This window comes from Centroberyx affinis, unplaced genomic scaffold, assembly GCF_046629955.1.
Source record: "Centroberyx affinis isolate AG114_WGS23_722 - 3 ecotype Tasmania unplaced genomic scaffold, CSIRO-AGI_Caff_v1 ptg000146l_1, whole genome shotgun sequence".
In the NCBI taxonomy this organism is placed as follows: Eukaryota; Metazoa; Chordata; class Actinopteri; order Beryciformes; family Berycidae; genus Centroberyx; species Centroberyx affinis.
Window position 1 is genome coordinate 135,950 of NW_027278844.1, and position 69,637 is coordinate 205,586.

Below are 69,637 nucleotides of genomic sequence, written 5' to 3' on the forward strand. Positions count from 1 at the left end.
ATTCAAAAAAAACAAAACCATATAATGTGACATGTCCAGTGTTCGCAGCGCTGCCGCTCCAAATATGGCAATTTGTGGCATTTCTTTCTACACTACTTTTTTTTTTTTTGTTGTTTTACGCATGGGTGGCCTTTCCTTTCTTACCGTTCAGTCCTGCAGTCAGTGCACAACTGGTTTGTGTGAGCAGGTACTACACACAGATCGTTTGGACATCACACAGTTGTTCCAGGACTTATTCTGAGTACATCTGCCCACCCGACACTGTGTTTTCTTCCCAGGAGAGATGGATCTGTGCGCCTCGCCTCCTGTTCGTCATAGATCTCTGTGCGCCTCGGCAACTGTACAGTCCCTGACGTGCGTTAACATCTCCATGTCACATAAACAAAGAAAACTGTCCAGTTTACTGGCGATCTTGGTTTTGGCACTGTGAGTAAAGCCTGATGTCATCTGTGGGAACTTAGTTTGACTAGGTTTTCATTGCGCTCAATTAGTCAGACCTACTTTTTTTTTTTTTCATTCATTTAAAATGAAATATAATATTTAGGAAAAGTCATGGAGGGAGGAAAAAATACCATTTTCCTCCAGTGTTGGAGGAACTAAAAATTGAAAATAACAATGCCAGATGGATTTTGGCCTTTCTAATGTTAAACATTATCCACATAAATAACCAAACTATTATGGTGTATCAGTCTTACCCATCTTACTGTATATAATGTTTAATAATGTTTCAGATGTCTATTTTATTTTATTCTATTTTATTCTATTGTCAGTTATTTTGTTGTGTGGTTTGTGATGTGAGCTGCTGTAACGCCTTAATTTCCCCTCGGGGATCAATAAAGTAGCCTACCTACCTATTTGTTTGTTTATATAAAGATCATTATTATTATAATGCATAGTGGCAAACATATTTACTCAAGATACAATGAAATTAAGGCTTGTCGAAAAAAGGTTGTTACCCACTCACGCATCACTATGTAATCATAGTGAAGGTTTTTTTAAACTATAGATTACATCGTAACACAATGTAGTGAAAGAAAAAACTCTAAATAAAATGTCACCCAAATTCACACTTTTACATTATCCTTTTATGCCAACTCGCAACATCACACTAATTGGACTCAAAAGACTGCGTGCGGTACACATGGTGTGAAAGATGTGTACGCACAGTCTCACGGCCCGTGGATTTTTATACATTCGGAAACCTGCGTGGAAAGTGGCGCAGCACACTTTTCGTGTGTACGCAGGGTTTATACATTTGGCCCCTGGTCTTTTCAAGGATGTATAAAGACTCTCCTCCCCTTCCTAAAAGTGAAAATACCTTTTTTCCTACCCCTCTCCTCTCTACACAGACAGTGATTAGACACAGTGTAACCAGGAGGCAGCCCTAAGCTATGTTCCCAACGGCAAATTCCCATATACAGTGTCTTGAAAAAGTATTCACTCCCCTTGGCATTTTTCCTATTTTGTTGCCTTACAACCTGGAATTAAAATGGATTTTCTGGGGGTTTGTATCATTTGATTTACACAACATGCCTACAACTTTGAAGATGCAAAAATATTTTTTATTGTGAAACAAACAAGAAATAAGACAAAAAAAACAGAAAACTTGAGCGTGCATAACTATTCACCCCCCCAAAGTCAATACTTTGTAGAGCCACCTTTTGCAGCAATTACAGCTGCAAGTCTCTTGGGGTATGTCTCTATAAGCTTGGCACATCTAGCCACTGGGATTTTTGCCCATTCTTCAAGGCAAAACTGCTCCAGCTCCTTCAAGTTGGATGGGTTCCGCTGGTGTACAGCAATCTTTAAGTCATACCACAGATTCTCAATTGGATTGAGGTCTGGGCTTTGACTAGGCCATTCCAAGACATTTAAATGTTTCCCTTTAAACCACTCGAGTGTTGCTTTTGCAGTATGCTTAGGGTCGTTGTCCTGCTGGAAGGTGAACCTCCGTCCCAGTCTCAAATCTCTGGAAGACTGAAACAGATTTTCCTCAAGAATTTCCCTGTATTTAGCACCATCCATCGTTCCTTCAATTCTGACCAGTTTCCCAGTCCCTGCCGATGAAAAACATCCCCACAGCATGATGCTGCCACCACCATGCTTCACTGTGGGGATGGTGTTCTCGGGGTGATGAGAGGTGTTGGGTTTGCGCCAGACATAGCGTTTTCCTTGATGGCCAAAAAGTTAAATTTTAGTCTCATCTGACCAGAGTACCTTCTTCCATATGTTTGGGGAGTCTCCCACATGCCTTTTGGCGAACTCCAAACGTACTTTCTTATTTTTTTCTTTAAGCAATGGCTTTTTTCTGGCCACTCTTCCATAAAGCCCAGCTCTGTGGAGTGTACGGCTTAAAGTGGTCCTATGGACAGATACTCCAATCTCCACTGTGGAGCTTTCCAGCTCCTTCAGGGTTATCTTTGGTCTCTTTGTTGCCTCTGATCAATGCCCTCCTTGCCTGGTCCGTGAGTTTTGGTGGGCGGCCCTCTCTTGGCAGGTTTGTTGTGGTGCCATATTCTTTCCATTTTGTAATAATAGATTTAATGGTGCTCCGTGGGATGTTCAAAGTTTCGGATATTTTTTTATAACCCAACCCTGATCTGTACTTCTCCAGAACTTTGTCCCTGACCTGTTTGGAGAGCTCCTTGGTCTTCATGGTGCCGCTTGCTTGGTGGTGCCCCTTGCTTAGTGGTGTTGCAGACTCTGGGGCCTTTCAGAACAGGTGTATATATACTGAGATCATGTGACAGATCATGTGACACTTAGATTGCACACAGGTGGACTTTATTTAACTAATTCTGTGACTTCTGAAGGTAATTGGTAGCACCAGATCTTATTTAGGGGCTTCATAGCAAAGGGGGTGAATACATATGCACGCACCACTTTTCAGTTTTTTATTTTTTAGAATTTTTTTTTTTTCATTTCACTTCACCAATTTTGACTATTTTGTGTAGGTCCATTACATAAAATCCAAATAAAAATCCATTTAAATTACAGGTTGTAATGCAACAAAATAGGAAAAACACCAAGGGGGGTGAATACTTTTGCAAGGCACTGTAAATACTGCCCACGCTAAGGTAGAAGAATGGACTGTCGGAGAACGCTCTACTGTCACGGTTCTGCCATGGCCTGCCCTTGTGTTTGTATTTCCTTGTTTCTGTGTTTCCTGTCTGCCCTTGTGTCTCACCTCCTGACCTGCCTCTCTCCCTTCACTCTTCACTCCCCAGTCCTGCCGTTCTCCACCTGTCCACCAGATGTCCTCTGACTTCCCCTCTTCACCTGTTCTCCCCCTCCTGCTTCCACCACACCTGTCTTCCGTCAGGCCATTAGCCCGGTTACCTTGTTCCCCCTTCACCAGCCTGCTTTCCAACCAATCACCTTCCGGACTCTCCCCCTGCCAGCCAGCTGCCCCTCATGTAGTCTGTGCTAGTTCGTTGTGTCCTGTCATGTGTTCTGTTGTCTCGCCTGTTCCCCGCCTCATTCCTTGTTACCCTGTCTTCCTCCTTGTTGGTCACCACCCAGGTTTGGTTCTGTTTGCCTTTTGTTTTGCCAGCCTAGTGGTGGTTGTTTTTGGTTAGCCTTTTGTTAGCTTTTGCCTTTTGGATTGTCTACTTTGGTTTTTATGTTTGCCTTTTGTTTTGCCTAGTTTTTCATTAAAAACCTTTTCGTTACCCCTGTCCTGAGCCGGTCGTGCATTTGGGTCCAGCCCCCCTCCTCACTCGTGACAGTACGAACTAGCCAACATGGACCCAGCAGCCGGTAATTCTGGGGAGGCTCTTGAGGAGCTGTTCTTCTCTCTCCAGTGCCTTTATGGCATCTGGAGGAAGGCTACGGTTTTGGAGCACCAGCTGGCTGCCCAGAGCAGGGCATACAGGTTAGCGTTCTCCAGTCCCTGGCTGGGGAGCTCACTGCCTGGGTGGATGAGGAGTTTCCTTGACGCCCCTGCATCACCGCCTGCTTTCCGGCCAGCTAGCCTTCAGTCCACCTCCCAGTTTGCTAGCCTCCAGCCTGCTCTCCAGTCTGTTAGGCTCGGATTTGTGAGCCTACATCCTGCCTGTCCTGACCCAGCCTATCCTGGCCCGGCATTTCCGGAACCCCTGGTGTCTGCCACAGTGTCTCCGCTTCCCAGTGCCACAACTGAGGTCCAGTCAGTTCCTGTTCCCGAGCCGCGGCGGTTTCCGGTTCCTGCGCCGCAAAAGCTCCCTGTTCCCGAGCTGCAGCGGTTTCCAGTTCCTGCACCGCAAAAGCTCCCTGTTCCCGAGCTGCAGCGGTTTCCGGTTCCTGCGCCGCAAAAGCTCCCTGTTCCTGCCGGGCCGCGGCAATCTCCTGTTCGTGCTGGGTCGCAGCACTCTCAGCTTCCTGCGCCACGGAAGCTCCCTGTCGCCAAGCTGCGACAGTCACCCGTTCCTGCGCCGCGGCTGTCTCCTGTTCCTGAGCTGCAAAAGCCTTCTGTTCCTGAGTTGCAAACTTCAGTTCCTGGTCTGCTGCAGTTTCCTCTGGCTGTGTTTCAGCCACCCCCTGGTTTCCTGGCTTCACCGGCTCACCTGCAGGGCTCCCAGCTGACACAGTCTGCTCTGCAGCCAGATCCCCAGTTGTCGGCCACATCTGCCGACGCCCTGCCATTTCCCATCGGACGTCTCCGACAGCAGCTGCAGGACTCCGGTCCTGCACTCCAGTTTCTGGCCTCCAGTCCTGCATTCCTGTCTCCGGCCTCCGGTTCTGCATTCCTGTCTCCGGCCTCTGATCCGGTACTCCAGCCGCCGGGCTCCGGTCCTGTGCTCCAGCCGCCGGGCTCCTGTCCCGCGCTCCAGCCTCCAGTGTCCGGTCCCGCGCTCCAGCCTCCAGTGTCCGGTCCCGCGCTCCAGCCGCCGGGCTCCTGTCCCGCGCTCCAGCCTCCAGTGTCCGGTCCCGCGCTCCAGCCTCCGGGCTCCGGTCCCGCGCTCCAGCCTCCGGGCTCCGGTCCCGCGCTCCAGCCGCCGGGCTCCGGTCCTGTGCTCCAGCCACTGCGCTCCAGCCTCCAGTGTCCGGTCCCGCACTCCAGCCTCCGGCCTCCGGTCCTGCACTCCAGTCGCCGACCTCCTGAGCGGTCCCGCCTTCGTCGCCGACCTCCTGAGCGGTCCCGCCTTCGTCGCCGACCTCCTGAGTGGTCCCGCCTTCGTCGCCGACCTCCGGAGCGATTGGTTCCACATCGCCGGTCTCCTGCCCATCCTCCAGAGCTGTTCCGCCACTCTGGTCGTCCGCCTGCCCGTCCTCCAGAGCTGCTCCGCCACTCTGGTCGTCCGCCTGCCCGTCCTCCAGAGCTGCTCCGCCACTCTGGTCGTCCGCCTGCCCGTCCTCCAGAGCTGCTCCGCCACTCTGGTCGTCCTCCTGCCCGTCCTCCAGAGCTGCTGTGCCTACGTTGCCAGTATCCAGGCCGTCAGCCTGAGGTCTCCTGTTTGGCCTGTGTCCTGCCCCCGGGCCGTCCGCCCGAGGTCCCTGGCTCCATCCTTCTGTTCCCAGGCCACTTGTCCCTTGTTGGTCACCACCCAGGTTTGGTTCTGTTTGCCTTTTGTTTTGCCAGCCTAGTGGTGGTTGTTTTTGGTTAGCCTTTTGTTAGTTTTGCCTTTTGCCTTTTGGATTGTCTACTTTGGTTTTTATGTTTGCCTTTTGTTTTGCCTAGTTTTTCATTAAAAACCTTTTTGTTACCCCTGTCCTGAGCCGGTCGTGCATTTGGGTCCAGCCCCCCTCCTCACTCGTGACATCTACTGCCTGCTGATTTGTTTCTTGATTTACTGTAACATGCACACGTTTTAGTTCATTCGTGTGCACGAGATACAATTCGTTCCCTCGATTTCGTTAAACTGTGTATTGTGGATTTGGTATGATAATATTCAGTCTGTTTACACTGAATAGGCATATCCCCCAGATATTGCAACATATTTAGCGACTTAAACTTCAGGCCATGTAAACACAATCAGGTGGCTGCAACACACCCAGGCCAGCGCCACATAAAACATAATCACTATCAATATGTGCACTGACTCTATATAAGCTCATGAAGAGTGCATGTATTATATATCGAGAGCACGATATCACTATTTCGAGGGCACGCTTTGGCAATTCATGCGCACGTAAAGAGGAAATCGAGGGAACGAACTGTATCTCGTGCGCACGAATAAAGCAAAACGAGGGCTCATTTTAACCAGATCGAGGGAACTAATTGTATATCGTGCGCACGTTACAGTAAATCGTGGCCACGACAAATTATTTTTCTCCCGATGGCCACTCCTGGGCTCCGTAGATATCCGTTTTAAAAGTTACTAGAGATGAGTATTGCAGAGCTGTTTTTTGGGGAGAAAAAAAAAAAAAATCCTCCTAGGGGAGCATGGCCCCAAAAAACTCAAACAGTCTTTTTCACCAGGAAAAGAATTGAGGAAGGGATGAAGCTAAGGATGTATGGGAAAGAATTAGAAAGGGTTAGAACATTTACATTTTTGGAAGTTCTTTTTGATTCACGGTTAACATGGGCAGACCATATCAGGAGAATAGAAGAAAAATGCAAAAAAGTAATAGCTGTGATTAGATGTTTGACTGGTAGGGAATGGGGAGCAAGTTGCTCATCAATGAAAAGAATGTATGTGGCCTTGATAAGATCTGTGTTGGATTATGGCAGTGTAGCATATGGAGCAGCAGCCAGGTCTCTTATAAGGAAATTGGATGTGATTCAGGCACAGGCATTGAGAGTGTGCAGTGGGGCTTTTAAATCATCGCCAGTACCTGCCCTACAGGTAGAAATGGGAGAAATGCTGTTGGAATTAAGAAGGATGCAACTGATGGCAAATTACTGGGCTAATTTGCAGGGACACAATGATTCTCACCCCACAAAAGAAGTGTTGCAGGAGTGCTGGGAGAATGGGAAGTATCAGAGGGATAACTTTGGTCGGGTAGGGAATGACATTGCAAAAGAATTTGGAGTGTTTGATCTGAGGATAAGCCCTTCAGTAGTTTATCCAGTGGTGGCTCCATGGATGCTTGTGTGGCCTGATATAGACTGGTATTTCTTAGAGGTAAAAAGGAAAGAAAAAGATAAAATTGATTTGGTAAGTGTATTCAACTATCATGTAATGAAAGAGTATAGTGATTTTACACAGATTTATACAGATGGTGCTAAAAAACTTGAGACAGGAGTGACAGGATTTGGGGTGGCAATACCAGCAAAAGGAATTGGAATCAACAGAAGAACATCCAATAAGTTAGGGGTTTACACGTTAGAGTCGGCAGTGTTGGTTGCACTACGATGGGTGGAAAAAACTAGACTAGATAAGGTGTTGATATGCTCAGACTCATCCTCAGCCCTAGCAAGTTTAAGGTCTTTCCATTCAAACAGCCGTCAAGATGTGCTATATGAAGTCCTTCAGTCAGTCACAAGAATAGCAAATCAGGGAGGTCAGGTAAATTTCTGTGGCTTCCAGCGCATGTAGGGGTGAGGGGGAATGAGAGGGTGGATGAGTTAGCTAAGAGGGCTTTAAAGAAAGGAAAAATAGAAATGCAAATTAGTATCAGTAAAGCAGAGGTTAAATGTGTAATCTGGGAAAAAATCTGTACTGTTCTGTTCTTAAGGGATACAGGGGTTTTTGATAGGATATGATGGATAAGCAGGAATAGGATGCTAGGGTGGTTGACACGGATAGGGATTTTATAGTAGGACTAGGTTATAAAGAATGGAGGATAAAATGTAGTTTAGTGTGTGTGTGTGTGTGTTTTGAAGGGATTTAGATTGTAAGTCTATTGTCTGATCCACACTCCGGAGCAGAAGGTGGCGGTAATGCACCAATAAGCTGGATGCCAACCGCCGTAAAACTAGAAGAAGTCTGTCCCTCCCAATGGCTACCTGCTTCCTACGCCCATGACCAATAGAAACGCTCAGCAGCTGAGGTGCACTCCCATCGCAGCAACGACAGCAGCAGGTAGCCAACTTACTTCAGTTTTTCAGCAGCACGCTGTTTTCTTTCAAAGTGTGGTCGCAGATAAGCATCAGTAAGCAGAAATGGCAAGTACACTCAAGTTTGCGCTGTTATTCAGTTAGTGTAGATTCAACAGATTTGGTAAAAGGAGAATACAAACACGCAACTGTAAAACATGTCCAGATCTGGACAGCGAGGATGGATGGATCGAGCTGAAGCAGGAGAGCACCGCAAAATCATTGGCCAAGACTCTTTTCTGGGAACGATACAAAATACTTTATTAATCCCCCAGGGGGGGAACTGAGTGCCACCATACATATAGGACAGACAACAGGTAGGACAGTAGGAAAAGGCATGTATCTCAAGGCAGTACAAAATAAGGGGAGAGCACAACACCATAATACAATAATAATATGACTGTACTAGTATATGTTAGCGGTGATATAAGACATCAACATCAACATATTCATGGACTGTCAGGAGCAGAGACTAGGACCCAAATGCAGACAGTGACAGTTCAGTGATTTATTGCTGAAGTGACGGTTTATACTGAATATAGGCTTACAGGCAGGGACAGGTAGGCAGACAGACAGGCAGGTTCGGGTACAGATTCCAGATAGCAGGATACAGGGTAACAGGCTTGAAAGCAGGACATGAGCAACATAGCAACTTTGACGAACTGACAGAGGAACAAAAGAAGTGGATTGGTATATGTAGAGAGTGACTGATTAGGGAATGAGACGCAGGTGAGGAGGTGGGTGGGGAAGGCCAGGCAATTGCAGAGCAGATGAAGGAAGTGGGAACAAGTGTGAAGATGGGTGGGGCAGTCAGATGATGGGAAAAGGAGGGAAAATCAGTGGGCACCTGGTGGATGGCTAAAGGATGGCAGGACTGGGGAGTAGAAGGAGTGGTTGACCAGGAGACTGAGGAGCAGATTGTGACATGGACACCAATATTACCACACTCCTCAGTACAACCACCATCCTAGCCATCAACAACAACATCAGATCATCATCGTTAACAGTGACAGTCAGCGACAATGTTCATTAAAAAACTTCACCGCAGCAGGTACAAAGGACTTCCTGAATCTCTCTGAAGAGCACCTGGGCATAACAAACCTGTCGCTAAAAGAGCTCTTCAGTTCGCTAAAAACATTGTACGTTGGATGATCCTCATTTTGCATAACACTCTTGAGTTTCCTACCAATTCTTTGCTCCGTGACCACTTCTAGCGAGTCAGGGGTCAAGCCAATAATGGATCCTGCCTTCCTGATCAGTTTATTGATCTTGTTTCTGACCCCTGAGCTTAAGCCGCACCCCCAGCAAACAGCATAAAATAGAACACTTGCTAAAATGCTTTGATAAAACACGTGCAGGAGTGACCTGCTGACATCAAAAGGCCGGAGCTTCCTGAGGAAAAACAGCCTGGACTGGGCCCTTTTAAAGATGGCACTGGTATTCTCTTTCCAGTCCAGCCTATTATCCACAAGGACACCAAGGTACTTATGAGAGGAAACCACATAAATAGTAAGTAAGTAAGTGTTTTTTCTTCTTAAAATTAACACAATAACTAATCTGTTACATTCCACGCAATGCTTAGTAACTGTTCGATCAGAGTGTTATCAAAAGGCCAAAATATCTGCTAACTGTACGGTGTTACACAGGTTTTTGCAAAATAATTACAAAGGGATAACAGTGAGAGCACCTTGGATGCTTCTGTGTTTCTGTTTAAGAATGGTACAAAGTTAACTCACTTAAACCTAAACATAGAGCTGGGTAATAATTCAATATTATCCTCTGTCTTCTTTCAGTGGAGTCACTGTAGAGCAGCATTGTCATTGATTGTCAGGGACCAAAATTAAACCCAAGCTGATTTTGTGCTTAAACGCAGCCGGCAATTCCTGGTGCGTTCCTGTGCTGGTTTTGTCCTATTTGAGCGTCTTACTAATTCCTACTGCAGTAGGAGTGCACCGCCACCTGATACTTGCTCACTTTTTTTAGCTTGAACTGCGAACTTGCACTGTAAGTTAGAATGTAAAAATGTCTCTTCCTTTGCCCATTTGAAAGCGATGATACAATTCAAATTAACATGCCTATCTGTTGCACACTGTGTGTGTGTGCGTGCGTGAGTGAATGAGTGTGTGTAGCACAATCTTTTTAAAAAAAGTTCACCATCATTTAGAGGTGGTGGTGTGCCATGGTGCACATACTGGTGCACCATGGTGGTGTTATACTGTGGTAATCGGTTATGGTACTAGTGATTACTTTGGTATACTTTGATAATACTTTGATATACTTTGCTCATTTCCTACATTCCTTTTGTCTTTTGTGTTTTCACGTGAAACAAACTCTCCAAGTATTACAAGTTACTCCCAGCAATTTTAAGCTTTAATTGTGTAAAATCAAGCTTTCATTTCCATTTCATTTTATGGACTATAGCTGGATGGGTCTTGCTTTGTTTATCTCTTAAGGCCAGTTTAAACCAAAGATTTGCGACGAGACGAGTTGCGAGTTGCAGCCATAGAGATAAAACACATATATAACACATAAAACACGTTATATCTCTACCCAGCAAGCAATTTTGCGTTTAAAAGACGTCTAAAAGCCGTCTATACGTAGACCTGACGTCTAGGCTAAAACACGGCTACATTTGGGCTGTCAGTGAAAGTTTAGTAGACGTCTAACCATAGCCCAAGTATAGCCTAGCCATCAATTAGACAGCTATTGAACGACTATACGTCTGATAGACAAAATAGCAAGCCAATCTCGCGTTTAAAAGACGTCTAATGGGCGTCTAGACCTGACGTCTAGGCTAAAACACGGTTAAATATGGGCTGTCAGTGAAAGTTTAGTAGACGTCCAACCATAGCCCAAGTATATAGCCATCAATTAGACGGCTATTGAACAACTACATATGTCTAATAGACAATAAAATAATGGCTAAAGGATTAACATACAACATGTTCTGATAATAAATGTCAATCCATCCAACAAACAACAACAAACAAGATAAATATATAAGTAATTTATTACAAAAACTACAATCATGGAACATTTTAAACAACAACACAACTGCTAGGCGCGGCTAACCGCTAAGGCAAATGCTAACTTTGCGTTCACACCAAAAGCGTCATGAACGCTGCTGGGCGCTCTGGTCGCTGGCTGCTTGCTGCCAGCCCTTAGCAGTCGTCGCTAGGGGGCGGGGCATACAAGCAGCGCTGCAGACATCAAGTTCGGTTGTGGCCAATATATCAAGTTTGTAGTAGAGCTATTCGGCAGGCCTGCCGTGAACTGTGACAAGCATGATCAAATAAACAAACTTCTACGTTTTCCTGCAAAATGTACCTAGTCTGTATTTCCAAAAAACACTCATTAAAAAATGCTGTTTTACTTTAGCCTATTGTGTGCATGTGCACTGTGTACAGAAATAATATTAATAGATATCTATTGATGATATATTCATAGATGGCCTATCTATCAAACAAGGACGGGTCATACAGCTCTGGGAAACCGGAGACCGCAACAATAAGTTTCTCCTCCATTGTCAGTATGGAACAAATATTTGCTAGGAACTTCAGTACATAGGGAGACGTTTACAGCGGGAAGAAAATCAAATCCCGATCTGCAATTGGTTGCTGCTTCAGCGCGTCGCTGCTAATTTGCATAAAGCTCAGCTCAACTTCAACTCATCGCTCTGGTCGCTGGTATCGCGCCGCTCGCTGCTGCCACGGCGTGGGACGCCTCTCGCCGCCAGCTCCCATTGAGAATGAATGACTGCTGGCCGCTTTTGTGGCTCATGACGCTTTTGGTGTGAACGCACAGTAACGCTAACAGGCACGTTTTGAACGAGCACTGCACTAGTTTTAGGAAATACAGAAACAGATGCAACTTGAATACACATCATCTGCTGCTGTGAAATGTTCATGAATATTGTGCCAGCACATGTGCTTTCTAGGTAGTATGTTAAGCTAACCACACTATGGCTTACTCACTGCTAACTTTAGGTTAAGAAATTAACCCCGGTTCTCTGAAACATGAGTGAGGTATCTCACTATGGGACACGCCCCCCGCGCTGCCCCCCGCGCTGTCCCCCAGAAGCTATTTTACATTACGCCAGTCTTGACTGGCAGACAGACGTGACGTCTGCTTCCCAGAGGAGGGACTCCCTCCTGCTATAAAAGCCTGACGTCACGTACTCTCTTCAGTCTAAGCAAGCACACCTCTTCCTCGCTCCAGGCAAGGAGGGTGGTCTGGTGAGATACCTCACTCATGTTTCAGAGAACCGGGGTTAATTTCTTAACCTAAAGTTCTCTTTCAACATTCGTTTCGGTATCTCACTATGGGATATAGTGACTCCCGTATTGCCAGACAAGCTTACCTCGAAGACTGGTCATAAACACATAGCCAGTTAAACAGGCATATTTGACACTGAACCCACGCTCAAGACTGTATGAGACAGTGTAGGAGCAGTGACATCCAATCTGTAGAATCTGGTGAAAGTGTGAGGCGTTGCCCAGCTGGCAGCCGCACATATGTCTTCAACAGAAACACCCTGAAACAGTGCCCAGGATGCAGCCATACCGCGGGTGGAATGGGCACGTAGACCTACGGGGGATTGCAACCCCTTGCTATTATAGGCCATGGTAATAGCCCCCACGATCCAGTGTGACAAACGCTGCTTCGTAAGAGGCTTTCCCAAATGTGACGTAGCCCATGACACAAACAGCTGCTCTGATTTCCTGAATCCAGCTGTCCTATCCACATAGGTGCGCAATGCTCGCACCGTTCCTGCTCCTGCGTGGAGAAAGGAGGAGGATAGAAGGCCGACAGCTCAATAGGGCGGCATGATAACGCCGGGTTAAAGACCTTGGGCACAAACGCGGGGTTAGGTTTCAGTAAAACCTTAGAATCCCCCATTAAGAACTGCATACATGACGGGTTCACCGACAACGCATGGATGTCACTCACGCGTTTAGCCGAAGCCAACGCGAGTAATAAAGCCGTTTTAAAGGAGAGCGTCTTAAGCTCTACCTGTTGCAATGGCTCGAAAGGTGGGCGTGACAGCGCATCAAGCACCATTGACAAATCCCACGGGGCAGTTAAGTCCCTTGATACTGGCCGAAGGCGCCGCGCGCCCTTCATAAATTGGCAAACGAGAGGATGCTGGCCTGCCGTTTTGTCCCCAAAACCTATGTGACACGCCGATATAGCGGCTAAGTACACCTTGACAGTGGAGAATGCCAAGCCTTTGCCTCCAGCAACTCCTGTAGAAATGTCAGGATGACAGGTATAGGGCTCTGGAAAGCCACCGCCCCAGCTTTTACGCACCAATCCTCAAACGCACGCCATTTGCCATCATATGCACAACGTGTAGAGGAGGCCCTGGTGCTCTGAATAGTCGCAATGACACTTCGTGGAAGCCCGGCGGTAGTCAGGTTTAACCTTTCACGGGCCAGGCCCACAGAGCCATGCGCTCTGGATGAGGATGGAAGATCTCCCCGCGCGCCTGCGACAGGAGATCCCTGCGGAGGGGCAGAGGCCACAGCTGCCGTGCAGCAGCTGAAATATCTCCGCTAGCCAGTGTTTTCCCGGCCAGCGGGGAGCTATCAGAATCAGAGTAAGGCCCCTCTCCCGCACCCTGGCGAGAGTAGGGGTGATCAGCTCTAACGGGGGAAAAGCGTACAGGAGGACACGCAGCCACTCGTGCGCCAAGGCATCCAATCCCATCGGAGCGCTCTGACCGGTCAGGGAATAAAACAGAGGACACTGAGCGTCCTCCTCTGACGCAAAGAGGTCTATCTCCGCCCGACCGTACTCCTTCCATATTTGAGCCACCACCTCGCTGTGGAGTTTCCAATCCTTGTAGCGAGGGTTGCCTCTGGACAGCAAATCTGCTCCCCAGTTCAATATGCCCGGCACGTGCGTGGCTCTCAGCGATAATAGGTGAGAGCTGCTCCACAGAGTCAGTCTGTGTGCCAATTTGTGCAGATGACGTGAACGCAGCCCTCCCTGTCTGTTGATATATGCCACTGTGGTATTGTCCGTTCTGACCAGAACATGCTGCCCTCTCAGAAAGGGCAGAAAATGTTTCAGCGCCAGTAAGACAGCCTGGAGTTCTAAGCAGTTTATGTGAACTAACCGCATCTGCGAGCTCCATGTGCCATTTACCGTCCTGCCCTCGTGCGTGGCTCCCCAGCCCGCTAGAGAGGCATCCGTTGTAATAACTTTCCTTGCCAGGATCGTTCCCATGGCAACGCCTGTAGTCAGAAAAGCCGTGCGTCTCCAAGGGCGCAGCGCCAGGACGCACGCCATGGAAACCAAAACCTGGCGGTGGCCGTGGTGCGTCGGGTTCAGTTTGAGCGACGCAACCCACCGCTGAACCGGCCTCATGTATAGGCGACCGAGTGGAATGATTACCAGTGCCGAAGCCATCAGCCCCAGCAGCCTGAGACACATTCTGAACTTCAACATCGCCCCCCTGCGAAAAAGTGCCAGACAAGCCTGAAAGACTTTCACCCTTTCCGCTGACAGGCGCGCTTTGAACGCGACTGAATCTAGAGACAGGCCTATGAATGTGATGTTTTGAGTTGGGATCAAAACACTCTTTTCCCTGTTTATAGTGAAACCCAGGGCTGCCAGATGCAACGTGAGCAGTCTGGTGTGAGCCTGAATTTGCTGGGGCGACTGCGCCGCCAGAAGCCAGTCATCTATGTATGTTGCCAAGCGCATTCCCCCCTCCCTCAGAGGTGCAATGGCAGCCTCGGTGCATTTTACAAACACCCGTGGACTTAATGAAAGGCCGAACGGGAGCACCAGATACTCGTATGTTATGCCCTGGAAGGCAAACCTGAGATATTTTCTGTGGGGGGGATAAATAGGGATGTGAAAATAAGCGTCCCTTAGGTCTATGGATGTGAACCAGTCGCCTGGACGCACAAAGCGTATCAGAGTTGTGTGTGTCAACATTCTGAACTTGTACCGTCTCATGTATTTGTTCAGAACACGCAGATCTAATATCGGCCGCAGACCCCCGCCCTTCTTTGGGACTAGAAAATACTTCGAATAGAAACCGCACTGGCTCTGCTCTGGCGGTACCATCCGAATAGCTCCCTTGTTCCGCAGAGAGGTGATTTCCTCCTGCAAAATATGAGCCTTTTCTCCCTGAGTCCGTGATTGCAATATCCCGTTGAATCAGGGAGGAGTGGATGCAAATTGGAGCCTGTAACCCCTGGTTACAATCTTTATTACCCAATCTGATACCCCACATGCACGCCACTGTTGAGCTCGGTCCGCCAGCGGACCCAGAGGTGGTCTCGCTGCCGTACCGGGCTGAACGGGCAACGTGGGCTGCGCAGCGAGAGCGCTCATAATGCCTGCCACAGCATACTGGCTGGCCCGCTGCACCACGAGTGGGGGAATGGCGCCCTCTCGTGGCGCTATGTGAGGCTGCACAGCCATATTCTGTTCCCTTATTAATGTTGTTGTTTTCATTTTTTTCATTAACAAACGTGGCTGCGCCCTCGGCTCGGGGCCTGGATGCGCGCCAGAAAACATATTTATTAATGATTTTACTGGGGGGGAAGGACACTGGTGTGTGTTTGGGAACTGGTGTGTGCTTGTGCGACATCACCGAGGCTCCACAGAGCTCTCTGCATGTCCGACCTTCCTCCTTTTTGCGTGGCCGTGAACTGTGAGCGCCGACATGGCCTCCGCACGCCTCTTGCAGGGCTGGGAACAAGCCCTTTTTAACTTCAGGAACAGAACATCTCCGGGTGGGAACGAGGCAGGCGTCTGGCTGAGCCTGCCATCCCTCCCCGGCAAGAGCGCACTAGGTAGCGCGTCTCTTCTTCTTGGCACCCAGAGTGACCGGAGGGGCAGCTTGGCCTCCCGGCGTCACACTGGCAGCGAAAGGCTTCTTAGCCCACGCACCTCTGAGCTCCGGCGGCTTGCCCTGACCCCGGCCGCCCGCCTGGGGTTGGGGCTGACGTTTGGGGATGCGGTAAGCTGGTCGAGCCGCGGCCTGGGCAAACGTCTGCCTGGGTGCAGTGGGGGGAGGGGGTGGCACCTTCCTGGGAAGACACAGCTGAAGTGCTTCACCCTCTCTCTTCTTCTCCTCGCAGCGTTTTTGCATGGTGGCTACCGCTGGGCCAAATAAGCCCTTTGGGTCCACGGGAATGTCGAGGAGTTGAGTCTTCTCCTTCTGAGAAAGACTGGATAGGTTTAGCCATCTGGCTCTCTCTTGAGCGACCATCAGGGCCATGGCTCTTCCAGAGGCCTGGACAGCGCACCTGTGAAGACGCAGGCAGAGGTCCGTCACCACGCACAGTTCTTCCCACAGGGCTGGGGTGGGTGAGGTTGTCATGTCGTCCTCTAATTCAGCCTGGTAGGCTAGCAGCAGCGACGACGCGTTCAGTGCCTTCACCGACATAGCCACCGCCTTGTAGCCTTTCTCATTCAGTGATGACTGAAAACAGTCAGCTTTAGAAGGCAGGGTGGGGCCCGCCGAAGTCATGGCGGACTTCTGTGCAGGGTGGAGGTGAGATGCCAGCAGAGGTTCGACCGGAGGCAGGTGGGAGAAACCTTTTTCTTCCATGTCGACCCAGTCCAGTGCCGACCCTCCCTGGACGGGGTTCTTGGCTGAGAGGGGATTGCTCCATGACCGAGTCGCCTCCTCCAGGCACTCAAGAAAGACCGGCAGCAGCTGTCTGGCAGAGGATTTGGCTCTAGGTAGCCTCTTGCCCTCGTAACGAGACGTGGTGGTCTCGGTGAGGACTTCAGGCCACGCAATGCCCAGCTTCGCAGCCGCCCTCTTGCAGGCTTCGTGCAGGTCCATGTTGGCAGTTGGGTTTGGAGAGCCGCTGCCCATACCACCCACGGACACCGGTTTTGCAGCCAGTGGGATGGTAAAGGGTTCAATGCCATCCTCCTCGTCTTCGGAGCCGAGGCTAATGGATTCGTCCCCTGAGTCGGAGTCGTCACCCACGATGTCACCGTGCTCCGCCATCAGGCTGGCTTCGTGCACGTCGGGGTCGATCAGCGGGGAGACAGTGTCAAGCTGTTCACCCCAGCTGGCTCCCGTGGGGATGGTGTGTCCCTGGGGGCTCTCCGTTAACTCCTGTGGCGGGGGATTGGCTACCCCCATCATAGGATCCGCTGCCGACAAGCTAGCTTGGCGCGCTAGCCTGCGTCGACGAGTCTTGGATGAAAAACGTGCGCAGTGCTCACAAGTGGCCGGGGATGTTAGCGCGGTCTGGGCATGTTGCAGCCCTAGACACGTGGAACATACAGAATGGGTGTCTGCCCCAGCAATCTTGTTGCCGCACACGCACGCCCTGGCCGGTAGCTTGCCCTTGTCCATGGTGGGGAAAGGTTCAGGCTCCGACATGTTGGTTCCGTAGATATGAGAAGCGGTAAGCAGCTAGTATGGTGGCTAGCTGCAGCAGCTGCTGTTTGGCGACAGCCCAGCTACTAAGCTCCGAAAGCGGTAAGCAGCTAGTATGGTGACTAGCTGCAGCAGCCACTGTTTAGAGACAGTCCAGCTACTAGACCCAGAAGGCTAAGCAGCAGTAGGTAGCGTTCGGCGACCGAGTGGTTAGCTCGCCCTGTGAACTGTGTTGCTAGCCTAGCTACACCCGCCGTCTGAGAGGTTGCTTCTGAGAGCGAGAAGAGGTTTTAGACTGAAGAGAGTACGTGACGTCAGGCTTTTATAGCAGGAGGGAGTCCCTCCTCTGGGAAGCAGACGTCACGTCTGTCTGCCAGTCAAGACTGGCGTAATGTAAAATAGCTTCTGGGGGACAGCGCGGGGGGCGTGTCCCATAGTGAGATACCGAAACGAATGTTGAAAGAGAACCGCTAAAAATGGCACAGTTCCTGCACATGATAACAAATAATGTAGATACATCATGAACACATGACAAGACAAAAACACAGCGACTTACAAGATAAACCAAATAAGCCGTAAACGTGGCGTGAACTGCTCAGTTCTGCTCTGCCTCTGACTGCTCCTTCAACCGGGCGGAGCATTATACCTCCTAACTGTCGAGTCTCGCGTTGCCAGTCGTCATGTCTCTCAAGCAGTACATCTGCCCTCTAGCGGTTGAGAATCGTAATTGCATTTTGTATTTACTTGTAAAATGAAAGAAAGTCAAATACGGAGAATGGTGTATATGAATGTGTAAAGGTAATACTAACTTCGCCAGATGGGCTTAAGCAGGCTATACAGTAGCCAGTCCAATTCAGAGTTAAATCGTGGCTACACAGACCATTTCAATGAAATGATACTAATCTCAGTTTGTTTTCATAGGTGACTTGCTAACATGATCTGATGCCATGCACCTCACAAGTTGCGTGGGCGAAAACTACCAATTTTAACACTATTTTGGCTAGAAGTGGGATACACATAGCCGGTGATCAGGGCTATAGCCAAGCCGTTGAAATGACGGCAATTGATTGCCTCGATTTCGCCGGATGGGCTACAAGCAGACTACACGTTGCCGGTCCAATTCAGAGCTAAATCGTGGCTACACATAGACCATGTCAATGAAATGATACCTTGGATTTATTATTGACATTGCAAACATGATGGGATATTATCTATCTCACAAGCTGCGTAGGCAAAAACTACAATTAAACAGTTTTGGCTAGAAGTGGGCTACAAATGGGCTACAAATAGCCGGCCAATTGGGAGCTAAATCGTGGCTAGGCATAGACCATGTCAAAGAAATGAAACTAAACACCTTGTAATCACTGCTGACTTTGCTTACATGATGGAATATCATATATCTCGCAAGCTGCGTTGGCAAAAACTAAATCTAACCAGTTTCAACATCATTTTGGCTAGAAGTGGGTTACACATAGCCGGACTAAATCGGGGCTATATCTAGCCGAGACGTTGAAATTACGTCTATTGCTTGCTGGGTATGGTTGCAACTACTTGCAATGCGCCAGATCTGCAACGTTCTGAAACCTGCCAGTTTACACCAGTGCGACTAGACGAGACGGGGGGTTTATGCAAATTTATGCCGTGAACTTGAGACAGGAGATCTCCCCTCTTTTGTCAATTTCTCCCGTCTATACCCGGAGCAGTTCCGTCGTTTAGAGGAGTTGGTGTTACCTCTAATAAGCAGAGAAATCACCAACTATCGAGACAGCATTTCACCAGGGGAACGGCTGATGGTAATGCTGCGCTTCTTGGCGACAGGTGAGCTACAGCCCATAGATACAGAGAAAAACATATAACACTTTTCTGTATGATATATCCCATTACACAGGGGTGGGAAGATTAGGCCTAGTATTTTCCTACTCAAGTTACATGACTGACTGTTTTACAAGGGAAAAGAGGGCAGATTCAAAATAAAATTAAAAGTATTCTCCTGACTGTATAACAACATAACTGTAGGCTACTCTATCATTCTTGCTTTGCCATTAGTCATTTAGTACATTATTCCATTACTGGAATCAGTGTAATAAAGAAAGTAGGCTACATGAAAAAGCTACAATAACCTGAGTATTTGTAATTGGTTCAGTCAGGAACACTTAAGTCACAAGATAAAACCATTAATTGCAACTAAAGGTAATACAGTTATGATTGGCGGATATGGCCCTGCTGTAGCAGCTCCCTGCTTACCCAGCAAGCATGCTGAAGGTACAGCAGGGGCGCCATGCAAATCCCCCCATGGAAGAATACAGAGCAGAGCCGGAGCAGCAACACTCAGCAGTGTTGACACTTAAGAGCTACCGTGGGCTCGACTGCATAGACTATAACAGGTGGAGGCTGGGGAGGTGGAGGTAAAGCTTTACCAAGCAGCAGAGTGTGCAGCAGTTGTGAAGCAGGAATCAGTGTAGGAGGAGGCCATTTAAATAGACCGCTTTGTTATGAGAATGGATTATGATTGGTGTGCGTGGTGATCAGCTGGTAGATGACTAGCAACGCGTGACGTCCGTGTCCTGCATGAACTAACGCGATGCTTCATTTAATTCCACTTATTTCACCCCTGCCAGCAGAGGGCAATGTTATTCTTTACTCCCTCTCTCTGCCTCTCTCCAAATATCCAACATATCAGTTACTATCTTTAAATCCATCCTTCACACAGCATCGCAGGGGAAGAGTGCAAGGCCTTTATCCTTATCATATGAATACATACATTTACTCTATAAATGTAGTCCAATGTAGTGCTGAAATTTTGCATTATGGCATTGGTATTAGAGCTGAATTAATTTGGAATATGTCATATGGAAAATTTTGTTTATCTTAACACTAAATAAAATGATCTTCCACACGGTTAATCAGTGATGTCAGTTATACATTGCATTTTTTATAAGAAATGAATTACCAATAAACAAAATGTTTATCCTTCTTGAATCACAAGTAAACATTAACACATCACAACAATAAATTAATAAATAAATATGATTTTATGTATATTGCGTCGTTGACATGTTGAGTGAGAACAGTTTTCAATATGGAAAGTATTGATAGCTTGGAGGATGGAGTTGAGAGTAAGATGGGGTGGGGGGAGGAGGGGATGTAGAGTAAGAAGTGGTGGGGGGTGAGGGGTGCGAGTAGGTTTCTGGATGGCCTGGTCTTGCATGATTGCATGATAGCAAGCATCTTCCAATTGGTGCTCTAACTCTAATCCTACTTTTTCATTTTTAATTCTTCTCAACTTGTGCTCTAAATTTTTGCAGAACGCTGCTATGTCATCATTATTGTTTTGTTGAGACCGCTGTTTTAAGTAGCACCCAACAGCATTAAGGATGTCTGTCTTGTTTTTCAAAGTCACTCTTTCTTTTTTTCTGGCTGTCTGTTGAGCTTGAGCTGGTCTTCCTCCACGTCCTCCACTGATCTCACTGCTCTCCTCCTCTTCATCCTCGATTTCTTCTCGCTCATCTTCATTCGCTTTCTCTGCTGCAGCATCATCATCCTGTAAAAACAAAATTAACATTCGATTTCATTTTATTTTTAGTGTCCTACCACAGAAGAGGAATGGGAAGTGGTCGCAAAGTCTCTGGCCTCCGATCCAGCATTCCTGTCTCTGGCCTCCGGTCCCGCACTCCCACCGCCGGACCCCGGTCCTGAACTCCTGACGCCGGAAGCTGCTTCTGCCTCTGCCTCCAGGCCGTCCGCCTGAGGTTTCCTGCTCGGCCTCTGCTCTGTCTCCTGGTTGTCCGCCTGAAGCTTCCTGCTCGGCCTCTGTCCTGCCCCCAGTCTGTCCACCTGAGGTCCCTGGCTCCTTCTGCTCCCAGGCAACTTGTCCCTGGAGTTTACTGTGAACAGAAAGGAAATATAAAAAAGAAATGTCACACTAGTCACAACTCATATTACAAATACATTTGGCTAAGTAATTAAGGGAAACTTCACAGATTTTCAACCAGCATTGTATCATTACAATATGGTTAGTATATGCAAATGAACCATGTTTAACTTCCCTCCATGTTGCCTGCACCCAGAGCTCCCCGCTCATTTGCCGGCAAAAGTCGCTACGCTAGCGATAGGGAAAAGCAGACACTAAAATATCATACTACTAAATACTTTAAAATATCAGTGTATTTAGAAGAAAACTAGTTTCATGATACAAGGCTGAATATCGCGCTGTTGAATCAGACACAACAGAGTCTGGAAGAGGAAGCGTCCACTGGACCGGAGCGACGTTTCAGCCGCAGCTAAGCTAAGCTGCTAAATTTCTCCGTGATTCATCCAGAAGAGCTGAATCTAACACAAAAAAACAACTAGCTTTACAATATAATGTCGGAGCAGAGATGTGACGCCACTATTACAACTTATGAGGCAGAATATAGTGCTGTGGAATCAGACAAAACAGAGTGTGGAGAGAGGGAGCGACCACGGGAGCTGTAACAGCGTCAGCCGAGAGAGACGCGCCTGCAGCCAGGGTTCGAGTTATGTGGGAGCCAGTGGGAGCTGAGCTCCCATAAGGAGGGGTCTGAGCTCCCATAAAATCATACATCTGTGGGGGTCGCTAATACATTACCAACAACCATAATTTTAATCACAAATAATGCATTTTTCAATGTAATGAGTATTATTTACGTTAATGAGGTAATAGGCTAAAAGAAACTTGTTTTCCAAAAGAACTACGCACCATATTCTCTCGTGAATGACAGTATGGCTGCACTTATCCACCAAGCGTGTGCCACATGCGACATGATAAGAAAGTGGGCTGCTGTGTGTGTGTGTGAAAGTCTTGGACCATGTCATGAGCAGTGAAGTCTCTCTCTCTCTCTCTCTCTCTCTCTCTCTCTCTCTCTCTCTCTCTCTCTCTCTCTCTCTCTCTCTCTCTCTCTCTCTCTCTCTCCCTCCCTCTCCCCCCCTCTCTCCCTCCCTCACGGAAAGCACACCCGTTAGGCTATTATTACCTCCGCCAAGGAGGTTATGTTTTCGGTGCCGTTTGTCTGTCTGTCTGTTAGCAGGATTACGGAAAAACTATTGGCCCGATTTTAATGAAACTTTGTGGAAGGGTATAGCATGGGCCAAGGAAGAACCCATTACATTTTGGAGCGGATCCAGATCCGACTGACGAACAAGCAATAATAGCACGAACCTTGGCGGAGGTCTGCGCTCTCCGAGTGCCCTTCTAGTTTATTTATTTATTTATCTCCGCCCCTAACATTATTTATTTTAGAGACCACCACAAAGCTCAGATTATAACTCGAACCCTGCCTTACCACCTGTGAACGCCCGGTGATGATCGTCAGGGGGACAGACAGAAAACTCTGCGCTGCAACAAACTTCACGGTGCTTTGGTGAACCTGACTTTGTTTTCTGACAGAATATTATATCGGACTTTGCCAACTCTGAATACAGAACAACAGCGAACAGCGACTGTGTTAACTTTACCAGTAACTTGCGGCAACATCCAGCGGCACCGTTCAGCACTCGGTGAGTTGATCCACATAACGTAACTGACTCCAGCGCGCTGGTTTGTTTTATGACCCTTTGAAAACGGGTGGGATTTATTCAGACTCATATTCAATTACCGCAGCCCCGAAGAACATGACTTTATGAATAGAAAATCTTTTTACAGCCTCAATGTGTCAACAAACTATTTTATCAATGAAAAATATGCCCACTGTGTCCTAATGACAGACAGTTCCTCCAGTAATCCTCTCTAGCCTTGGAAGCAGAAAGAACTTTTACTTTTTGCGGTTATGTTTTGTAATGCTGACATTATATTGTACATTGTTATTCATTATAAGAATTTGTTCTTCTTGAGAGAAGAACCCAGTGTTAGTAGCTATCCATTTGATGGATTTCATGTGAACGCACTCATAGCTGATAGGTAAATCCCGGGTTGACAGAGCCAGTTGATAACCAGCTACGTGAGACCGGTTATCCGGATCAACAATGTTAGGTTTAGTGAAGCCGGCTAAGGCAAAGATAGCCTGACTTTGTTGAACTTGCTTTGTAGTATAGGCCCCTGGTGACTAAGCAGGAAACACGGGGAACACAACAAACGAACCGGCAAAGACAACAGAGAAACACAGCCCATATAAACACACTGAGGCAAATTACAAACAGGAAACAGCTGGCCGGATAGGGAAGAGTCCGGGAGCTGATTGGCAGATGACAGCCAGGAGAAGGCAGAACAAGGACACAAGGCTAACAGGCTGATGACAGACAGGTGCAGGTGCAGGAGGGGGGAAAGGTAATGAGGGGAAGTCCGAGGACATCAGGTGGCTGGACTGGGGAGTGAAAGGTGTGGTTGACCAGGAGACTGAGGAGCAGATTGTGACAGTAAACGATCTAATATGTGAGAGATAATCAGCTGAACTGTAGTAAATTAAGTTAAGATACGTTTTTATGCCAAAAATGATAAAGGCGCTTTTTAGCTACTCATATGTTGTCCACTAGGGGACAGTTTATTCTCACTTTGATGATATGAGAGCCAAGACTCCAAATTTAAATGCATCTAACTTTGGTGGATGGCCACAGATCTAGCTGGCAATGACTTGGTAATAATGCTTAGTATTTATATGTCCTAACTATACCCCTAACCAGTTCAGGTGACCTCTGGCTGCTAGCAGAAATCGCCTCGTCAACACCAGTAATTCCTGCTGGAATCTTCTTCGAGCATTTCTTTGTGTAATGATTTTATTTGACCTTTTTTATACACAAGGTGAGGTCCTTGGTAATTGAGGACAAGACAGCATTCCAGTTCCAAAGTAATGAGTATTTATTAAATAATGGCATATGAGCTGGGAAGAGAACACAGCAATAAAACCGTCATATTTCAAATTTATTACACCACAATTTAAAACATTACTAAAATAACTGGCAATCACCTATACATGACAAAGATGTAAAAGATTATGGCAGATGGAAGTGACAAGAGTCAGCTAAGAAATACAATGTTTTACCAAATTCAGTAACTATAATAAACAAAAGGAACCAAAAAGAACAGAAGTAAAACTATGTGACAAAACTAAAAGAGCAAAACAGCAGCTGAACACCCAGCTGGGGAAGGATCAACCCCACTCTGCTATGGTCAGTAGGCCTGTATTGGAGAACACAGTTAGCTCAGCAATACCAGCAAAATTGCAGCAGTAACTACTTATCTGGTTTCAGAATGCAAACATATCTCTCAAGACTGTTAGGAAACACACTTACTGAAGCCACCAACTCGATACTGCAGTTTTACAGGTCCGAGGGCCTCGGCATGGACCTGTTACTGAAGTCACAAGGGGAAACAGAACAGGTAGTGGGCAAATGCTATGGTCCTGCTATAAACCACCAGCAAGTGAATATCAATTTATTTTTGTTTTATTTAATTAATTTAGTAGTGTGCTGTGAGTATCGCTATTTTTGTGTCCCAAAGAAAACCCATACATAAATATTTGGCCTGTAAATATGTATGTTTCTTTTTTTTCAGGATGGTTTTTTTTTCAAATGTTTTTTGAGGAGGATGTGCATCCGGCTTCACAGAAAAGAGTGTGTTTTACATAGTCTGTAATATATATCCAGTTTTGTGAATATAGCCTAGCCTTTAAATTACATTTTTATATGTATTCCATATTTAAGGCTACACTTTGATTTTCATATCAATATACCATTGTCCTATTACATCAATATATCAAATTTTATACAACAGTTAGTTCCGGTCGGTCCGGTAATTTGATTGGACAAGAGGCATTCCATGAGTGCTGATATACAGTGTAACCTCACTGGGACGCTTTACTGTATGTATCACTCCACTTCACAGGTGTTCTAATGTAACCTTAATTAGGCTGCGTTCACATAGGGGTTTTTGTGTGGAGAAAGCTCTGCCTGGAGCGCTTCTTGTGAGGAGAAATAAAAAGCGGATCACGATAACGTCATCTGACGTTAGCTGAGTAGCTGGCTAGCTAACCAGCTGGTTAGCACTTCTAGCAGACAATACAAACAAATGCTTACCAGATATTCCCAGTACACAGCTACACAAAACTCTAACTTCATTCGCACATAGTAGCGACAGCGCAAATATGGATACATTTGACCTTAATTATGAATGGTCGACCGAGGCGGAAGATTGTGAAGAAAGTAAGCTGAAATCGTCTGTGCTAACCTTAAAGGAGCTAGCTAGCTTGCAGTCGAGAAACAGTTTACCTGTTGCTTGGCAACACTTGGTAGTGGAATCCTGAGCGAACTGTTTTTGAGACAAATAACAAAAAAATAATCTGTTGTCTCAAATTACCATAACCTGATGAATTGAGGTAATCAGTACGGCTGTGATTATCTTCCTGACCGAATCACAACTGCGCTGATATACAGTACAGCACTCCCTCTCATGTGATATTGCTTAATTATGGAGGTATTATTAGAGCAAAACATCTGAGCACCTGTGACAGTGGAATTTGTAGTTGTAGAAAATACTCACACGTGTATCAGTAAATTTGAAGTCACAGAGAAAAATGCTTTTAGAGTTGCAAACTTGTAGAATTTTTATATGGGTGAAACATTCTCAGGAGTATTAAGCATTACAAGACAGTCTCATCATCAGTCTCATCAGACAGTCATTTGAAGAAGACCAATCCAGTGATTAGAAAACAAGACTAGGTCAAAACCTAGTATATGGCTGGACTGTGTATGAGTGTGCCACGTGCCACGGCCGACCAATGGTGTAACTAACTCCGCTGTTGACAGGGGTTAAAGTGGGATTTGGCAGGTGGGGGAACCCTGTTTTGGAGGGGGGGGGGGGGTTCAGAAAAAAAATAGTAACTTAAAACAAATTTCCTGCATTTCTATGGGGGGTAGATACATAATTGGTGGGGGGGTCAGAAAAAAATAGTAATTTAAAACAAATTTCCTGCATTTCTACACCACTCTTGGATTAAGTCAAGAAACAGCAACCCTGTATAATGTTAACCAAAAATGTAAAGATTGTTTTATTGATGTTTTATTCATGATCTATGCCATGATAGGCATACTAACCTAAAAAATCTATTATTGGGAATCAGAGCGACAGACACAAAGCGTCCCCGTAACCATAGCAACTCACTCTCACTCCTGCCTGCGTGCGCACAGCGTGAGAGGAGAGGGAGAGACGCAGAAGAGCCGCTGACTGAGATTACTCTGAGCAGCATGCATGGGAATAAATTACAATATAATAATTATATAATAATAATATAATATATATAATAATATAATATAATAATTTGTGTATATTTCTCGCTATTCAGATGGTCTGAATAACTCGCTGCTGCGCTGTGCTGCTCTGTCTCGTCTGTCCTGCTGTCAGTTTCCTTTTTTCAGGTCGCAACGTTATCAGTTATGAATTTGTTTTTCACTGCGTGAGAAAATAGACTTGTGGCGTGAGAGCGTGCGAAAAATGTCAATTGCGTGAGTCTCTCGGTCAATGCGTGAGAGTTGGCAGCCCTGTGAACTCGGTTGTCATTATTATGTATGAAACTGCCAATCAGATTTATTTACTTATTAATCGAAGGTGCCGGAACGCCGTTCCGGATCGTTCCGGCCCACTTTAACCCCTGGCTGTAGACTGCTAATACAGAATAATAGTCCATACATCCATACTGATCGTTCCAGCGCGTCCGTCTCTCTCTTCACCGCTGTCGTCTCCACCCACGGCCCGCATTGATCCTGCCGATCCAAGCGCCAGGCGCTCTGTTACCTGTCGGTGCCGAAAACGCTGTACGCCGGACACCGGGGGCGCATCGTCGTCGGGACCCCGGCCGAAATCTCAGCCGGATCATCGGGAACAAATCAGCGCCCAGCTAGCGGCACTGGCCCCGGGAAACTTCGGGAAGGTCGACAATAAGCCCTCGGCGTGATGAAACCTCCATGCTTGTTTGTGTCTCTCTCAAAACAGAGGGGCTTCAGGTGGACTGAGCTCGCGCATACAGTATGCATCGACATAAACGGTGATATGATATAATTGTATAGATTCTACTTTAGCTTCAGCTTACATGCATGATATTGGTCAGCCTGCTTACTGTGTGGGAGAAACGGGCTCCTGATCTCGGTGGAGAAAACAAAACTTAAATTTCTGGCTCTGCGATACTATGATGTGCCACGTGCCACGGCCGACCAATGGTGTAACTTGATCACTCAGTCACTCAGTCAGTCACTCAGTCAGTCAGTGACAGACATTCGCGTTTGTAGGGCTGAACTTGTCTCGCTGTTAGAAACACAAGACAAAGTTCAACACAAGTGGAGCAACACGAGTGGAGCATAAATCACAAATGCAAAGTTTAGTCTATAATCTAGCGAACATTTCTAAGTTAACTTGCCTGTCGTTAACCCATGGATGTGTTAGCTGACTCCAACCAACGTTAGCTTAGCTCAACTTTATTCAGACTGAATCACTTCACATCGGATGTAAGATTTATACAAATAAAGCAAATGTTCTGTGATTGAATAAATGATAGAGTCATACCTGGACGATGGTTTCCCCCGAAGAGCCGAGTCTGCAGCAGCAACAGTCAGTCAGAACCTAGAACGTAGAAACCTGCACATGAACGCGCTGTCGTCACGGTCGCTATGACAACGCCACTAGACTCGTTCATGTGGGCCAGGCGGGGCCAAGAAAGACACTACTGCGCAGGTGCCCAAACGAGCTCCTTTGATTGGCCAAAAGGGTTCTGTGATCTCTGAACAGTGCCCGCCCCTGGCTCTACAGGTACGAATCCACATTTCACTGAGATATGTGGTGCAAAGGTCAGAGCACGCGGAACTTGTAATTTGTGAGCGAAAAAACAGCATTTGAGATTCGTAGCGGCAGATTCAAGCAGTTGTAGTTATTGACTTGTGTTGAAAAATATCCCAGAAAAAAAAAATATTTGTGAGAAAATATTCTACAGGTGTGCAGCTCTCATTGCATGAATTCACATACTGATTTGCGGATGTGCAAATTTTGTCCATGACTTCACATTATTTGATACGGGTGTGTGAATGTGTTTTGCACCATATTCACTGCAGCAACTGTAGCAAAAATGTGAGCGTATGAGTTTCTTAATTTGTGATACGTAGAATAGGATTTGTGCACCTGTAAATGAAGAATTTGAGAAGGTGTAACTGTTGTGTTGTGTTTGTGGTAGAGAAAAAACTCTTAAAGCATTTTTCTCTGTGACTTCAAATTTACTGATACACATGTGTGAGTATTTTCTACAACTACAAATTCCACTGTCACAGGTGCTCAGATGTTTTGCTCCAATAATACCTCCATACTTAATTGATAGCGCAGCATGATAATGTGAATTAATGTGGAAAGGTAAGCAGCATGAACAGAGCAGTCTGAAGAGTGCTAGAGATAGCAAAGCAGATGTGCTAATTAGAAATGACAGTTTGTGGAAGTAGTCAACAAGTTGTATTTATTACTTTTTATGAATAGGAAGGTAACAACAAATAACAACAAATAGTACCTGATAGAGATCAACCTCGCAGGGCCTTAGGTTGATTTGAATTCTCTTTTGAATGAAAGTGTATTGGAGAAAAGTATTCAGGTTTTATACCTCATTCTCATTAGACATTACTTCTCCTAAGGAGATAACATGTGTTTTAGGTAACTGAAAGCAGGACATGAGGCCACCAATTTTCCTTTGGTTGGTCTCATGGTAATTTTACTATGGTACTTATATTTCTTTTCAATTGTTGTGCCATGGTGCACTGTTGTACTGTGTTATACTGTGGTAATAGGTTATGGTACTAATGATCACTAAGGTATACTTTGACAACAGCTATTGATTGCATCTGAAGTTGAAGAAAACTGACGGTGAAGACAGCCCATCACAACCCCCCCAAGGTCAGGTAAGTGGAAGATGGGGTAGTTCAAACCCTTGAAGGTACATGTACCAAATCACATAATATTCATATTTTATATTTACATATTCTTGAGTAGTGCTGAGAAGCGTTGTCTTGTGTCAGTAGACTTAAAACTAGAAATACTTTAGGATCATGACATATCTTCCTTTTGTCGATTCTCTTCTTACAGAAACTGTGAAGGCAGTGTTCAGCAGCATGGGAGAGTCCGAAATCAAGGCTGCCATACGCCGTAAGTCTTAGATGAGTGATAAACAGGGGTCCAGCCAAAAGGCATGGCGATTACTGTTTCAAAAGCTACATAAAGGACAATTCTAGTGTGATTGCAGTTTTTGCTCATTTCCTGCATTCCTTTACTCATTTACATCATTGTAGATCATATTCTGGTCAGAGGATCTTCATCAGGCAACGTCGCAATCGCAAGTATTATGCAAGTGTAGACAGTGTGCAGGATTATATTTCTTTCTCAAAACACAAAGTATAAAATAAGTTGTTTCAATTGAACACAATTTTTGTATATCACTTCTGAATACTTAAAAGTATACTTTCAGAACATTTACTTTTTTTGACCTGGTTTAGCTTGAAAATTGTCAAACAATGAGAAGTTTATCTACACATTTTTGAGTGTGTATGACCTAATCAGTTACTACACCACAAAAGTTTGTCCATTCCAAAAACGCTGAGTGTGTTCTGATTATATTTCTAGAATGATTCACTTTTCACTGTAGGTATGGCAATAGAAATGTTTGCTATTTTGTTGTCTGCACTTGGGTTTAACCTAATTAGAATCACTTTGATAGTCTCTTCACCAATATGAGTGAAGCCTGCTACTAAAAATCTGGAAGTGACACCTGAAGCCTCAGTGTCAATGTCAAGTAAAAAGAGTTGCTCAGTCTTGCTTAATTCAGTTAATTGTTGAAGTTAAATATTTCCATGCTTTCTTGTCTATTGCTGACCTTAAGAAAGTTTTCCCTGCTTTTTATTTTGTCTCATTTAGAATAATGCAACTCCCTTCTAGATAATAAATCCCTTTGCCGTCTGATTGTAGCAAGTCTACATTTGCTACCTAATTCCCTGTGAGCAAGTTTGCAGCCTGAGATCCTCAGGCAGGATATCATTCAGAAGTTCAGGTCAAACACTAAAGATGAGGTTTAGAAAGAGAAAGTGTAAAGATGACCAGACGGCCACGGCCCCAGACTTTTGAGTGCCCTGGCCGAGGAGAAGATACTTCTTTAAAATTACTTTCCAAAAGGTTTTGCTGTCTTTCCATTCTATTCTTGTTTGTTCTATGTGTATGTAACCTTGTAATTCATGTCTAGCATTTTATTGTTTGTCTTATTTACTTTCATTATTGTTTTGGTGTTACCTAAAAACATCTTGTCACACTGTTTTGAAACACAAAATGCAAGTAATATTCATTATGTATGTTTATTATATTTTCATAAAACGTAAAATATATGATGCACCAAATGCTCTGTTATTTCTTCATAGGAGTTAGATGTTTCTGTAGTAATGCTGTGTTTATTTTATTACATTACCTTAACTGGAATTATAAATTGCAAAATGATCTGTTCTTAATATTGTAAGAATTATATTGGTTACGTGACATAATTGATAAGCAGCTTCATACAATATTGTTTGTCTGAAGCTGCATACAATTGCTTCCAGTTTTAAATTTCATAGGTTTCTGTTATGTTGTCACTTCTTAATTTTAATTTATGTACTGTAGGTACATGCATGACTACATACGCTATAATGTTCAAGGGGCAATAGACAGTGTATCTCTGTGTACTGTAATCTACACACTGATGTGCCAGCATTTATAGTTCTTCACGTCATTATTTCAGTACTCCAAACAATAAATCAAAGCAGTTTTGAGTTTGCAAAATCACCTTGAAATATTTTGCCGGAGATGATCATTCTGAAAGCAGCCCGGAACCAGCTGTAAAAGAATGCATAGATAAATGGATTGATCATTGAATTTGACATTCCAAACCAATGAAGTGATTCATGCACAGTAGCTGGTATTGAATAATTAGTCAAATGTTGCACGGAGTAATAAAGAAAGAAAGGAGTCCAAGAGATCAGAAAAAATACCATAATGATAGCCAGAGTTTTTGTGGCCTTTCTCTCCATCTTACTGACAGATGCTCCAGACTTTATGCTCTGACAGTTTGTGTTCTGGATGCTACGTGCCTGTCTCTGTGCCACCAGGAAAATCTTTATGTAGATACCGAGCATTACGATTGCCGGGAAGAAAAATGTCATACAACTTGTCATAACCATTGTAATTGGATAAATAATTGTAAGACATGTAATGTCACATTCCCCGTGATAAAGTCCCATAACTGTGATGCCTAGTCCAAATAGGACAGAAACACTCCAGTTCACCAGGATCATGATCCCAGCAACATGACCATTTATTTTAGTTCTGTATCTCAAAGGCTGACACACTGCATAATATCTGTCAACAGAAATACAACATAAGTTCAGAATAGAAGACATACACAGTGAAACATCAATGATAAGCCGTATCTTACAAAATACATCTTCAATATACCAACATCTGAGTACAGATGAATCCAAGCTGAAAGGCAAAATTAAAGCCCCTACAAGGAAGTCAGACACAGCCAGAGAGAGGAGGAGGTAGTTAGTTGGAGTGTGGAGCTGTTTGAAGTAAATGACGGCAGTGATTACGAGAAGGTTACCACATATTGTGAGAACAGATACTGAGCCAAGCAAAATGTATAATAATACACGTACTATCAAAGGGGAAGTTGCCATTATGCATGTACGTTTACCTGGTACATCACAGAGACGTATGTCCTTAAACACACCGGTCCTGTTTAATTCAAATTCCATGCTTCCTGGTTCCTGCAATTCTGCTAAACAGTGTATTCAGGTTTCCATATTTGATCACTAATACTGAGACATTTGCATTCACAATAATATTTCTTTAAGCAAAATACAATTCCAACAATATCAGTTTACTATCAGTCATTTTCAGTTTATTTTAGCACTCCATAAACTTCCATACCATGCCTCTTGACCCCTCTAGATGGTTCATACATCTATGTTGATGTGATTCCTTGCTCTCTGTTCCACTGAGCAGTATCTTTGGACTTGATTTTCATATTTATCAATCTCTAGCTTATTACCATAATAATAAAATCTTTGGTTGACCAATCAGATGTGGAGAAACTATGTGTTCTGTTTGCGTGAGATGCCATAACAACAGATGATGTCAAGAAGATATGAGTAATTATGCACTAACAGTGAGTGTGTGTCTGTCTGAGTTTGTGTGTGTGTGTGTGTGTGTGTTTCACATTCAGGGTTACAAAGCAATCACAACACAGCACAGAGTCATCATCTTTTTTTGCTCTCTGCTGTTTTATGCACACATTCATTGATACTGGCAACAAAACACATCAATAATCATGTTGTAGAACATAGTTTAAACATTTTTTCAAACAGCTAATGCACCACTTTAGTATTCAATCATCACTTATTTAATCTCCTCTTCTGGCAAATCCTACTTTTCCTCCTTCTGTACATAGTTAGGCTTTTGCCATGTAGTATAGAATGGCATCACCTTTTATTAAGGATCTAAATGGTGTTTACATTGGTCTAAGGCTGAGCTCACCTCCATTCTCCCAGATATAGATCCTGAATGCTGTCGTTATTTAGCACCTGCAGATCCTGTTCATTCCTTCTGGTGATGTCCCTTCTCTTTTCACTTATTGGCAGTGGTGGAATGTAACGAAGTACAAATACTTCGTTACTGTACTTAAGTACATTTTTCACGTATCTGTACTTTACTTAAGTAAAAAATATAGAGTATACTTTGACTTTTACTCCACTACATTTTGCAGCTATTATCTGTACTTTCTACTCCACTACATTTCTAAAATGCACCTCGTTACATTTTATGGTTGATCAGTCACCAAAATGCTGTCTTCACAAAAAATATCGGTTGCGTTTCTGCCTCGGAAGTTTAAACCAATCAGGTGCTGCTATCCCGGCCTCCAATGACAGCAGAGCGTGGCGTGCATTTGGAAGCGGCAGTGTAATTTGAACAACAGTCGATATGGACCCAGAGGCTGAGCCCCCTGACTCGAGCCACCCTTGGCCCTATTTAAAAGAAATGTTTAAATATACAGGCTCCAGGAATGAATCATGGAAATTCCAGTGTCTCAACTGTCTGCCTCAAAGAAAAGAACTACTGGCTTTCAAGAATTCACCTTCAAATCTAAAGAAACACATTGAGGTAAGCAGAGCTCTTGCTATGCTAAGTTATTTTCTCGGGCTTATACATGTTAGCCAAGGTTGTATTAATTTTGTTTACTGACATCATGTTATAAATCTAATCTAGCAAAGTACATGTTAATATACAGCAATCGCCAGAAAAGAGTACAAAGATGTTTTCATTATTTAGCTAACTTCCATGGGAACGTAAGGTGGTAAGCTAGGTTAGCTTGTCACACATGCTAGCTCGACGTCGTTTACAATGTAATATAGGGTCTAGCTTTTCTAGGTTGTGAAATTAGTATTATGGACAAGTTTGCACTTGCACATTGCCTAGATAGTGCAGGTAAAAATCGGTGGTAAAAACAAACACTTGAGTGAACGTAATTTATCACAGGCATAAGCTCGTTTGTTTTACATTAGCCGTTTAGCGGTCGTTATTACAACGTTCACGTTTAATATGGATCGGTTCCAAGAGTGTTGGTGGGGGGGCTGTGAGTTTGCGGACCAGCACTGTCCAGTCAATTAATGTAAAACACTGCTGTGCATTTTCTTCTGAACTCTTTAGCAGAGAAAGGTGTGGTCAGTCTGAGCCCACAACTCTTAGCACCACTCCGCTCCATCGTTGGTTTTCCAGACAGACTAAAAGCCACAGCGCAATCTACTGTCTGTATCGGAGCATATAACACCAGCTGTTCACTGACGGTGCAAGTGAGTGGGAATGAGATGCACAGCTCCAAAAATTTAAAATTATTATGGAGAGCGTTTATAATGAATCTGTGGGAAATCTATCTGTTTTTAAAAAAATATTTTCTCTTTGTTAGGATATGTTCTACTATATTGTTGATAGAGTGAAAAGAGGTAGAATCATATTTTCAGTGGAGTATTCCTGTAGTACCGTGATATAATACCATTATCACAAAAAAATTATACAGTGATATAAATTTTAGGTAATATCGCCCACCCCTAGAATTAAGATTGATTAATTAATTAATAATATATTATTATTGTTGATATATTTTCAGAGAAGGCACAGATCACATCTCCAGCGTTACAGTGACTTGACAGCAACGACAACTAAAAGGAAGGGAAGCTTGTCTGTTGGCGAAGGTCCTTCAACTAGTAAGCAGCAGAAACTGGCGGTGGCAGATACAAAAGCTTCTCAGAAGACCACAGATGTTGCGGTGATGAACTTTGTTGTTCAGGGTTTGCACCCTTTTGGAGTAGTGGAGCAACCTGGATTCATATCTTTAATGCAGCATATTCAGCCAAATTACACAGTGATGTCACGGACAACTTTAAGAGACAGGATTGAAAAAAAAAACAGTGCAAATGAAAGCAAAAGTGAAGAATGCAATGCAGAACATTAAATACATCTCAACAACCACAGATTGTTGGACGGCCCATCGTCAAAGCTTCATAGGTGTTACTGCCCACTGGATCGAGCCAGAAAGCCTGGAGAGATGTTCTGTTGCTCTGGCATGTCGAAGGCTGAAAGGATCACATACCTATGATGTACTAGCTGAAGCCCTGAATGACATCCACATGGAATACAATATTCGGGAAAAGATTGTCAGAACTACAACTGACAATGCCTCCAATTTCATCAAGGACTTCAGGGTTTATGGGTGTGATGAAGAAAGTCCTGCTGAAGGGGGGTGTGAAGATGTGAATGACAGTGAGAAGGAAGAAGAAGTTCCCGAAGAAGATCCTGAAGTGGAGACAGAGGCTGTTGAAGTGGAAGCTTTAATGAATGAAGAAGATGATGAGTGTGCCGAATATCAGCTTCCAAAGCATCACCGTTGTGCGTGTCATCTCCTTAACTTGATCTCAACAGCTGATGCCCAAAATGCCAACTCCAACGACATCTACAAGAAAATAAGTCGTGCAGCATTTGCTAAGTGCTCATCACTTTGGAATAGGACCTCTCGCTCCTCTACAGCTGCAGAGGTCATTGAGAGGGAGTGCAAGCTGCAACTCATTCGACCAGTTGACACTAGGTGGAACTCTCTCTTTCTTTCGGTTGAACGGATACTGCGAATAATTAGAGAGAGTGGAGAAGGAGCCATCAGAGCAGTGACCACTGCACTTAAAATCCCCATGTAAGTGTGGCTGGGAGCAGATACACATGTATGGGTATAGTAATATTGTAGCTGACTTACCATCTAGCTGCTGTTAAAGTAACTGTATTATTAACTGCATTTAGATCATTTGGAACATTATCATCTTATCAACCACCTGTTTCATGTTTCTAGAACTAGATCTTAATTTGAGATACTAGCATTTCATAATTTAAGTATTTTGCACAGCCAAACACATAATCTTGTAAAAACATGATTGGTGAAATTAAAGTTGTTTTCAGATTTATGCTTGTAGACTACATGTTGTAATGTTCAATATAGACTACTTTCTGATATTAAAAATGCCAAATCATAATTTCAGCAATATCAACTTGAGAATATTCTAGTATACTTAGATTTTTTCAACTATTTTGATCTTTAATTGACATTCTACATTCTGGTGTTTTGTCCCTGTGTTACAGGTTCAGCCCTGCAGAACTTGCTTTCTTGACTGAATATGTTGCAACCATGGGCCCAATCTCCAAGGCACTGAACATATTGCAGGCAGAGGTGGATGTCCACATGGGATGGCTAGTGCCAAATATAACCCTCCTAAATGTGAAGCTTGACCGCCTGAAAACCTCATCTAGGTTCTGCCAGCCACTGATCACTGCCCTTCAAGAAGGAATAAAGCGGCGATTTGGAGACATGTTTTCTGACCCTGAACTTGTTGCTGCTGCCATTTTGCTTCCGAAGTTCCGCACCTCGTGGACAAGCAATGCGGACTTGCTGAAATTGGGTAAGTCACTGAAATGGTTCCTCAATTGCTGTTGTACAGGGAGGGTATTATTAATTTATTAAACCTTGTAAAAGGCAGATCCTGATCATAGTAAGATATAACAGTTGATCCGAAAATGTGTTAATAGTCAGCACAATGGCCTAGTTATCATGATGTTCATATGGTTACTGTATACACATACAGTCCATGTTTATTGGTTTCACACATTTCCTTTATTCTGTCTGGAAATTCTTTTGTATAGGCATGGACTATATCAAGGGCCACATGGATCTGGAGTCAGTCCCATCACCAGGCAGGCATTCAGGGTCAGAGGAGGAGGACTTCTTTGGTCTTATGAAGGGAAACGTTCAAGAAACCACAAGACAGCTGGACACCTATCTGACCAGTTCAACAACCTCCATGAATGTCCTCAAGTCAGTGCCCAATGTTCTCAACTTGTCCCTCAAAATCAACACTCCGCTGCCTGCCTCCGCAGCATGTGAAAGACTTTTTAGCTCAGCCGGGCAGATTTTTTCTCCAAAAAGAGGCAGACTAGGCTCAAAAAACTTTGAAAACCAACTCTTGTTGAAATTGAACAAAAAGTTCTGGTAATGCAAATGACAAAGAAACTGCCATGTTAAAACTGATGCGCAGAGAAAAAAAAAAGAAAATGTTCATAGATGAGCCTTGCCAGCATTAAGACTTGTTGAATTCTCATGTTAGCGACATGTCAGAAGTTAAAGAAAAGAATGGTTTAAAAAAAGGGCTGCAACTAATTTTTTATTTTTCACAGTTGAATATTCTGTTGATTAGAATAGTTGAATAATCTGTCGATAAATTAGCCTATTTGATCAGATAAATGACTGAAAAATGTGACATGATCTGTCTCTTCCAAAGCTTGACATTATGTCCTCAAATTCTTTGTTTTGTTATTGCACTAAGATCTTTAGTTAATTGTCAGTGAGGAGTAATTTTTAAGTAATGTTCTTAAAAATGTCACAAACTAATTACCAGTACTAAAATTGTCATTGATTAATAGCCTAGTCAGTTACTAGCCTAGTTTTTGCCATGTAAACTCTGGATACATTTTTTTTTCTATAATGCAGCCAACAGAGTCTAATGTTTTGCTTTGAATAGATTTACAATAAAATAAATGATTTGAAGATATAACCGTCTTCTTTATTGGTTTTGCCAAATGATATTAGAAAATGCAGATGTTACTACTAGTAATTCTTATACCTCTGCAGATGCCATTAGTAATACTTACCAGCAACAACTTTTGTTTATTGTAAAGGTTAGCGTACTTATGCTTACCCTCTGTGATACATTTCACGCTCTATTTTATAATTCTGTTGATTATATGTTACCTAACAGGGTAACACAGCCCCATACTATGTTTTTTATTGAAATATAGGCCTGGACATTAAGAGACAACCCATTGTGTGAGTACTTTTACTTTTAATACTTAAAGTACATTTAAAAGTAAGTACTTATTTACTTTCACTTAAGTAGGATTGTTAATGTAGTACTTCTACTTTTACTTAAGTATATATTTTGCTGGTTATCTGTACTTTTACTTAAGTACTGAGCTTCAGTACTTCCTCCACCACTGCTTATTGGCAATATGTGTACACTACAGGCACGTCTCTACTGGCCTTCTACTGGCCTGCTACTGGCGTCTTTGGTATTCTGTCTGCAGAATACCATATTCCCAAATATATTGAAGATTTAGTTGCATTTCTTAGTCTGCTGGCCAGACGTTTAATTCTTATGAAATGGAAAAATCCCCATCCTCCATCGCCATCTTGATGGATTGGTGATGCGCTCTATATTATGAAATTTGGAAAAAAAAAAAATATATTCTCAGGAGCAGAGAGGCTAATTTTGAAAAGGTTTGGCGAGCTTTATACAAGCATATAAAATATCTTGATCTTACCAGAGACGCGAGGCTTACATCCGACCATAGTTAAATATATCCATATGTATTGTGTTGTTGTTCATCATGTAGGAGGTGAGCCTGTCAGAAAGGATGGCAAAAAAGATTTTTCCTTCCACGCTAAGGAGTGATATTGTGCGAAACTGGTCAATCTTGGAGGAGTTCTAGTTGTGACTAAAACATTCGCCAGCAAAAATTATTTTTGTCAGCATAGATTAGTCAGTATTGTTACAGAAACACAATATGATACGGACTTGGTTGAGCTAGGTACATTCTAAATAGAGAGAGCGAGCGGCGGCTCCAGCATTGGCCAAACTTGATAAATTCAAAATCGTTGAAGCAAAATACAGTTCTGCCAACTCAATCTAGTTGTAACTAAAACATTCACTAGCAAAAATAAGTTTTGTCAGCATAGATTAGTCAGTACAGTTAGAAACAAACTAGCTACAAACCTAGATTGAGCTAGGTCCCCTTTGTATTAGAGAGAGAGCGGCGTGTGGGCAAACTTGATAAATTACAAACTTTTTACACAAAACACATGTCTGCTAGCTCAGTCTAGTTGTTACTAGACTGAGCACGTGTGATTGACAGGCAGGGGCGGGACGCTTCCTTGTGAAAGAGCTGTCTTGATTGGTTGTTGGCGCTCGTCCCGAATTTTGGAGTGGCTGATTACAGGGCCTGGGATTGCCACAGAGACCAGATTTTTTTTTTTTCTCAGAGCATTTGACTTATTGATAGCTGTCGGGATGTGAAGAGAATTTCAACAAATATAACCAAAATCCTTCTAAAATAAATTGCCTACCCTAGCTTTAACCCACACCCACTTTTATCAATCATGACCAAATATCAGAAGTCGACTTGGACATGATCCTAGAGCATGTATACCAAATTTCATACAAATCTATGGGGTCAATCATGAGATACAAACTTTTTGCATTTGTGGTGGTACCACTAGTGGTAGAACTCAAAATGCTTTTATGGGCGTGCTCAAGCAACACTCCTCAACATGTGTTTGAAATTTTGGTTTGGTCAGATGAATGGTCAATGAGTTATGGTTAATTGGTTGATTAAAGCAAAACCATTTGGCCTATCAATTACCTTTATACAACTTTTATAGAGGATGGTCATAAGATGATCCACACCAAGTTTTGTGTGAATCAGATGAACGGCCTAGGAGGTGTTGTGAAAAAAGTGATCTTTAAAACATTAAAAATGGTGGAAAATCCAATATGGTAGGGATGCCCCGATAACGTTTTTTGCCGCCGATCGTCTATGAGCCATATCTGCCATACCGATAGTTTTTTTGTTTTGTTATAGCAGCTGGTATAGCAGTATTATAGGTCTAACAGTTTCCATTTTACATACATTTCATCCATCAAATTGAGTCCTGGTTAAAAAGTATCCACATTTTCTTTTTTTCTACCTCAATATTTACTTGATCATTATGTAAACAAAACCATGTGCGTTCTAGGTAGCGCAACATGATTTAGTGAGATAACCGGAGCACAAGAGTGTTGCCACTTGCCTGTGTTGTTGAGGCGAGTTAAATAAACGGAGACACCGAAGATATATATCCGTTTCAGTCTTTGTTTTTGTATAAATGAATGTTCTTAAGAGAGAGAGAAATGAGACTTTTCAGTTGCCTCTCCGCTGTTAGGGTCTCAACCGTTCAGTTCAGAACCGCGGACAGCGGTGCAGAGTGCAGACCATTATGTAAACAAACGCACATGGCATGCGATGAATTGATGCATTAAATAAGCAGAGAATTAAAGGGGAAGTAGCGGGCGTGACGGACTGCGATGTTACTGGTTGTCCATGAAGATTTGTGTTTTTAATTAGCATCCACATCGCCGACATGTTTTGAGGTGAGTTAGCATGTGACAATGACGCCAACTCCGCTGAGAAATGGCTCACGTGTTTTGCGTCATCAATCGGGTTTTGCAATAGGCGACTATTAAAGCATTATCTCATATTTATACTGAATATCGGCCGATTCCGATTGCTGGCTGATCAATCGCGGCATCCCTACAATATGGTGGGCGTTGAAATTGATACATGGACGCAGCACCTTCCAAAGAATCTAGGGACACAATAATTTTCTCTCTACAAGAAATGGTCCAAGTTCAATAATAATAATAAGTTGTAAATGCAAAGGGCGTGATCATTATCCGGATACCATATCCAGATACACTTGCATTTTAATACCAGGTGTATATGGGGCCGTTAGTTACGTTAGTTATGTTACCATAACTCCAGATTCTATGAGTATAGGCGTAACCCTCTAAGACTTAGGTCCCCTGCTCCACCGACATTGGCCGAAGAAATTACTGGCTTTTGGGAACAGAGCTCAGCCACTGTAGTGTAAAGTGACGGGAAAGAAAATCTTCAGACTGCGCATGCGCGAGAGGGATAAACCCAATAGCAACAGCTCTTAGAGGGCTACGCCTATACTCATAGAATCTGGAGTTATGGTAACATAACTAACGTTCTCGGTCGTGAACGATGTAGGCCACTGTCTATCCAGTACTGCTAGAGGGCAGCCTATTCATAAGAGTGGAAAGACAGAGTCTTTGAATAAATGAGAAACATGTTGATTCAATCAATGACAACCATGTGGATTAGGAGAAACAAATTCCTTTATTGCTTCGGCTCTACTGACAAACAAACATTTTAGCATATACATTTTGTGAGGCATATATGCCTGGTTTCAAATATATGCAAACAAAATAGATTATGATAACTAATAATGGCAGAGTGTCATGGTTCTGCCATGACCTGCCTTTGTGTTTCTTTCTGTTTCTCTGTGTTCCCTGCCTCCCTTGTGTCTCCGCCTCCTGGTCTGTCTGTCAGTTTGTAGTGTGGGTGTGGCTCCCTCTTTTAGCCCCAGCTCCTGCTCCCACACACCTGTACCTCATCACTAATCACCCATCCCCACAGTATATCTACCCCGGTTTATCATCCACTCCTTGTCAGTTCGTCTGTTCTGTTTAGTCTACCTGTTCTGTTCCTGTTCCCGTGTTCCCGCGTTCCCGTGTTCCCTGCCTCGTCACTAGTTTTGGACTTCTTGCTTTTTGCCAGCCAGGTTGGGTTTTGTCTTCCTTTGTTTGTCTTTTGCCAGCCTGTTGCGTTTTTGGTTTTTTGTATCTTTTGCCTAAGTTCCTTATTAAAACTCTTGCACTCAGTAAAGCCTCTGCCTGCCTGTCTGCATCTGGGTCCTCACTTCTGCCCCCACGTAACATTGATATTTCACTGACTACATCTTCCATTCTGAATTTATGTTTTATTTCTATTGACAGATATTATGCAGTGTGTCAGCCTTTGAGGTATAGAACTAAAATAAATGTTCATGTTGCTGGAATCATGATCCTGGTGACCTGGGGTATTTCTGCCCTAGTTGGACTTGGCATCATAATTATGGGATTCAAGGAAGGAGAATGTGAAGGAAGGTGTTATTTTTCACATATCCCAATTTCAGCCATTATGGGATGTATTTTCTCATTCTACCTCCCAACGGTTGTAATGCTCAGTATCTACCTAAAGGTTTTCCTGGTGGCACAAAGACAGGCACGTAGCATCCAGAACACAAACTGTCCAAGCATAAAGTCTGGAGCATCTGTCAGTAAGATGGAGAGAAAGGCCACAAAAACTGTGGCTATCGTTATGGGAGTTTTTCTGATCTGCTGGACTCCTTTCTTTCTTTGTATCACCGTTCAGCCTCTGAGTAATTACTCAATACCAATTCCTGTGATTGAAACACTTAGTTGGCTTGGGTGATCAAATTCAATGATCAATCCATTTGTTTATGCATTCTTTTACAGCTGGTTCCGGGCAGCTTTCAGGATTATAATTTCTGGCAAAATATTTCAAGGTGATTTTGTAAACTCAAAACTCCTTTGACTTAATGTTTGGAGTGCTTAAGTATTGACATGTTACTAATGATCAAAGTTGGCACAATAAAGATTTACACTTTATCTCATATATTTATTTCTGCATTTTCCCTGTACTGTACACAGTATCTGTATGTAGAGTGGCTCAGTGGTCTGGGGCGCATGCGGCCCAGGACCTGTCGCCTGTTATCACCCTGCCTCTCCCAATCTTTACTGTCTCTTTACTTTGAAGTACTGTATGTAATAAACCCCCAAAAATTGTCTTTCAAGTAAAAAAAGAAAAAGAAAATAAATGCAGCATCCATCGAAACACTGCTGCTTTGTTCAACACTAAAGGTATAATTACCACAAAAAGTATTACGAAGAAATAACAGCATTTGGCACATCATATAATTAACTTTTTATGAACTATAATAAACAGGGTTACAAAGTGCAGTAAATACAACACAATAAAATAAGCAGTACCAGAACAAAAAAACAAAATCCGAACAAAAACTAGAAGGGCACTCGGAGAGCGCAGACCTCCGCCAAGGTTCGTGCTATTATTGCTTGTTCGTGAGTCGGATCCGGATCCGCTCCAAAATTTAATGGGTTCTTCCTTGGCCCATGCTACACCCTTCCATGAAGTTTCATGAAAATCGGACCAGTAGTTTTTCCCTAATCCTGCTAACAGACAAACAAACAAACAAACCGCACCGAAAACATAACCTCCTTAGCGGAGGTAATAAAAATATAAAAATAAAACATAAATAAAACATAACAAAATTACAGAACATAAAATCACGTAAAAGCTAGTCAGACCTTGGGATGGAGGAGGTTAGGGTTAGGGTTTAGGGTTAGGTCGGACTCGGCTGTGCCCGGCGGTAGTCCTACAAAGATTCCCCCCACAGATAGGGGACTGTATGACGGTACTGTGCCCCCTGACGCCAAGATCAAGAGTTATATTATAGCAACAGGTTCATGTAGGCCTACCGGGCCATTCCCCAGAGACAAAAAGCAAGGAAACAGGTGTTTCTCCGACACTTATTACACCACCACTACCAAGGCAGGTATCAAACTCCCACGAACATGGCTGTGTTATTCGCCCTCCCTGGACTGTGCCTATTGTGAGCCTTGCTGGCTGTTTGCAGACCGAAGTGCACCTTTCTACAGTGATGCAACATTTAGCGATGTTTGCACAGCATTGCCGTTATACCTCACCATACCTGTCACTGTTGCGACTGCAGAGCGCTCATTCTCCAAGCTCAAGTTGATAAAGTCTTATTTAAGGAGCAGCAAGAAAGACTCGGTGGATTGGCTATACTCTCAATAGAGAACAGCAGAGCCAGGAATTTGGACTTGAGGAGTATTTTTAATGACTTTGCTGAGCGCAAGGCCCATAGGATGAACTTCTAATGGGTGAGTACAGGTTTCTCTTTGTTATGGAGTGGGATCAGGGATTTAAATCTATAGCAATGTAATTGTTATCTCTCATATGTTGGAAAATGCGCACCTATCTACCCATCTGTGTCTGTGATAACATTTGGCCGCTGTGCCATTGATGATGAATGATGAATTCTATAAATGCAAGTGATTGTGTGATCAGGTGCCGTCATCCATTCATTCATACTGTGTAGGCCTATAATGAGTTGCTGTGCTTTTCATGATGGCTACTTGTTCTATGCTTATCGACATACTGTGTAAGCTACCTTTGTGTTGATTTGTTAGTGTAGGCTGGCTAAAGCTATTTCGGATGTTTGATAGTTGGAGAAATTAGGCTGTGGTGGTTTGAGTCCAGGGCAGGCTGTTAGATTAGCGTTGATAAATTTGGCGCTTTGGCCAGCCTTTGTTCAGCACCACGGACAGTTGAACAGCTGATCAGCAGTTCGGCTGCTGTCTGTGGTGCTGACCAAAGGCTGGTTTGCAGGATGGGAGTTGCATGGTGAGCCTCTCCATGGTGGCATAGCAATCGTCTGCTTTGCAATTGTCTGGAGTGGTTGTGTGTGTGTGTGTGTGTGTGTCTGTGCGTATGTTATTGTGTTTGGGGGGGGCAAGAAAAAATATTTGCACCGGGGCCAATCACAATTATGTTACACCACTGGATGGAGGGCAGTGTTAAGGTCGAAGAACTAAGAGGCTGTGTCTGCATATAAAGCTTCTAAAGATCAGAAATGTAAGTGGGGGCTATAAGGGCTTTGAAAGTTACAGGAGAATTTTAAAATCAATTCTAAATTTAACTGGGAGTCAATGTAGAGAAGCCAAAATGGGAGAGATGGGATCTCTTTTCCTAGTTTCAGTAAATATTCTGGCTGCTGCGTTTTGAACCAGCTGCAGCCTGGAGAGGGCCTTGCTACTGAGGGTGGAGTAGAGAGAACTGCAGTAGTCCGGGCAGGAGGAGACAAAAGCATAGACAACTCTCTCAAAGGTCATGGAATGACACAAAAAAACATTATGGAGATATTTCTCAACTGACGGAAACATGAGTTTAGGGTAGAATCAAAAATGATTGAATGATTGAAGTTTTTGGCAGAAGGCAGTGTTTCCCCTAGGATGGAGTTGTAGCAGCGGAGGTGAAGCACGTGCACTTTGCGCGCGTGTGACAATATTTTTTTTGCACACATTTTTTTTTGCACAAATAAGTTTTTGTGTGCTTGCAAAGCGCGCCCTGCCGGGAGGTTTCTATGTGTCTGCTGGCACCAGAAGGGCTCTTGAGGCCTAAGTACATACAGTACATTTGTGCACAGTAATGAGCAGGGGAAATGTCTGTCTAGCTTACATATGAGGTGTCTCAAGATTTAGGAAAATACACTTTTATTGAACATAATAAAAGTATAATCTTTAAAACAATTATTGATATTTATTGTCAATTATTAATTCGTTCTTCTTTTGATCAGCCACTCTTTTAAACTCATCTGAAAATTCAAACATGTGATTTGACAAACAAGCTATTAGTTTATGTGTGACCCATATCACCCAGTGGGTGACCGTTTACATCCACTGGGTGTTAGCTAGCGGCTAGCTAGCTGTCATTCATTCTTCCAATTATTCATTCTTAACGATCCTTTTTTCCAGAATTAACTTGCATCACCACACTGTTGTATTACCAAACAGTGTTAATTTACTTAAATGTAATGACATTCAGGCGTGTAGCACAAAATTCTGGGCCCTATACATAAGCAGTCTCTGTGGGCTATGTCTTTGTCTCTCACGGATCTTTTGAATTTTTTTTTTTTTACAAATAATTGAGCCAACAACTGTACACATGAATCTGTAGTGGTTATTAGGGTAGCCACTAATGAACTGTTCATACCACATTTAAACAAGTAATAATAATCTGTGATATGTGCTTAAGTCTGCACAGTTTGAAATCTCACCACATTTCAACCCTCCTTTCTCAACATAGCCTACTGTAGCCTACAATTACTCAAATCAAATGTTCAAATCTTGTTTTTATAAAAAAAAGAATTAAATCTGACCAGAATGCACCAGTAACAGTAACACATTGAAAAAACAAGGTAAGCTGATATATATGTTTTAAATGAAACTGTCTTGTTTGAATAGGCCAAAAATTTAACTGCAGCCTACTGGTAGGCCTATTTCTAACATAATTTAACCATCTAAAAGTTAAAAATAGAACCATAGGTTATATTTTAATTAGACTCTGCCTCATTGATCACCATGATCTTAAAATTGGAATTATTCTCCTCCTCAGTTCTTGGTTTACTTGGCCTACTTTTAACCCTCTGAAAATGATGGTGGATCATCTGGCATTAACATTACTTTCTTTTGAAGGCCGTTGCGGGTTCAGTTTTTAAGCTGAACCCGCAGCCAGTGGTATCATATGAATCATGCTAGCTTACAGGGTAAGGGCTAAATATCGCTCCAAGTTCAACTGTCTTTACTGCGAGGACCGTGACACCTCAATGTCAAATGATTGCTTGTAATAACTTTTAGTAGACACTTAATGAGCTCACCTTGTCTCACGTCCTCAGTAACAGATGAGGGACCTGCCGCTGCTCCACTCTCGTGGCTGTTTCTGAAACTGAGGGCCATGTGTTTCATGATGTTAAGCTTTGCTAGGTAATGTTGATAGATATAATGTCATATGACAGCATCAGCAGTCACTCGGCTCGATTAGCTGCATTTAGAGATGAATCCTAGTGCAGCGGCGGACGAACCCATTCTGCGCCTTTTGTAAGGGGTGAGAGGGGCCTCAGAGAGCCTCCACTATTTTTTTTTTTGATACAAAGGTCAGTCTCTCAACCGATTTATTCAGCCAATTTTAATTTAGTTATGACACTTAGAAATAAAAAATTGCAAACAAAAACAAACTTTTCATTCCAGGTTTTTCGAGGGCCCTCCCCGCATTGGGGCCCTGGGTAGTTAGTCCCACTTTCCCCCCACTACAACACCCCGATGACATTTTCAATTATAAAATAACTTACATTTATGACGTTTCTTTAAGAGAATCCTATCTAAATAATATGTAATGTTAATATCTCTACGAGGGAATCTGTCAGTTGTCTTTGAGATTGACAGCTTTCACGCGTCACGGTGGCCCTCGCGCATAGTAAGGCCCGCCTCCAGGAAGAAGAAAACAATCGGTGCATGTGGAAACCAACTATCTTTGCGTTTTCCTATCAAATGATTGCGTTTGCTGTAAAGTTACTGTGCGATACTCACGTGAAGTTGCAGGACTGTTTTCCCGTCGGCGAATGATAATCCTGAATCAGTGATCAGCATTGCTTGCTTCATTGTTGACATCTACCCGGTGCTTGTTGTTATAATCATTGTGCTGACATTATCAGGTAAGCGCAAAGTTTCTTGTTTATATGCTTTACTCACAGGTGTGTGAATTGACCTGGATATGAAGCGTCCGTAGCGCAAAATAATATAACGTTAGCTTCTAAAGAGATAACACGGAGCGCTCTCCTCTCCATTTATATGCTTTACTCACAAGCGTGTGAATTGACCTGGATATGAAGCGTCCGTAGCACAAAATAATATAATGTTAGTTTCTAAAGAGATAAGACAGAGCGCTCTCCTCTCCTCCTCTCTTCTCCTCTCCTCTCTCCTCTTGTAAAAAAAAATAATAATTCAGCAGCGGCAGTCATATTTCATATATATGTAAATAAAATAAAAAAATATGTATATAAACATCGCACAAAAAGTTCGGAACTTTGTGTTTGGTAGATTATTTCTCTGTTGTAACAATGCTTCTTGGCAATACATTTTATACCGTTGGAAAGCCTGTTTATTTCCCTTTTAAATGGTGCCTCATTTGTAAGGAACATGCATTTGTGGGATGAGCAGCACAGCTGAGTATGTGGGTTGCGCTCATGAAAAATTTGCCAAATCTTCTCTGCCAATGCCAAACAGCTTATTCTGCTGTTGCTATTGACTCTTGTTTTGTGTTGTTTGGTGGATTGGATGATTGAAGTCTATCAGTAACAAGGAAGAAACAAGACATATTGGCAATTTTACAATTTATTCATTTAACAAACAGTCAGGAGCCTCAGTAGCGTGTGGAAGAACCATACACAGCCACAACAGCCCGGCACCTCCTCCTCATGCTGGTCACCAGCCTGGTCACACACTGCTGTGGGATGGCATTCCACTCCTCAACCAGGATTTGTCGCAAGTCAGCCAACGTGGTTGTGTCGGTCACTCTAGCACGAACAGCACGCCCAAGCTGATCCCATAAGTGTTCAATTGGGTTGAGGTCAGGACTGTTGGCAGGCCGTTCCATTCTCTCTACTCCCAAATTCTGGAGGTAGTCTCTGATAAACCCCGCACTGTGGGGGCGAGCGTTGTCATCTTGGAGGATGGAGTTCGGTCCCAGACTGTGGAGATACGGGATCGCCACCGGTTGCGGAATCTCATCTCGATATCTCTCTGCATTGAGATCGCCTCCGATGATGACAAGCCTTGTTTTTCTAGTGATGGAGATGCCGCCCCACACCATCACACCGCCTCCACCAAAAGGTGTTTCTCTATCGGTGCAGTGATCAGCATAGCGTTCTCCCCGTCTTCTCCACACTTTGACCCTACGATCCAACTTCCGTAGGCAGAATCTGGACTCATCGCTGAACATAACGTTCCTCCACATGTTCAGGTTCCAGTGCAGGTGCCAATCAGGTACCTGATTGTCAGCACCTGGGGGTACCGGAAGCTCAAAACAAGAGTCAATAGCAACAGCAGAATAAGCTGTTTCGCATTGGCAGAGAAGATTTGGCAAATTTTTCATGAGCGCAACCCACATACTCAGCTGTGCTGCTCATCCCACAAATGCATGTTCCTTACAAATGAGGCACCATTTAAAAGGGAAATAAACAGGCTTTCCAACGGTATAAAATGTATTGCCAAGAAGCATTGTTACAACAGAGAAATAATCTACCAAACACAAAGTTCCGAACTTTTTGTTCGATGTTTATATACACATACATACATACATACATACATAACCTAAACAAGCAGTGAAATTTTGGATTTATGTTAAAATTTGTCATGTGATGCTTGATAAGTATATACACAGTGTTATTACACATCTTCACATAAAAAATAATTACTAAATAGTGTGATTTAATAAAATTTATGAAGCATTTTATGGGTCCAAACACCACTTTTGTTCATGTCCCACAACTGTGGTCTCAACGCTGAGGTATGTAAAATGAGCTAATTCAATTACAATATGACATTATTTCAAATGAAATTGTTTCATATAAATATTACTTTACACCATATTAAAATTCCTTTTTTTTGTTTACTGATTTACAATTACAATTTCACATTTGGCAGACGCTTTAATTCAAAGCGACTTACACATGAGATTTTCATACAACACAAGCAAGGTTCTAGTCAGGAGAGAACAACGAGAGTAAGTGCTATAAAGCTAAGTTCTGGTCCAACAGGACATAGGTGCTACGAGGCAGTGCTATGAGGCAATGCATAGAGTGCATAGAGGTACTTTTTTTTTTTTTGGTTGGTTTGGTTACACGGGCCATTAGGTGAGAAGGTATTCGCTAAAGAGCTGGGTCTTTAACCTTTTCTTAAGGATTGAGAGGGACTCTGCGGATCGAATGGAGTTTGGTAAGTCGTTCCACCACCGGGGAACCACAGCAGAAGAGTCTGGCTAGAGACTTAGGGCCTTGCTGTGGTGGCATCAGGCGCCGCTCCTTGGCAGAGCGTAGTGGGCAGAGGGAGCATAGACCTGAATGAGGGCGTTCAGGTCGGTCGGAGCCGTTTTGGTCAAGTTGGGTGGCAACTGGGAGCCAGTGGAGGGATATGAATAGCGGAGTGACGTGTGCTCTTTTGGGCTGGTTGAAGACCAGACGCGCCGCCGTGTTCTGGATCATCTGCAGAGGTTTGAGCTACATGCCGGGAGCCCTGCCAGTAAGGAGTTGCAGTAGTCAAGGCTGATATTACAAGCGCCTGTACCAGGAGTTGTGCTGCATGCTCAGACAGGTAGGGTCTGATCTTCCTGATATTGTACAGAGCAAATCGGCATGACCGAGCAACAGAAGCCATATGCTCCTTGAAGGTTAGTTGGTCATCAGTCATGACACCCAAGTTTCTGGCAGACTTTGTGGGCATGAGCTGAGTTGGATACTGATCTGTTGTTGTACAGAGGGACTGGCTGGGATGACAAGGAGCTCAGTCTTTGACAGGTGAAGCTGAAGGTGGTGTTCCTTCATCCAAGCCGAGATATCGGCGAGGCATGCCGATATCCGCGCCAAGACTGTGGGGTCGTCTGGCGGGAACGATAGGAGGAGCTGAGTATCGTCAGCATATGAATGGTATGAGAAGCCATGTGAGCGGATCACTGCACCCAGTGAGGTGGTGTATATAGAAAAGAGAAGGGGTCCAAGCACTGACCCTTGAGGTTCCCCTGTGGACAAGCAATGGGATTTAGACACTTCCCCTCTCCAAGACACTCTAAAGGATCTCCCTGAGAGGCAGGACTCAAACCAGCAGAGAGCAGATCCTGAGAAGCCAAGCTCAGCAAGTGTGGAGAGGAGGATTTGGTGGTTAACCATGTCAAAGGCGGCCGATAGGTCAAGTAACAGTAGGATAGAGGACTGACCGGCAGCTCTAGCTGATCGCAGTGTTTCCACTACAGACAAGAGCGCGGTCTGGTAGAGTGTCGGCGTTTGAAGCCAGACCGGTTAGGATCATACAGGTTGTTCTCAGAAAGGAATTCAGAGACTTGATTAAAGACCGCACGCTCGAGTGTCTTGGAAAGGAAGGTGAGTAGTGAAACTGGCCTGTAATTATCAACCTGAGATGGGCTGAGTGTAGGTTTCTTTAGCAGCGAGCTAACCCGCGCTTGCTTAAAAGCAGTGGGGAACACACCCGTTGTAAGTGAGGAGTTGATGATGTGCGTGACTGCAGGGATAAGTGTGGGCAAGATGGCCTGCAGGAGGTTGGAGGGTATGGGGTCCAACGGACAGGTAGTGGGACGAGAGTCAAGCAGAAGTTTGGAGACTTGCTCCTCAGTGAGATGGGAAAAAGACAGGACAGGTCCTGTTAGCTGGTGGCAGCATACTGATTTGGTCAGGCTCAGAGAACTGATTAGTGATGGTAGAAACCTTATCAGTAAAGAAGGATGCGAAGAGGTCAGCCATGAGCAAACTTGAGGGTGGAGGTGGTGGAGGTTTGAGGAGTGAATTAAAAGCTGAGAATAATTTCCGAGCATCTTTGCCGCTGCTGATTTTCTCCTGATAGTAAGTGGTCTTGGCACTTTTTAGATGGGAGGAGAATGCCGATAAGAGAGTTTGATAGTCAGTGAGGTCAGTGGGATCACTGGATTTGCGCCATTTTCTCTCAGCTGCTCTGAGCCCCGCCCGTTGCTCTCTGATGACACCGGTGAGCCATGGGCTAGTGGGGGTTTTACGAGCAGGTTTGGATGAGAGTGGGCAGAGATTGTCTAGAGAGACAGCTAGTGAGGAGTGTGTCTGTAGCCTCATTGACATGGAGTGAGGAGAACTCTTTATGAGGGGGCATGGTAGCCGAGACCTCATCGGAGAGCCGAGCCGGTGTGAGGGACCATTTATATTTTTTTATATGATTTTTTTCATCTAAATGCACCTGTCCCACACTTCTGAGTCCACTGAACAAATGCCATAGTAAAAGTTTTTATCAAAGCCAAACAAATCAGTTAGCAAGTGGATGGCATGAATGACAGGTTGGGCCACCCACACTAGGTGACCATCAAGAACAAGAAAAACAAGGTAAAGATCATCTTTTCTTCTGACGATCATATAGTTTGGTATGTAGACGGATATTTTGCAAGATTCTGAGTGTAAATTATACAGACTTTTTTCTTAATTTTTGAGTTTTAATATACCAAACTTGTTAAAATCATGATAATAACACTCTCAATCAATTCCTCATGCCAACATTACACAGAAAAATGGGGTCATTTGTCTCTGTATGATGTCTAGTTCAAAAGTTATGTCGATTTTCAATTTTCGTCAGAAATCCAAGATGGCCGCAAAGATGGCCGCCAAACGGACCCTTGGGACAATATTTCGAGTTGGGAACATCAAAATTTGTTTACTAGACACCTTGAGGATTACAAAAAACTAAGTTAGAAAAATATATCAGTGGGGTGCATGGGGACCCCACCTTCCTACTCGACTACCTACAGCGTAGCCCTCTAAGAGCTGTCACTATTGGGTTTATCCTTCTCGCACATGCGCAGTCTGAAGATTTTCTTTCCCGCCACTTTACGCTACAGTGACTACACTCAGGTCCTCAACTATAGAATATACAGCGTCAGGACCTGAGCTCTGTTCCCAAAAGCCAGTAATTTATTCGGCCAATGTCGGTGGAGCAGGGGGCCTAAGTCTTAGAGGGTTACGCCTATACTCATAGAATCTGGAGTTATGGTAACATAACTAATGTTCTCGGTCGTGAACGATGTAGGCTAATGTAGGCTAACGATGCAGGAAAGAGACGCGTCTGTGTACACCGATATGTGTGACGTCGCTCTCCCGAGGGGAACCCATCGACACGTGGAGGAGTCCCAAGGGGACACCACGTGACTTGCAGACATCATGCCTAGCAGACGCATCACAGACAGTGCCATCACCACTCTGTGAGGTGCGATGTGAGACAGTAGAAAGCTTAGCGCATCCAGCCTGGCTGGGGACAGCTTTGCTCTCATGGTGGCAGAGTTCAAGTCCACACCCAGGTAAATTAACGACTGGGTGGGGAGCGGAGAGCTCTTTTGCCAGTTCATGGCGAAACCCAGTGTTTGCAGATGCTGTACAACTTCCACTGTGTAGAGTGCAGCTTTCTCCTGGGAGTGAGCCATAAGGATTAGGTCATCTAGGTAGAACAAAACCCTGGTCCCTTTCCTGCGTAATGGCTCCAGCGCCATTTCCATACACTTGGAGAAGGTGCGCGGAGCCAGAGGGTAACCGGTTGTACTGGTATTGGTAAGAGGCAATGGCCTGCATGGCCTGACCCATCCGTCTCAAGTGAGATGAGCTTCACCCAAACAGGAGGCTTGCCTACTACTGGCAAGCCCTCCTCCTCTACTACCTGAAATCTCTCAAAAAACATAGCCCATCTCTGTCCATCTTTCTCATTCTCAGCTGCCGAAACACTCATTCATGCATTCATCACCTCAAGATTCAACTATTGCAATAGCATTCTTGCAATAGTTGCAATTCTTCTTCAATAGCATAGTTATGGCGCATCCTCCAAAATCTTCAATAAAGCCACCCGTATACTTAACTCATTACCGCACCAGATGCCACATCACCTCTGTGCTCCAAATTCATCCCTATGCTCCCAATTCAGCGCATACAGTTCTGCTGCTCATCACCTACAAAGTCCTCCACAATCTGGCCTTTTACCTTCCCGTACCCTCAAATCCGCTGATGCTAACCTCCAGGTCCCCCTCACTAGGACCTGGGGTGACAGGGCCTTCTCCATCGCTGCCCCCTCCCTCTGTAAACACAACCGAGAATCTACTTCAGACCCTCACTTTCAAAACATCTCTAAAAACCCACCTGCTTATCTGGTATCTTGCGTATCTTGAAAAGCGCTACACAAATAAAATGTATTATAATTATCATTATCATTATTATTATTATTATTATTTTTAAATCTTGGGCCCCTGGTATTAAAATGCAAGTGTATCTGGATATGGTATCCAGATAATGATCACGCCCTTTGCGTTACAAAGTATTATTATTATTATTGAACTTGGACCATTTCTCGTAGAGAGAAAATTATTGTGTCCCTAGATTCTTTGGAAGGTGCTGAGTCCATATATCAATTTCAATGCCCACCATATTGGATTTTCCACCATTTTGAATTTTTTAAAGATCACTTTTTTCACAACACCTCCTAGGCCGTTCATCTGATTCATACAAAACTTGGTGTGAACCATCTTGGGACCATCCTCTATAAAAGTTGTATAAAGGTAATTGATAGGCCAAATGGTTTCGCTTTAATCAACCAATTAACCATAACTCATTGACCATTCATCTAATCACACCAAAATTTCAAACACATGGGCCCTCATTTATGAAACGAACATACGACAGAAAACTGGGCGTACGGTCATTTCCACGCAAAGCTCGGCATTTATCAATTTGGACGTGAGCGGAGGCTACGATCAAATCTCACGTCAAGTCTCAACTCATGTACGCAAGTTTTGGAGTCAGCGTGGACTTGCGGTGCAGCAGAGTAAATCTGGCTGAGTCGGAGAATTGTTATTAGACCATATATTCTGACTGGCATCTAAGCGTATGCAGCCACATATTCATCACTTAAAAATATGTAGCCTATGGCAAAATATTCTATTTTGTGAAGGCCTACATCGACTATGTGTCATACAGCCTATCCCTAACATAAATAGGTATTTTCATATTGTTTGCAATTAACGGTGTTAACAGTTTTCTGGTGATTAATTAAGATTAATTTCTCTTTCATTTTGAGATAGCCTACTTGTTTGAGGTCTGACCATTTTTTCTTCACCTAAATGTAAAGAATTGCGATACAAGCTTTATATTAGGCTACTATGTATAAATTAAATATTCAAACCTCAGCTGGAGTTCGATTGTTGATCGCTGTTGACCGCAGCAGTGATTTCTTTCCATGCTGCATTTTTCCGACTTCCTTTGATGACTTTTCAGGCTGCCAAATAGAACTAATTGGGTCAATTGGACTTGGGACGTTAGAGTTTCTATTTCGAGGTAGGAGAAGTTTCTCTTCTTGGACGTATTACGCCTCTCCATGTCGTAAACTCTGGGGGCGAGGCCTCTAAACCGAGAACATTTAGGGGCGTGATATTTAAATGACGATTGTTTTCAGCCTCCACATTTATCAACGCCCGATCATTCTTACGCTGTGATTGGCGAGATACGAACGTTTCATGAATCACACGTGAACCCTGTCGTAAGATGATTTCTGCGCTCGGATCTGCGCTGGTTTCTACATTAGATTGATAAATGAGGGCCATGTTGAGGAGTGTTGCTTGAGCACGCCCATAAAAGCATTTTGAGTTCTGCCACTAGTGGACACTACAAATGCAAAAAGTTTGTATCTCATGATTGACCACATAGATTTGTATGAAATTTGGTATACATACTCTAGGATCATGTCCAAGTCGACTTCTGATATTTGGTCATGATTGATAAAAGTGGGTGTGGGTTAGAGCTAGGGTAGGCAATTTATTTTAGAAGCGTTTTGGTTGTATTTGTTGAAATTCTCTTCACATCCTGACAGCTATCAATAAATCAAATGCTCTGAGAAAAAAAAAGAAGAAAAAATCTGGTCTCTGTGGCAATCCCAGGCCCTGTAATCAGCCACTCCAAAATTCGGGATGAGCGCTAACAACCAATCAAGACAGCTCTTCCACAAGGAAGCATCCCGCCCCTGCCTGTCAATCACACGTGCTCAGTCTAGTAACAACTAGACTGAGCTAGCAGACATGTGTTTTGTGTAAAAGGTTTGTAATTTATCAAGTTTGCCCACATGCCGCTCTCCCTACAAATACAATCCCTACAATACAAAGGGAACCTAGCTCAATCTAGGTTTGTAGCAATGTTGCTAACTGTACTGACTAATCTATGCTGACAAAACTTATTTTTGCTAGTGAATGTATTAGTTACAACTAGATTGAGTTGGCAGAACTGTATTTTGCTTCAACGATTTTGAATTTATCAAGTTTGGCCAATGCTGGAGCCGCCGCTCGCTCTCTCTATTTAGAATGTACCTAGCTCAACCAAGTCCGTATCATAATGTGTTTCTGTAACAATACTGACTAATCTATGCTGACAAAAATAATTTTTGCTGGCGAATGTTTTAGTCACAACTAGAACTCCTCCAAGATTGACCAGTTTTGCACAATATCACTCCTTAGCGTGGAAGGAAAAATCTTTTTTGCCATCCTTTCTGACAGGCTCACCTCCTACATGATGAACAACAACACAATACATATGGATATATTTAACTATGGTCAGATGTAAGCCTCGCGTCTCCGGTAAGATCAAGATATTTTATATGCTTGTATAAAGCTCGCCAAACCTTTTCAAAATTAGCCTCTCTGCTCCTGAGAATATATATATTTTTTTTTCCAAATTTCATAATATAGAGCGCATCACCAATCCATCAAGATGGCGATGGAGGATGGGGATTTTTCCATTTCATAAGAATTAAACGTCTGGCCAGCAGACTAAGAAATGCAACTAAATCTTCAATATATTTGGGAATATGGTATTCTGCAGACAGAATACCAAAGAGGCCAGTAGCAGGCCAGTAGAGACGTGCCTGTTAAAGCATAAACTGTAGTGTACATATATTGCCAATAAGTGAAAAGAGAAGGGACATCACCAGAAGGAATGAACAGGATCTGCAGGTGCTAAATAACGACAGCATTCAGGATCTATATCTGGGAGAATGGAGGTGAGCTCAGCCTTGGACCAATGTAAACACCATTTAGATCCTTAATAAAAGGTGATGCCATTCTATACTACATGGCAAAAGCCTAACTATGTACAGAAGGAGGAAAAGTAGGATTTGCCAGAAGAGGAGATTAAATAAGTGATGATTGAATACTAAAGTGGTGCATTAGCTGTTTGAAAAAATGTTTAAACTATGTTCTACAACATGATTATTGATGTGTTTTGTTGCCAGTATCAATGAATGTGTGGATAAAACAGCAGAGAGCAAAAAAGGATGATGACTCTGTGCTGTGTTGTGATTGCTTTGTAACCCTGAATTTGAAACACACACACACACACACACACACACACACACACACACACACACACACACACACAAACTCAGACAGACACACACTCACTGTTAGTGCATAATTACTCATATCTTCTTGACATCATCTGTTGTTATGGCATCTCACGCAAACAGAACACATAGTTTCTCCACATCTGATTGGTCAACCAAAGATTTTATTATTATGGTAATAAGCTAGAGATTGATAAATATGAAAATCAAGTCCAAAGATACTGCTCAGTGGAACAGAGAGCAAGGAATCACATCAACATAGATGTATGAACCATCTAGAGGGGTCAAGAGGCATGGTATGGAAGTTTATGGAGTGCTAAAATAAACTGAAAATGACTGATAGTAAACTGATATTGTTGGAATTGTATTTTGCTTAAAGAAATATTATTGTGAATGCAAATGTCTCAGTATTAGTGATCAAATATGGAAACCTGAATACACTGTTTAGCAGAATTGCAGGAACCAGGAAGCATGGAATTTGAATTAAACAGGACCGGTGTGTTTAAGGACATACGTCTCTGTGATGTACCAGGTAAACGTACATGCATAATGGCAACTTCCCCTTTGATAGTACGTGTATTATTATACATTTTGCTTGGCTCAGTATCTGTTCTCACAATATGTGGTAACCTTCTCGTAATCACTGCCGTCATTTACTTCAAACAGCTCCACACTCCAACTAACTACCTCCTCCTCTCTCTGGCTGTGTCTGACTTCCTTGTAGGGGCTTTAATTTTGCCTTTCAGCTTGGATTCATCTGTACTCAGATGTTGGTATATTGAAGATGTATTTTGTAAGATACGGCTTATCATTGATGTTTCACTGTGTATGTCTTCTATTCTGAACTTATGTTGTATTTCTGTTGACAGATATTATGCAGTGTGTCAGCCTTTGAGATACAGAACTAAAATAAATGGTCATGTTGCTGGGATCATGATCCTGGTGAACTGGAGTGTTTCTGTCCTATTTGGACTAGGCATCACAGTTATGGGACTTTATCACGGGGAATGTGACATTACATGTCTTACAATTATTTATCCAATTACAATGGTTATGACAAGTTGTATGACATTTTTCTTCCCGGCAATCGTAATGCTCGGTATCTACATAAAGATTTTCCTGGTGGCACAGAGACAGGCACGTAGCATCCAGAACACAAACTGTCAGAGCATAAAGTCTGGAGCATCTGTCAGTAAGATGGAGAGAAAGGCCACAAAAACTCTGGCTATCATTATGGTATTTTTTCTGATCTCTTGGACTCCTTTCTTTCTTTATTACTCCGTGCAACATTTGACTAATTATTCAATACCAGCTACTGTGCATGAATCACTTCATTGGTTTGGAATGTCAAATTCAATGATCAATCCATTTATCTATGCATTCTTTTACAGCTGGTTCCGGGCTGCTTTCAGAATGATCATCTCCGGCAAAATATTTCAAGGTGATTTTGCAAACTCAAAACTGCTTTGATTTATTGTTTGGAGTACTGAAATAATGACGTGAAGAACTATAAATGCTGGCACATCAGTGTGTAGATTACAGTACACAGAGATACACTGTCTATTGCCCCTTGAACATTATAGCGTATGTAGTCATGCATGTACCTACAGTACATAAATTAAAATTAAGAAGTGACAACATAACAGAAACCTATGAAATTTAAAACTGGAAGCAATTGTATGCAGCTTCAGACAAACAATATTGTATGAAGCTGCTTATCAATTATGTCACGTAACCAATATAATTCTTACAATATTAAGAACAGATCATTTTGCAATTTATAATTCCAGTTAAGGTAATGTAATAAAATAAACACAGCATTACTACAGAAACATCTAACTCCTATGAAGAAATAACAGAGCATTTGGTGCATCATATATTTTACTTTTTATGAAAATATAATAAACATACATAATGAATATTACTTGCATTTTGTGTTTCAAAACAGTGTGACAAGATGTTTTTAGGTAACACCAAAACAATAATGAAAGTAAATAAGACAAACAATAAAATGCTAGACATGAATTACAAGGTTACATACACATAGAACAAACAAGAATAGAATGGAAAGACAGCAAAACCTTTTGGAAAGTAATTTTAAAGAAGTATCTTCTCCTCGGCCAGGGCACTCAAAAGTCTGGGGCCGTGGCCGTCTGGTCATCTTTACACTTTCTCTTTCTAAACCTCATCTTTAGTGTTTGACCTGAACTTCTGAATGATATCCTGCCTGAGGATCTCAGGCTGCAAACTTGCTCACAGGGAATTAGGTAGCAAATGTAGACTTGCTACAATCAGACGGCAAAGGGATTTATTATCTAGAAGGGAGTTGCATTATTCTAAATGAGACAAAATAAAAAGCAGGGAAAACTTTCTTAAGGTCAGCAATAGACAAGAAAGCATGGAAATATTTAACTTCAACAATTAACTGAATTAAGCAAGACTGAGCAACTCTTTTTACTTGACATTGACACTGAGGCTTCAGGTGTCACTTCCAGATTTTTAGTAGCAGGCTTCACTCATATTGGTGAAGAGACTATCAAAGTGATTCTAATTAGGTTAAACCCAAGTGCAGACAACAAAATAGCAAACATTTCTATTGCCATACCTACAGTGAAAAGTGAATCATTCTAGAAATATAATCAGAACACACTCAGCGTTTTTGGAATGGACAAACTTTTGTGGTGTAGTAACTGATTAGGTCATACACACTCAAAAATGTGTAGATAAACTTCTCATTGTTTGACAATTTTCAAGCTAAACCAGGTCAAAAAAAGTAAATGTTCTGAAAGTATACTTTTAAGTATTCAGAAGTGATATACAAAAATTGTGTTCAATTGAAACAACTTATTTTATACTTTGTGTTTTGAGAAAGAAATATAATCCTGCACACTGTCTACACTTGCATAATACTTGCGATTGCGACGTTGCCTGATGAAGATCCTCTGACCAGAATATGATCTACAATGATGTAAATGAGTAAAGGAATGCAGGAAATGAGCAAAAACTGCAATCACACTAGAATTGTCCTTTATGTAGCTTTTGAAACAGTAATCGCCATGCCTTTTGGCTGGACCCCTGTTTATCACTCATCTAAGACTTACGGCGTATGGCAGCCTTGATTTCGGACTCTCCCATGCTGCTGAACACTGCCTTCACAGTTTCTGTAAGAAGAGAATCGACAAAAGGAAGATATGTCATGATCCTAAAGTATTTCTAGTTTTAAGTCTACTGACACAAGACAACGCTTCTCAGCACTACTCAAGAATATGTAAATATAAAATATGAATATTATGTGATTTGGTACATGTACCTTCAAGGGTTTGAACTACCCCATCTTCCACTTACCTGACCTTGGGGGGGTTGTGATGGGCTGTCTTCACCGTCAGTTTTCTTCAACTTCAGATGCAATCAATAGCTGTTATCAAAGTATACCTTAGTGATCATTAGTACCATAACCTATTACCACAGTATAACACAGTACAACAGTGCACCATGGCACAACAATTGAAAAGAAATATAAGTACCATAGTAAAATTACCATGAGACCAACCAAAGGAAAATTGGTGGCCTCATGTCCTGCTTTCAGTTACCTAAAACACATGTTATCTCCTTAGGAGAAGTAATGTCTAATGAGAATGAGGTATAAAACCTGAATACTTTTCTCCAACACACTTTCATTCAAAAGAGAATTAAAATCAACGTAAGGCCCTGCGAGGTTGATCTCTATCAGGTACTATTTGTTGTTATTTGTTGTTACCTTCCTATTCATAAAAAGTAATAAATACAACTTGTTGACTACTTCCACAAACTGTCATTTCTAATTAGCACATCTGCTTTGCTATCTCTAGCACTCTTCAGACTGCTCTGTTCATGCTGCTTACCTTTCCACATTAATTCACATTATCATGCTGCGCTATCAATTAAGTATGGAGGTATTATTGGAGCAAAACATCTGAGCACCTGTGACAGTGGAATTTGTAGTTGTAGAAAATACTCACACATGTGTATCAGTAAATTTGAAGTCACAGAGAAAAATGCTTTAAGAGTTTTTTCTCTACCACAAACACAACACAACAGTTACACCTTCTCAAATTCTTCATTTACAGGTGCACAAATCCTATTCTACGAATCACAAATTAAGAAACTCATACGCTCACATTTTTGCTACAGTTGCTGCAGTGAATATGGTGCAAAACACATTCACACACCCGTATCAAATAATGTGAAGTCATGGACAAAATTTGCACATCCGCAAATCAGTATGTGAATTCATGCAATGAGAGCTGCACACCTGTAGAATATTTTCTCACAAATATTTTTTTTTTCTGGGATATTTTTCAACACAAGTCAATAACTACAACTGCTTGAATCTGCCGCTACGAATCTCAAATGCTGTTTTTTCGCTCACAAATTACAAGTTCCGCGTGCTCTGACCTTTGCACCACATATCTCAGTGAAATGTGGATTCGTACCTGTAGAGCCAGGGGCGGGCACTGTTCAGAGATCACAGAACCCTTTTGGCCAATCAAAGGAGCTCGTTTGGGCACCTGCGCAGTAGTGTCTTTCTTGGCCCCGCCTGGCCCACATGAACGAGTCAAGTGGCGTTGTCCTAGCGACCGTGACGACAGCGCGTTCATGTGCAGGTTTCTACGTTCTAGGTTCTGACTGACTGTTGCTGCTGCAGACTCGGCTCTTCGGGGGAAACCATCGTCCAGGTATGACTCTATCATTTATTCAATCACAGAACATTTGCTTTATTTGTATAAATCTTACATCCGATGTGAAGTGATTCAGTCTGAATAAAGTTGAGCTAAGCTAACGTTGGTTGGAGTCAGCTAACACATCCATGGGTTAACGACAGGCAAGTTAACTTAGAAATGTTCGCTAGATTATAGACTAAACTTTGCATTTGTGATTTATGCTCCACTCGTGTTGCTCCACTTGTTGTGTTGAACGTTGTCTTGTGTTTCTAACAGCGAGTTAAGTTCATGCCACACATCGCTAACCAGGTCCATGTCAATGGTTTACTCGCGGTTAACCAGGTGATGAGATTTATTTTGAACTTAATTTTGGTTCACGTCGGTCACAGATAGTAACGTTAATGACTTGGTAGCACCTTTTTCACCTCTACTGGAGCCAGTGCTTCACAAATTAAGTACTTTTCACCCTGTGCTGTAATCATCATGATGATGTATGCCAACTGTTTTCTGTCAGACACTGAGCCGCAGATACTTACTGCAGTTTCTTCTGTTACAGAAACTCCTGCTCTTCAAGAACCACTGACACTTCTCTAGAAAATGCTCCCAAAGAAATTAACTTATTTATGATGTGTTACACTAGTTTCTTTCTTTCTTCACTAGATTTCTTATTTATTTGTTTATTTTTTACCTTTATTTTACCAGGAAGTCCCATTGAGATGACAAAAATCTCTTTTACAAGAGAGACCTGTGACTTGATTTCTTAACATTTTGCTTTTACTGAATCTTACCTGTACTGACATATTACAGCTGCCCTCTGTGGACCGAGGCTCTCTAAATATCCACCTGTTATAAGCTAGTGTTCCAGTTCAAAGATGATTTTTTTTGGCTGGACCGCAACAACGGGGCCAGCCCTACAAACGCAAATGTCTGTCACTGACTGAGTGACTGACTGAGTGACTGACTGAGTGACTGACTGAGTGACTGAGTGATCAAGTTACACCATTGGTCGGCCGTGGCACGTGGCACATCATAGTATCGCAGAGCCAGAAATTTAAGTTTTGTTTTCTCCGCCGTCTAGTTTCTCCGCTGAGATCGGGAGCCCGTTTCTCCCACACAGTAAGCAGGCTGACCAATATCATGCATGTAAGCTGAAGCTAAAGTAGAATCTATACAATTATATCATATCACCGTTTATGTCGATGCATATGCGCGACCGCAGTCCACCTGAAGCCCCTCTGTTCTGTCGGGGGAGAGAGAGACACAAACAAGCATGGAGGTTTCATCACGCCAAGGGCTTATTTCCGACCTTCCCGAAGTTTCCCGTTTTCCCAGTGCCGCTAGCTGGGCGCCGATTTGTTCCCGATGATCCGGCCGAGATTTCGGCCGAGATTTCGGCCGGGGTCCCGGCGACGATGCGCCCCCGGTGTCCGGCGAACAGCGTTTTCGGCACCGATGGGTAACAGGGCGCCTGGGGCTTGGATCAGCAGGATCGATGTGGGCCGTGGGCGCGGTGGAGAGGACAGCGGTGGAGAGAGAGATGGGACACGCTGGAACGATCAGTATGGATGTATGAACTATTATTCTGTATTAGCAGTCTACAGCCAGGGGTTGAAGTGGGCCGGAACGATCCGGAACGGCGTTCCGGCACCTTTGGCACCTTCGATAAGTAAATAAATCTGATTGGCAGTTTCATACATAATAATGACAAGCGAGTTCACAGGGCTGCCAACTCTCACGCATTGACCAAGAGACTCACGCAATTGACATTTTTCACACGCTCTCACGCCACAAGTCTATTTTCTCACGCAGTGAAAAACAAATTTATAACTGATAACGTCGCGACCTGAAAAAAGGAAACTGACAGCAGGACAGACGAGACAGAGCAGCACAGCGCAGCAGCGAGTTATTCAGACCATCTGAATAGCGAGAAATATACACAAGTGATTATATCATATTATTATATATATTATATTATTATTATATAATTATTATATTGTAATTTATTCCCATGCATGCTGCTCAGAGTAATCTCAGTCAGCGGCTCTTCTGTCTCTCCCTCTCCTCTCGCGCCGTGCGCACACAGGCAGGAGTGAGAGGGAGTTGCTATGGTTACGGGAACGCTCTGTGTCTGTCGCTCTGAAACGTTCTCATGATTCCCAATAATAGAAAAGTGTGACTAACTACCCAGGGCCCCAATGCGGGGAGGGCCCTCGAAAAACCTGGAATGAAAAGTTTGTTTTTGTTTGCAATTTTTTATTTCTAAGTGTCATAACTAAATTAAAATTGGCTGAATAAATCGGTTGAGAGACTGACCTTTGTATCAAAAAAAAAAAAATAGTGGAGGCTCTCTGAGGCCCCTCTCACCCCTTACAAAAGGCGCAAAATGGTTTCGTCCGCCGCTGCACTAGGATTCATCTCTAAATGCAGCTAATCGAGCCGAGTGACTGCTGATGCTGGAACACCAATGTGCACTGTGATAGAGTCATGTCTTTCCCCAAGAAAGGGAAATCAGGGTACCAAAAAAGAAAAGAAAGAAAGGAAAGAGAAAGAAAGCAAACTGAGGGGAAACAACTGCTAACTAATTTCTTTCAAAAGAAAGGTGAGCACAACTAACACAGTTTAAGCAGTTGTTTAGATTGAAGGAAGTCAGCCAGGAATCTAGCTTGGAGCATATTTGCATTGTATAACATAAATGAATCAGTATCATAAATGAATCCGCATCATAGCTACAATGTCATATGACATTATATCTATCAACATTACCTAGCAAAGCTTAACATCATGAAACACATGGCCCTCAGTTTCAGAAACAGCCACGAGAGTGGAGCAGCGGCAGGTCCCTCATCTGTTACTGAGGACGTGAGACAAGGTGAGCTCATTAAGTGTCTACTAAAAGTTATTACAAGCAATCTGTCACGGGGAGGTGTGGTGAGGACCCAAACGCAGGACAGCGAGGCAGGTTGTGATCAAACCCCAAGACTGGGTGTTTAATTGAACAGATAGCAGGTGACACAGGGACAAGTGGCCTGGGAACAGAAGGATGGAGCAGGAAACCTCAGGCGGACGGCCTGGAGGCTGGACGGAGGCCGAGCAGGAAACCTCAGGCAGACGGCCTGGAGGCTGGACGGAGGCCGAGCAGGAAACCTCAGGCGGACGGCCTGGAGGCTGGACACGTAGGCGCAGCAGCTCTGGAGGACGGGCAGGAGGACGACCAGAGTGGCGGAACAGCTCTGGAGGACGGGCAGGAGGACGACCAGAGTGGCGGAACAGCTCTGGAGGACGGCGACGAAGGCGGGACCGCTCAGGAGGTCGGCGACGCAGCTGGAGGTCAGGGAATGCAGCCGACACCAGAAGATTCGGCTGCGGGTCGGGGCAGGCTGCGAGATCAGCTTCTGGTGTCAGGAGTACAGGACTGGAGTCCGGCAGCGGGAGTGCGGGACCGGAGGCCGGAGACAGGAAAGCAGGACCGGAAGCCGGAGACTGGAGTACGGGACCGGAGGCCGGAGACAGGAAAGCAGGACCGGAAGCCGGAGACTGGAATACAGGATCAGAGGCCGGGGACAGGAAAGCAGGACCGGAAGCCGGAGACTGGAGTGCAGGACCGGAGGCCGGAGACTGGAGTACAGGACCGGAGGCCGGAGACTGGAGTACAGGACCGGAGGCCGGCAACGGCTGGAGTGCAGGATCAGAGGCCAGAGACAGGAAAGCAGAACCGGAGGCCGGAGACTGGAGCGCAGGACCGGACGCCGGAGGCTGGAGCGCAGGACCGGACGTTGGAGGCTGGAGCGCAGGACCGGACACTGGAGGCTGGAGCGCAGGACCGGACACTGGAGGCTGGAGCGCAGGACCGGACACTGGAGGCTGGTGTCGGAGACGGCCGATGGGGAATGGCAGGGCGTCGGCAGATGCGGCCGACAACTGGGGATCTGGCTGCAGAGCAGACTGTGTCAGCTGGGAGCCCAGCAGGTGAGCCGGTGAAGCCAGGAAACCAGGGGGTTGCTGAAACACAGCCAGAGCTGACTGCAGCAGAACAGGAACAGAAATTTGCTGCACCTCTGGCTCAGCGGATTGCTGCAAGACGGGAACAGGAGACAGCTGCAGCCCAGGAACAGAAGGCTCTTGCAGCACAGGAACAGAAGGCTCTTGCAGCACAGGAACAGGAGGCCTTTGCAGCACTGGAACAGAAGGCTCTTGCAGCACAGGAACAGGAGGCTGCTGCGGCCCGACAGGAACAAGAGATTGCTGCGGCCCAACAGGAACAAGAGATTGCTGCGGCCCAACAGGAACAAGAGATTGCTGCGGCCCAACAGGAACAAGAGATTGCCGCGGCTCAGCGGGAACAGGGAGCTTCCGCGGCACAGGAAGCTGGGATTGCCGCGGCCCGACAGGAACGGGAGATTGCCGCGACCCGGCAGGAACGGGAGATTGCCGCAGTGCAGGAACAGGAGACCACCGCGGTTCGGCTACGGGGAGCTTCCGCGGCGCAGGAACAGGTGACTGCCGCAGCTCGACGGCAGGGAGCTTCCGCGGCGCAGGAACAGGTGACTGCCACAGCTCGGCGACAGGGAGCTTCCGCGGCGCAGGAAGCTGAGAGTGCTGTGACCCAGCACGAACAGGAGATTGCCATGGTGCAGGAACAGGAGACCACCGCGGCTCGGCTACAGGGAGCTTCCGCAGCGCAGGAACGGGTGACTGCCGCAGCTCGGCGACAGGAAGCTTCCGTGGCGCAGGAAGCTGGGATTGCCGCGGCCCGACAGGAACGGGAGATTGCCGCAGTGCAGGAACAGGAGACCACCGCGGTTCGGCTACGGGGAGCTTCCGCGGCGCAGGAACGGGTGACTGCCGCAGCTCGACGGCAGGGAGCTTCCACGGCGCAGGAACAGGTGACTGCCGCAGCTCGGCGACAGGGAGCTTCCGCGGCGCAGGAAGCTGAGAGTGCTGTGACCCAGCACGAACAGGAGACCGCCATGGCCCGACAGGAACAGGAACTGGAGATTGCCACGGCCGGACAGGAACAGGGACTGGAGATTGCCGCGGCCCGACAGGAACAGGGACTGGAGATTGCCGCGGCCCGACAGGAACAGGGACTGGAGATTGCCGCGGCCCGACAGGAACAGGAGATTGCCGCGGCCCGACAGGAACAGGAGATTGCCGCGGCTCGGGAACAGGGACCGACTGGACCCCAGTAGTGGCGCTGGGTAGCGGAGACTCTGTGGCGCAGGACTGCTGAGTGAGCCAGTGGCGTCGGGAGCCACGGGGACCTCGCCGCCTCTTGGTGCCTCCACGGGTCCCTGTGAAAAAGGCAAGACGAGTCCCCTCAAAGGATGACCACTGGGCATCAGGGCGGCTCCCCAGATGATCCTTTGTAGAAACCAGGGGTTCCGGGAAAGCCGGGTCAGGACAGGCAGGTTTTAGGCTCAAAACCCTGAGCCTAACCGACTGGAGTGCTGGCTGGTAGCTAGCAGGCCCAAAGCTAGCAGACTGGAGGCTAGCAAACTGGGACTTGGGCTGGTAGCTCGGCTGCTGCTGGAGCTTGGACTGGTAGCTAGGCTGCTGCTGCGGCCTAGGCTTGGGCTGGTAGCTCGGCTGCTGCTGGGGCTTGGGCTGGTAGCTAGGCTGCTGCTGGGGCTTGGGCTGGTAGCTAGGCTGCTGCTGGAGCTTGGACTGGTAGCTAGGCTGCTGCTGCGGCCTAGGCTTGGGCTGGTAGCTAGGCTGCTGCGGCCTAGGCTTGGGCTGGTAGCTAGGCTGCTGGCTAGCTGACAAGGCTGCTTGCCGGGCAAAATATGTGAACAGGGAGATCATCTCAATGCCAGTTGCAGAGGGAGGAGACCTGTCTGCTGGGTCCATGTTGGCTAGTTCGTACTGTTATGGGGTAGGTTTGAGAACGCTGGGAAGACAGAAGCAGGCAGGGAAAGGGGCTGAAACCCCCCGGAGCTTTCTTCCACTGCCGGGACGAGAGGGTAGGCTTGAGAGCGCTGGGGATACAGACAAACTGGCAGGGAAAGGGGCTGAAACCCCCCGGAGCTTTCTTCCACTGCCGGGACACGAGAGGGTAGGCTTGAGAGTGCTGGGGATCCAGACAAACTGGCAGGGAAAGGGGCTGAAACCCCCCGGAGCTTTCTTCCACTGCCGGGACGAGAGGGTAGGGTTGAGAGCGCAGGTCAAACAGACAAGCAGGACTCACCAGGTGAAGGCAGGCTGTGTGGTAGCTGGGTGCTGTCCGCTGGGTCCAGTCTTGGTCGGTTCATTCTGTCACGGGGAGGTGTGGTGAGGACCCAAACGCAGGACAGCGAGGCAGGTTGTGATCAAACCCCAAGACTGGGTGTTTAATTGAACAGATAGCAGGTGACACAGGAAATCCAAAAACACGAGCTCTACACAAACTGACACAAACATAACACAATACAGAACAATGAACCGACAAATACTGACTGGGGAAACAAGACTAATATACACATGGGGTGATTACAAATGAGGTACAGGTGTGTGGGAGCAGGAGCTGGGGGAGAGAGGGAGCCACACCCACACTACACACTGACAGACAAACCAGGAGGCGGAGACACAAGGGAGGCAGGGAACACAGAAAGAAACACACAGGCAGGTCATGGCCGAACCATGACACAATCATTTGACATTGAGGTGTCGCGGTCCTCGCAGTAAAGACAGTTGAACTTGGAGCGATATTTAGCCCTTACCCTGTAAGCTAGCATGATTCATATGATACCACTGGCTGCGGGTTCAGCTTAAAAACTGAACCCGCAACGGCCTTCAAAAGAAAGTAATGTTAATGCCAGATGATCCACCATCATTTTCAGAGGGTTAAAAGTAGGCCAAGTAAACCAAGAACTGAGGAGGAGAATAATTCCAATTTTAAGATCATGGTGATCAATGAGGCAGAGTCTAATTAAAATATAACCTATGGTTCTATTTTTAACTTTTAGATTCATTTAAAACATATATATCAGCTTACCTTGTTTTTTCAATGTGTTACTGTTACTGGTGCATTCTGGTCAGATTTAATTCTTTTTTTTATAAAAACAAGATTTGATCATTTGATTTGAGTAATTGTAGGCTACAGTAGGCTATGTTGAGAAAGGAGGGTTGAAATGTGGTGAGATTTCAAACTGTGCAGACTTAAGCACATATCACAGATTATTATTACTTGTTTAAATGTGGTATGAACAGTTCATTAGTGGCTACCCTAATAACCACTACAGATTCATGTGTACAGTTGTTGGCTCAATTATTTGTAAAAAAAAAAATTCAAAAGATCCGTGAGAGACAAAGACATAGCCCACAGAGACTGCTTATGTATAGGGCCCAGAATTTTGTGCTACACGCCTGAATGTCATTACATTTAAGTAAATTAACACTGTTTGGTAATACAACAGTGTGGTGATGCAAGTTAATTCTGGAAAAAAGGATCGTTAAGAATGAATAATTGGAAGAATGAATGACAGCTAGCTAGCCGCTAGCTAACACCCAGTGGATGTAAACGGTCACCCACTGGGTGATATGGGTCACACATAAACTAATAGCTTGTTTGTCAAATCACATGTTTGAATTTTCAGATGAGTTTAAAAGAGTGGCTGATCAAAAGAAGAACGAATTAATAATTGACAATAAATATCAATAATTGTTTTAAAGATTATACTTTTATTATGTTCAATAAAAGTGTATTTTCCTAAATCTTGAGACACCTCATATGTAAGCTAGACAGACATTTCCCCTGCTCATTACTGTGCACAAATGTACTGTATGTACTTAGGCCTCAAGAGCCCTTCTGGTGCCAGCAGACACATAGAAACCTCCCGGCAGGGCGCGCTTTGCAAGCACACAAAAACTTATTTGTGCAAAAAAAAATGTGTGCAAAAAAAATATTGTCACACGCGCGCAAAGTGCACGTGCTTCACCTCCGCTGCTACAACTCCATCCTAGGGGAAACACTGCCTTCTGCCAAAAACTTCAATCATTCAATCATTTTTGATTCTACCCTAAACTCATGTTTCCGTCAGTTGAGAAATATCTCCATAATGTTTTTTTGTGTCATTCCATGACCTTTGAGAGAGTTGTCTATGCTTTTGTCTCCTCCTGCCCGGACTACTGCAGTTCTCTACTCCACCCTCAGTAGCAAGGCCCTCTCCAGGCTGCAGCTGGTTCAAAACGCAGCAGCCAGAATATTTACTGAAACTAGGAAAAGAGATCCCATCTCTCCCATTTTGGCTTCTCTACATTGACTCCCAGTTAAATTTAGAATTGATTTTAAAATTCTCCTGTAACTTTCAAAGCCCTTATAGCCCCCACTTACATTTCTGATCTTTAGAAGCTTTATATGCAGACACAGCCTCTTAGTTCTTCGACCTTAACACTGCCCTCCATCCAGTGGTGTAACATAATTGTGATTGGCCCCGGTGCAAATATTTTTTCTTGCCCCCCCCAAACACAATAACATACGCACAGACACACACACACACACACACACAACCACTCCAGACAATTGCAAAGCAGACGATTGCTATGCCACCATGGAGAGGCTCACCATGCAACTCCCATCCTGCAAACCAGCCTTTGGTCAGC

The 69,637-nt window shown here is 44.2% G+C and overlaps 3 protein-coding genes and 1 pseudogene across 3 annotated transcripts; 3 read left to right on the forward strand and 1 right to left on the reverse strand.

The window, feature by feature from the left end:
* Positions 1–31,073: 31,073 nt before the first annotated feature.
* Positions 31,074–31,994, reverse strand: LOC139654732 (trace amine-associated receptor 1-like). The gene has a single exon (XM_071531885.1). The coding sequence runs from the start codon at positions 31,992–31,994 to the stop codon at positions 31,074–31,076; it is 921 nt and encodes a 306-aa protein (XP_071387986.1).
* Positions 31,995–36,043: 4,049 nt separating this feature from the next.
* Positions 36,044–42,126, forward strand: LOC139654645 (trace amine-associated receptor 1-like; annotated as a pseudogene).
* A 14,783-nt stretch (positions 42,127–56,909) lies between these two features.
* LOC139654742 (trace amine-associated receptor 1-like) lies at positions 56,910–57,830 on the forward strand. Its single transcript, XM_071531896.1, has one exon. The coding sequence runs from the start codon at positions 56,910–56,912 to the stop codon at positions 57,828–57,830; it is 921 nt and encodes a 306-aa protein (XP_071387997.1).
* A 6,011-nt stretch (positions 57,831–63,841) lies between these two features.
* LOC139654654 (uncharacterized abhydrolase domain-containing protein DDB_G0269086-like) lies at positions 63,842–66,249 on the forward strand. Its single transcript, XM_071531781.1, has 2 exons — positions 63,842–63,929; positions 64,289–66,249. Exons 1-2 carry the CDS (start codon positions 63,842–63,844, stop codon positions 66,247–66,249), a joined length of 2,049 nt encoding a protein of 682 aa, XP_071387882.1.
* Positions 66,250–69,637: the final 3,388 nt, after the last annotated feature.

Excerpts from the sequence above, each read along its gene's own strand:
- LOC139654732 (XM_071531885.1), bottom strand. The coding sequence starts at position 31,994 with ATGGCAACTTCCCCTTTGATAGTACGTGTATTATTATACATTTTGCTT.
- LOC139654742 (XM_071531896.1), top strand. The coding sequence starts at position 56,910 with ATGGCAACTTCCCCTTTGATAGTACGTGTATTATTATACATTTTGCTT.
- LOC139654654 (XM_071531781.1), top strand. The coding sequence starts at position 63,842 with ATGAAACACATGGCCCTCAGTTTCAGAAACAGCCACGAGAGTGGAGCA. Across the intron at positions 63,930-64,288 it reads TACTGAGGACGTGAGACAAG|CTCTGGAGGACGGGCAGGAG; the intron begins GTGAGCTCATTA and ends GTGGCGGAACAG.